The following is a 72,089-nucleotide window of genomic DNA, read 5'->3' on the forward strand; positions in this document are numbered from 1 at the left end:
ATATGCTTGTCTTGGAGCAAGCTGCGAAGGTGATTTGAACTCGACATTTGGTCATTCTTAATGCCGCTTTACTTTATGTGGAAAACCTTGGCATTACCCTACTCTAAATCTGAATGTCCGAAATTCGTATCTCATGCAAAGCAACATCTAGTTGGTTTTAATCTGATATCTGGTAAATATTGGCTTATTCATTTGGCAGCTCAAGTTTTTTGTTATTTGAAACCAGCTGACTTGGTCTCAAATGTGATATCTAAACACAGATTAAGGACAATGGAGCAGGAGGATTAGCATTTCACTTGATGGCTGAACCTAAAATGACAGGCATGTCGACCACGACTAGTGCACGCAAGAGAAGGACCCACAGACGAGCCAGTATGTTCCGCTACATGCTCGTTATCTGATCTCTACATTGCATAATACATGTTTGAATAGTTAATTGTTTTAACTATTTTTGCAATATTACCGTAATGCATTTTTAGTGAAGCGGTCATCATTAGAAGATAGTCGCCAAAGCGACTCTCGTGCAACATTATGATGTAAGTCCGCTTAGTACAAGTTTCATACATTGTCTTATTTATGCAACTTGTTATTATCTTATATCTACATTGCATAATAAATGTTTGAATAGTTCACCGTTGTAACTATGTTTGCAATATTACTAGAATGCAGCTTGTAATGAAGAAGTCCTTAGTAGAAGATAGAGCGCAAAAAAGGTTCCGGGGTGAGCCTATGCAACGATATAATGTAAGTCTGCGCTTAGTACTTGTGACTATCTCATATCGACAATGCTTAATACATGTTTGCATAGTTCATCGTTAACTCTTTTTGCATTATTATCGAATGCGGTTACGATGAAGCAATCTTCATCGAAGAGAGGCCCACAAAAAGTTCTGATCTTTCTTCGATGCATCCTCTCATAGCCAGTCAACCTAGACCATTCCTTTCATCAAACAGTAGAATATCTCAAGGTCGTACTTTATAAAAGACATGGTATTGCTGATTTAAGGTCTGTAGCTGATATGTTGACCAAGAGTACACAAGATTCAATCAAGGCGATTGCCAAATGTCAACGTGTTATTGATGATGCTAATAGAAGTCCTCAATGATTCTATGTATTTTTTTTATTTGGGCACATTAATTGCCTTGTAATTTTCCTAGTTATTTTATTTGTGTATGTAATTGTGTGTATCATTGATATCAGATTTTAGGCTCATGAAATTTAATGCAAGTTGACTAGTCAAACAACCAGGGCCCTACAACAGATTGGGCCGGCCCATTAACAGTAGTGTGGGACCCACTTTCATTTTGGGCCGGCCCGTTAACACGATAGTTGGCCCACCTGCTTATTGGGCCAGCCCACTATCTTGTTGGGCCAGCCCACTTGCTATATGGTGGACCCCACATACTAAGCGGGCCTGTCGTTTAACAGGCAAGTGGGACCCACCTGTGTTTTGGCCCGGCCCACTATCTTGTTGGGCCGGCCCACTTGCTATATGATGGACCCCACATACTAAATGGGCCGGCCCTTTAACAGGAAAGTGGGACCCACCTGCATTTTTGGCCCGGCCCACTTTCTTGTTGGGCCAGCCCACTTGCTATATGGTGGACCCCACATACTAAATGGGCTGGCCCTTTAACAGAAAGTGGGACCCACTGCGTTTTTGGCCCGACCACTATCTTGTTGGGCCGGCCCACTTGCTATATGGTGGACCCCACATACTAAATGGGCCGGCCCTTTAACAGGAATGTGGGACCCACCTGTGTTTTTGGCCCGGCCCACTGGGTTGTTGGGCCAGCCCATTTGATCTATTGTGGACCCCACGTACAAAATGGGCCGGCCCGATAGCAGGAAAGTGGGACCCACATGCTAATTGGCCGGCCCAATAAATTTTTGGGCCGGCCCACTGAAAGGATCGTATGCCGCACCTAGAGGGGGGGGGGTGAATAGGTGCTAACCAATTTTTAGTTCTTTTTCAGTTTAGGCTTGACACAAAGGTAGATTCTCTAGATATGCAACTAAGTGAATTTACCTATATGACAAGATAAGCAACTAAGCAAGATATAGCTACACAATATAAGAGATAGAATAGGATAGAGGTAACCGAGAGTGGAGCACGCGATGACACGGAGATGATTCCCGTAGTTCCCTTCCTTTGCAAGAAGGTACGTCTACGTTTGGAGGAGTGTGGTTGCTACGAAAGCCAAACCAATGCAGCCACGAAGGCTTCACTCGGATCGCCCGTGAGCAACGCCACAAAGGCCTAGCCCACTTCCACTAAGGGATTTCCTCAAGGCGGAAACCGGGCCTTTACAAGGTTCTTGGGGCACACATCCACAACTGAATTGGAGGCTCCCAAATCCGTAACAATACAACAATCAACAACAACACATCAACACAAATCAACTAGGGAACCAAATAGGAACACTAGCATGAGATCCCTCAAACAAATGAGGGGGAAATGAAAAACGCTTCGGTGAGGATGTAGATCGGTGGCTTCTCCTTCGAATCTCCAAAGATCAAGAGATTTGGTTGGGGGAGGAAGGAGATCTTGCAAATCTTGTGTTTCTTGAGGTGGCTCTAATGGAGGTGAAGCTTGCGTATTTCTTGTGCAATGATTGAGCAAAGGGGGAAGGAAGAAGAAGAGGGGTATAAATACCCTCCCCAAAATCCAGCCGTTGAGCCTTCCGGGGGCCGGATAATCCGGCCTAAGTTAGGGCCGGATAATCCGCCCCCCGGATAATCCGGCCTCCCGGTACAAAACCAGGACAATGTCCGGCAACTGTCCGGCCCCTATCCGGACACGCATTTCTTCGGGTCCTTAGCCGTTTTCGAGGGGGCGGATATTCCGAAATATCCGGCCCGGATAATCCGGCCCCGGGACAAAACCAGGACAATATCCGGCAATTGTCCGGCCCCTATACCGAGCCGCATTTCCTCAAGTCCTTAGCCGAAATTCAGGGGCCGGATATTTTGGAAATATCCGGCCCGGATTATCCGGCCTCGGTGAGCTTTTTGTCGATACTTTTTGACAAAGATCGACCACATCCAACACACATACAGATGTATCTATATAATCCTTGTACCACTTAAACAAACATTAGTGTATCACATACATTGACATCAAACACTCAAAACATAATATGAGAGATGTTCTTTCAATCTCCCCTTTTTGGTGTTTGATGACAATATACGGATTTGCAAGAGAATTACTATAGAGACAAGCATGATGGCAAAAACATAGAGGCACTCCCCCTACATGTGTGCATATAAGTAATTTGCATTTGAATACAAATACACAACACATAGGAGCGAGGTGCCTCAACACAAGAGGTATCCATCATGAGCTCTCACAAGAGACATAAACATATATGAAGTTGAGATAGGATGCTAGAAATCATACCCATGTGTAGATATATGATACGGAGATATAGCATCACACATAATATAATAGCCTTGATCTCAACATATAGAAATCCGAAAACCATAACAATGTCTCACACCACATAGCACATAGTTTTAAACGGAACACAACCAAAGCAAATAGTTCAAATAAGAGGGAACACAAGCAATAAAGGAATGATAAACGCATATGCTTGTGCCCAAACCATGCAAATCCCCGAGAGAGTTCCTAATAGAACGCTTCTCCCCCTTTGGCATCGAGACGCCAAAAAGGGGACAAGCGCGATGCTACACGCCCCATGGGGATCACTCGGAGGCATCTTCATCATCGGACTCGTGCGCCTCTTCTTCTTCTTCTTCATCCTCATCAGTGTCAGGGGCATCCGGAGATCGGCGAGTGAGGCTGGACCTTTGAATGCAATCATCAAGATCACTCCACGGAACCTGTGCAGAATGCCACCCACCGTAACCTCGGGTGAACTGGAGGCTGAGGAGGGGGTCCTTGCTCACCACTGAGCTTGTGCAGAATAACCGCCCGAGTATGCTTAATCTCAGAACGCTCTCGGCTGGCCGCATAGTTCTCCTTATGGATCTCAATGTTCATGCAAAGGACGTAACGCTGAAACCAACTGAGCCTGTTCACTTGTTTCTTCATAGCAGGGAGGTCAGGATGGCGAGCAGGAGCAAATCCACTAGAACGAGCATCACCCATGAAGGAGTCGGGTGGAGGTACAGTAGAGGAGACAGGCTTAAGCTTGTAGGCCTTCTTGACAGAGTGCTTCACCAAAAGATACCCACTCAAGTCTTCACCACTCACGCCCGCAGTGTTGTTGATGAGGAGCCGGATATATGGTGCGTAAGGTATAGTGGTCCGGAGACCATGGCATCACGAATCTCATGGAAGATGTAGTCCATGATATCAATAGTGTAGTTGCGTTCCTCATTCTCATCACGAGCGCATCGAAAGCCGAGGTACATGAGATCCACAAGAGTTCCCCGGATTGCATCATTGTTACCACCACTAGGAGCAATGGTGGACCGAAAGAACCCGAGTAATCGACCATAGATGGTAAGCGGCCCCTTGGACTCTCTTCCACAGATGTGTAGATCAAACAGGCATTCTTATCTCGCCCTCCGAGGTCCATGGAGACGATGACCTCCTTCCTGCAGGAACTCCAAGAATACCAGCAAAACGGCGCAAGGTGGCCGTACGATGGAGTGGAGCCGGATATCCATTCCATAGTGCGGTCCTCATCTTTCTTGATGGCCAAGGTAGCAAAGAACTGCTTCACCAACTCGGACTATAGTCACATTTAATCTTCATGAGATCCCGCAAGCCCATCTTACCAGCCACCCGGATGGCATCCTCAAAATGATTGTTGACCGCGGAAGATCCACATCGATAACTTGCATGGGGCGAACTTTCTTCATGGGCTCATAGATATCTTTATAGATGAACTCCTGCTCCATGCACCGCATTTTCCGCCTCTCGTCTCTTCATCCCTTGGGAGGTCTTCATACCAGTTCTTCATACGGATTGCTGCATAAGAGACAATGTCCATAGTCTTCTAGTTTTCCCTGGAAGCCTTGTTCTTGTGCCTAGATGAGGTTGACTTGCGAGGAGCATTGGATGCGAACTCATCGCTTGACCGGTCAGCCCTTGGGCGTCTCCGAGCACCCCGAGAAGTACGACCTGTGAATAGCAAAGATGGGTAGCAAAGAGAAGATAATGCTCATAAGTCATGAATGATACAGTAATGTACTCTAGAAGCATATTATAGGTTGATACGAGTCTAGACAAGATAGATTGAATCAAAACTGCAGCGGCGATGAAGCTCCAGGCCGGATAATCCGGTGTCCCTGGGGGGCGGATAATCCGGCTGACCGGATATTCCGGTCCTCGCGGGGGCCGGATAATCCGGCCCTGCGACTCTAGCAGATTTTGCAATCAAAAACTTGTCTATGACCAGATCGGCCTCATAGCATGCAAGAGGAGTATACTACAAATGATTTGGAACAACTAGACACCAAATCCACCAAGAAAATAGCACATACAAATCACAACACCTAGGGTTAGGGATTGTGAGTCATACCCGCATCCATTGCGAAAGCCGCTTGGAGGAGAAGGTAGCTAGGGAGGAGGAGCACCCGATCCACCCAAGAACTCCGGGAGGGAGCGGACGGGGCGGCTCCGGCGAGGAGGAGGAGTTCCGGCGACCTTGAGAGGAGAGAGAGAGAGAGGCGCGTGGGGGTGGTGTGAACCGTTGCCTCCCCGCGGCCTCGTCCTCAACCCTTTCAGGGTCTGCCCGGGCCGGATTTTACGGGGCGCCACAGGGCCGGATTATCCGGTTTTCTGGAAATTCCAGAACACCGGAAATCCTTCCCATCTTTAGTTGGTTATTTGCATTGACCCATATGTGATGCAATAATGTATCACGTCACATATAAGAAGCATATTTACCAATAAGATTGAGCGACCGAGATCATCCGACCGAAAATCCTCAAACTCCAAGTTTTTACCAAATCATGACAAATGAGCAAGATGGAAGTGGCTAATAGGAGAGTGTAGGCTTAGGTTTAGAGGGTTCAAACTGTAAATGGTACATGATCACTCAAGTTTGCAAGATATGAGCAAATAAGGCCAAACTAGAGTGATTTCCCATAAAAACATGGAGTTGTCAAATAAAAGGCGATAAGATCCAAATAACTCCGACTCTTCACAAAGAAGAGTGTGGTGGCCTAGGCCACCATATATGAGTGTTGTGGCATGGCACCGCGAAGATATATCTTGGGTCCAAGCTACTACTCATCATTGAAGCTCACATATCAACATATGATATAAAGAGAATGATTTCTTAATGTTGGCATTATGGGGGAGGGATAGCTCAATAATTTAAACCGCACTCCCCCTATTTCCATGCCCACATCTAAACCAAATAAAGTTTTGAGACAAAGGTGTGTTTGCAAGATGGTCAAGCTATACTCCTTGAATCAATGATATTTAGCTCATTCCTCAAATAAGTGAATCTTGCTTCATCAAGAGGCTTCGTGAATATATCGGCAAGTTGATCTTTGGTTGGAACATAGATAAGCTCAATATCACCACGGGCAACATGATCCCTAATGAAATGATTCCGGATCTCAATATGCTTCGTTCTTGAATGTTGCACCGGATTATAGGCAATCTTGATGGCACTTTCATTGTCACATAATAGAGGCACTTTGTCACAAATGACACCGTATTCCTTTAAAGTTTGCCTCATCCATAACAATTGAGTGCATCCACTTGCGGCGGCAACATATTCGGCTTCGGCAGTGGAGAGAGATATACAATTTTGCTTCTTAGAAGACCAACACACGAAGGACCTACCAAGGAATTGGCAAGCCCCGGAAGTTGATTTCCTATCATCCTTGTCACCCGCCCAATCCGCATCGGTATAACCATTGAGAATAAAACTTGAGCCTTTGGGGTACCAAATACCATATCTTGGGGTATCAACTAAATATCGAAAGATTCTTTTGAGAGCATGTTATCACCAGATTTTAACCAAGTCTGGAGACGGGCCATGATTCAATGGGCTTAGAGAATATGCACGGAAAATATTCCTGAACCGGCCTTGTATAAGAAGTTTGGGCTAGATTGCCCGTGTATCTGTAAATTATAGTAGGTTACGTGTCGGTTAGAATTAAGAGATAGAGTTTAGCTCGTACACAATTGGGTTTATTCCCAAGTAGAAAGTCTACGGACTATAAATATGTATCTAGGGTTATTGAGAAAGGAGGACGATCACGTTCACAACAAATCAATCTAGGCGCATCGCCACCCCTTGTTTCGAGGGTTTCTCTCGGGTAAGCAACATGCTGCCTAGATCGCATCTTGCGATCTAGGCGATATCGCTTATTCGTCGTTGGTGTTGCTCGTGCTGAAGCCTTTTTGATGGCGAGCAACACCCTTATCTTAGGTGTTTTGGGGCTAACGTCGATACTTTCACGATATACTTGCTTAGCTATGTTGCCCCTCGATATCTAGCTGTCCTTACACCTATCTTAGGTGTAAGGGCAGCATCTTGCTTGTTCTTTATTTAGTAGATCTGATCCGTTATAGTTGTTCCTTGTTCTTCAAGGATTGGTTTGATATCCGCATGGTTAGGCCTTATAAACGGGTTGAACGATCCGGTTAGTGCGTAAGGTATGGCTTATTAAGCCCTAGAGGGATTGTTCCGGGGATCAACTTCGTGTTGGTTTTTAGGCCTCTTTAGGGCTGGTTTTCCATCATCTTACGTATCTGCTAGGCTCAACTACGCGTAGGATGTTCCGGTTATGCGGTGAAAACCCTAGACTATCGTAGATTAGTTTAGCTTGATATCGATAAAGCAGGATCCCCATGTCATTGTAAATCTAAGGTGAACCATGGGGCAATCGGCTCTTTGAGCCGATCCACAGGGCAAACTAAGAGCCGATCGGGGCTCGTATTTAATGTTTACGTGTTTGCCATGCAGGAAGCTAGTAGAAGCAATCCATCACCTTCCTGACCAGGTATAGGTCAGGTGGCACGCCCTCGCATCAGCCGGGACGTGTGCCGGACCATTGCGGGCCGTTGCCCGAGGGACCAGGATCCACCAGCAGTCCTGGGAGCCTCCCGGCTCTCCGTGTTGCCCGTCGCTGCTCGCCGGTGGGTTTTGGTAGGAAACACATTCTGGCACGCCCGGTGGGACGCTCTACAACAACAACTACGTCGACATCTGCAGCAACCATGTCAAAAGCCGCCGATGAGGTGGTGGGCGAACCAGTCACGTACGCAGATCTGCCGGAGGAGCACAAGAAGAAGTACGATGAGATGAAAGCCATCTTGGAAGCCGATCTCATCGGCTCCTTCATGAGGACCCGTTCACATGGCATCAGGTGGAAAGGGTTCTCCCCCGAAGGCGCTCTTGATGAGGTAGACCTGTCTACCTCTTCAGAGGAACGCACCAGAGCTCTACGTCAGGAAATTAATTACATGGTGGCTCATTCTCTACACCGCCATTCTGAGAGCTTGGTGAACGCTTTCGAGCGCGTTGCGGTCCGAGTGGTGCAGGAAATCATGAAGCATCAGTATTCTCCGTCAGGACCTACCCTAGGGACTCACCAGGGAGAAATACCTCTCCAGATCAGACCGCCGCTGCCATTCGCGCTTGCAGCGCCAGAGCTACCGGGTTCGCCGGCGTACGTCGTCTACAAGGTTGGAGGCGATCCTAGCGATTGCCAATTCCTATATGAGCCACCTAAAGAGATCCCACATGAATACGTGTGCACATACATGCCGGACTGCAATGCCTTGGCGCGCACGAACCAGATTGCACCGGCAGGGGTTTCTGGAGCAGACGCTGATAAACAGGCATGGCTAGCTAAATATGCCACCGGAACGAGTCATGAGAGCTCGGTCCCTACGGCTAATACCATGGAACAAATCAGCACCATCTTGAGAGACCAATTCGGCATCCTGCCAAAGAGGAAAACAATCGGCTATTCCAAGCCGTACCCCGACGAGTATGACTTGATCCCGTTGCCACCCAAATATCGGCTCCCCGAATTCTCAAAATTCAATGGAGCAGAAGGGTCTACCTCAATAGAGCACGTGAGCCGATATTTGGCACAGCTGGGCATGATTTCAGCGTCAGACCCGTTACGTGTGAGGTTTTTCGCACAATCTCTCACGGGATCAGCCTTTGGATGGTACACCTCGTTGCCACCAAACTCAGTCCGGACGTGGAAGCAACTGGAGGAGCAATTTCATGTGCAATATCATTCAGAAGCCACCGAGGCCGGCATTGCCGATCTAACACAGGTGCGGCAGAAGCGGGGAGAAACAGTGTCTGAATACATTCAACGTTTCAGGACTGTCAGGAACCGATGTTATTCGGTTCGTTTATCTGAGAAAGAAGCAGTCGAACTGGCAGCATTGGGCCTCGCAACGCCGATCAAGGATCTGGCTTTCCAAGCAGAGTACAGTTCACTGTCGCACATGGTACAGAAACTCACATCGTATGAGCAGCGGCACCCTGAATTGTACCAGGACATGAAGTTCAAGCGTCCGGTAGGCCTGGTCGAGGCAGAAGAAGCTGAAGTTTCGCGAAGACTCGGAAGTGGCCGTGGCTGAATGGGCTCGGGGGCAAATCCCGTGTCCCGCAAATGGGTAAAACCACAAGGGCCTGCAAAAGGGTTTGACTTCGATTTGAGCAAAGCTGAGCAGATATTCGATCTATTGCTTAAGGAAAAACAGCTGAAGTTACCCGAAGGCCATAAAATCCCTACGGCACAAGAAATGAACGGGAGGCCGTACTGCAAATGGCATCACTCGTTCACCCATACCACCAATGACTGCAAGGGGTTTCGTCAGCAGATCCAAACGGCGATAGAAGAAGGCCGACTGCTCTTTGGGCAGTTTGATATGAAAGTGGACACACATCCGTTCCCTGGCGTCAACATGGTGGAACCCAATCACTCCGCGAGGCGTCGGCTAGATTTCTCGTTCGATGTTAACATGGCAGGGCCTGTACGCCCCCATGGCAAGGATAAAGAAGAAAGCAGTCACTCCCGCGGAAAGGAAAAGGAGGAGGCCGACCCACGCGACCGGTCCCGATATGATGACAGACGGTACCTCACCGAGGAACAAGTGAGAAGCGTGCGATATCAACAACCACTCTCCACGCATCTCCTTAACAAATATGAGTATCAGTATGACCGACGTCGGCAGGACGACAGAGATGACGAGAGACATCATCGGTCTGACGTAGACAATGGAAGACGTCGTCGGTATGACAGAGACGACGAAGGACATGAACACCGCGCTAAGGGGAGGTCAAGGGAGCAGGAAGACGTGGATAGACACTGGGACTGTCCCTTCTTTAAACACTGCTGGGATTCAGGAATGAGCCGATTGCCTACGATCGACAACCGCCGGAGTGTAGACGCCGGAAGAAGGATGCGGAGAAGTTTCAGTTTTCAAGCGTCTAGGGCCTCTCCCATCACGGAACAAACGAGCTGAGTCATCTCAAGATGAAGACTTTGAGGAGTCAGAAGATGAAGAAGAGGATAGGTACCACCGGCCAAGGTGGTGCCCTGATGGACTCAGCCACTCCCAAAAGCGTAGGGTTCAGCGGCTACGTAGCTTGAAGCAAGCCGAAGCGCAATACTTGCACACGTTGAGGAAAGCGCCATGAAAATTCAGCAGACTTTGGACGAGGAGAGTCGTCCACCAAAGAAAGTATGGCGTCCCAAGCAAGTAAAAGCCGATGCGAGTGCATCGGCTGGCACAAACATGGTGTTCATACTTCCGTCGGAGTTCCGTCCGCCAGGAACTGAGGAAGTGCCGATAGCACAGTTTGACTGCGGTCCACGGCCAGTCATCTTTGAAAAGCCATGAGAGAAGGGCTACAAACATATGAAGGCCCTGTACCTAAAGGGTTATATCAATGGGCAGCCTGTCGGCAGGATGTTGGTAGACACGGGAGCGGCAGTCAATATAATGCCATATTCCATGCTACGGCGTTTGGGACGCTCCAGTGCAGATCTGATCAAGACCAACGTCACGCTAAACGACTTCAACGGCCAAGCATCAGGGACACAAGGCGTCCTGAACGTGGATCTAACCGTAGGCCGAAAAACCATCCCAACAACGTTCTTCATCGTCGACAGCAAAAGCACCTACGCTATCCTGCTAGGGAGGGATTGGATTCACGCCAACTGCTGCATTCCATCTACAATGCACCAATGCCTGATACAATGGGATGGAGATGACGTGGAAGTCGTGCATGCAGACGACTCAATCGATGTCTCAATAGCCGGCATGAACATTTGGGACTCGGAAGACCAAGAGCCGCTCTCTGGAATCAGTTTGGACGACTGTGATCGCATCGAGGTCGCAGAATATCGAGGCGAACGATCTCGCACAGATGGCGTCAGGCTACAAGGACATAGTCGATGGAGCCGATGTCCAGGTACAGGTCATGGAACCGGATGATTGGAGAGCCGATATCTTCAATTACTTGAAAGATTCGGCTCGGGGGGCACCTAAACGGATAAGGTACAAGGCCATGAAGTATGTCCTTATCGGAGATGACATATTCTATAGAACTTTGGAAGGATTACTTCTCAGATGTTTGGGGCCAGCCGAGTCAAATCGGCTCTTACACGAGGTACACGAAGGCGCCTGTGGAACTCATCAGTCGGCTCATAAGATGAAATGGTTGATCAGGCGATCGGGGTTTTATTGGCCCACCATGTTGGAGGATTGTTTTAATTATTACAAAGGGTGTCAAGCATGTCGAAGTTTGGGAAAATTCAGATGGTACCCGCGTCAGCAATGAACCCCATCATCAAGCCTTGGCCATTTCGAGGTTGGGGCATGGATATGATCGGCAAACTCCATCCTGCATCGAGCAAAGGCCACGAGTGGATTTTGGCCATTATAGATTATTTCACTAAATGGGTGGAAGCCGTCCCTATGAAGTCAGTAAAATCAGAAGATGTTATCAATTTTGTGAAAGAACATGTCATTCATAGATTCGGGATTCCCCAGACTATCACGACCGATGGAGGTTCGGTCTTCATTTCTAAAGAATTCGAAAATTCTGCGACGACATGGGAATTAAGCTGATCCGATCGTCTCCATACTATGCTCAGGCAAATGGGCAAGCTGAAGCGTCCAACCAGAGCCTTATTAAGCTGATCAAGAGGAAAGTTGATGAGCACCCTAGACGTTGGCACGAGGTATTGTCAGAAGCTCTGTGGGCTTATCGCATGTCATGTCATGGAGCGATAAAAACCTCGCCATACCATCCGGTCTATGGACAAGAAGCCGTGTTACCCTGGGAGATCACGGCTGGGTCGAGACGTGTCACGTTTCAGAATGACTTAACAACGGAAGAATACGCGACTCTGATGAGTGATAGCGTCGAGGATCTGACGGAACTTAGGCTTTGATCGCTTGAGAAAATTAAAGAGAACAAAGCCAAGGTAGCTCGTGCATATAATAAGAAGGTGAAGCCGAAGGAGTTCCACGTTGGTGATCTGGTATGGGAAGTTGTATTGCCGTTGGGGACTAAGGACAAGGCGTATGGAAAATGGTCTCCAAATTGGCACGGGCCGTACAGGGTCGACCAAGTCCTAGAGGGCAATGCATACATGCTCGAGGAGCTGAGTGGTGCGAAGTTCCCAGTTGCTGTCAATGGTCAGCATCTCAAGAAATATTTCCCGAGTATGTGGGATGATGGACAGTGAAATACGGGGGCCGATTTTAAATCGGCCAGTAAATTTTTTTTTATATGTAAAGCACAGCCGATGCACTGACATCGACTTTAGAACTAAAAGCCGATGCATAGCCATCGACTAAAGAGGAACAACTGTCACAAGAAAGTATCAGGTCACCGTTCGGGTTTTAGAACTGGTCTTGCTGGCATTTTTGGTACAGACCGATGCGTTGCCATCGGCTTTTTGAGCATGGATTTCTTTGATAATCGGAAGAATTAAGCATGGAATCCTTCTTAATTGATTAAAAGGGGATTTCTTACAAAGAGCAGCCGATTGCTCAGGAAAGGAAGAACAAAAGGAGAGCAGATTGCTACTACTAGTCCTATGCTAGTAGCCCCCAATCTAACGGCTGTCGCTGCTCTCGTCGTCGCCATCGTAGCCGCCGTCGGTGCTGCTGCTGACGAACTCCTCGTCACTGCTGCCGTAGCCCTCGGCGGGGGCTTCTTCTTCCTCGTCGTCGTCGTCTCCATCGTCATCCGACCAGGCGCAGAAGCGCTTCACCGGCGGCTCGTCGGAGGAGGTGTCTTCCTCCTCTTCGGAGGAGGTGTTGTCCTCCTCGTCTTCCTCTTCTTCCTCCTCCTCGGAAGAAGTGAAGTCACCCCAGGAGAAGAGGTCATCCTCACTCTCCGCCTCCAGTTCCCCGTCGACGAGGAACCAGATGTCGTCCTCCCCATCGGTCAGGGGTAAATCACCATCTGACCCGATGAGGGCCTGGGGTGGGCCATCTGGCACGAAGTCGAAGTCCCACTCCCGCTCATCCCACTGCTCGGGAGCGCGCCTATTGTACGCCTCCATCTGGTTGTACTCTGGCATCGGCTCACTCGAGGAAGAGGATTGGAAGGAGAGAGCCGATGAAGCAGAGGAGGAGGATGAGTCCATGGTAGAGGAGGGCTTTTCGATGGCTAGTACCGAGCAGGGGGGATGAAGAAGCGAGTTGCTCGACGCGGTTAAATAAAAGGGGATATAGTGGAGATTTAATGCCGTGGCGGTTTCCGAGGACATGCCGCCAAAGCTGTCAAATGATGCGAGAGAAGTTGAGAAGGCAAGGCATCATGATGAAAGGATACTCGCGACGGTTCTGCTCTGCCACGACGTGACCCTACGAAGCAAAAAACGGAGTGGTTTTGAAATTATCATTGCCAAAACCAGGGGGGCATGTGTTATCACCAGATTTTAACCAAGTCTGGAGACGGGCCGTGATTCAATGGGCTTAGAGAATATGCACGGAAAATATTCCTGAACCGGCCTTGTATAAGAAGTTTGGGCTAGATTGCCCGTGTATCTGTAAATTATAGTAGGTTACGTGTCGGTTAGAATTAAGAGATAGAGTTTAGCTCGTACACAAATGGGTTTATTCCCAAGTTAGAAAGTCTACGGACTATAAATATGTATCTAGGGTTATTGAGAAAGGAGGACGATCACGTTCACAACAAATCAATCTAGGCGCATCGCCACCCCTTGTTTCGAGGGTTTCTCCCGGGTAAGCAACATGCTGCCTAGATCGCATCTTGCGATCTAGGCAGTATCAGTTTATTCGTCATTGGTGTTGCTCGTGCTGAAGCCTTTTTGATGGCGAGCAACACCCTTATCTTAGGTGTTTTGGGGCTAACGTCGATACTTTCACGATATATTTGCTTAGCTATGTTGCCCCTCGATATCTAGCTGTCCTTACACCTATCTTAGGTGTAAGGGCAACATCTTGCTTGTTCTTTATTTAGTAGATCTGATCCGTTATAGTTGTTCCTTGTTCTTCAAGGATTGGTTTGATATCCGCATGGTTAGGCCTTATAAACGGGTTGAACGATCCGGTTAGTGCGTATGGTATGGCTTATTAAGCCCTAGAGGGATTGTTCCGGGGATCAACTTCGTGTTGGTTTTTAGGCCTCTTTAGGGCTGGTTTTCCATCATCTTACGTATCTCGCTAGGCTCAACTACGCGTAGGATGTCCGGTTATGCGGTGAAAACCCTAGACTATCGTAGATTAGTTTAGCTTGATATCGATAAAGCAGGATCCCCGTGTCTTTGTAAATCTAACGTGAACCATGGGGCAATCGGCTCTTTGAGCCGATCCACAGGGCAAACTAAGAGCCGATCGGGGCTCGTATTTAATGTTTACGTGTTTGCCATGCAGGAAGCTAGTAGAAGCAATCCATCACCTTCCCGACCGGGTATAGGTCGTGTGGCACGCCCTCGCATCAGCCGGGACGTGTGCCGGAGCATTGCGGGCCGTTGCCCGAGGGACCAGGATCCACCGAGCAGTCCCGGGAGCCTCCCGGCTCTCCGTGTTGCCCGTCGCCGCTCGCCGGTGGGTTTTGGTAGGCAACGTAGCCATCATGTGGCTCTCCTTAGGAGAAGCTTGATACCTTGCACACACACCAACACTCAACACTATGTCCGGTCTAGATGCACAAAGGTAAAGCAAGGATCCAATCATGGAGCGATATACCTTTTGATCCACCTCTTTACCATTGGGATCAAGTGCAAGATGACATTTGGTGACCATAGGAGTGGCCACACCCTTCATCTCGGTCATCTTGAACCTCTTGAGCATGTCTTGGAGATATTTTGCTTGATTGATGAAGGTTCCTTCCCTCAATTGCTTGATCTCAAAACCAAGGAAGAACTTCATCTCTCCCATCATAGACATCTCAAACCTATCGGTCATAAGCTTTGAGAATTCATCATTGAAAGCTTTGTTAGTCGAGCCAAATATAATATCATCAACATATAATTGGCAAACTAAAAGCTCCCCATTGACCCTCTTAGTAAAAAGAGTGGGGTCGATTAGCCCAACATCAAACCCACGGTCTACCAACAATTCCTTAAGGTGCTCGTACCAAGCTCTAGGAGCTTGTTTGAGACCATAAAGTGCTTTATCAAGCTTGTAGACATGGTTAGGAAAGTTGAGATCCTCGAACCCCGGGGTTGCTTAACATAAACCTCTTCATGCAAAGGACCATTAAGAAATGCACTTTTCACATCCATTTGTTGTAACTTAAAGTTATGATGCGAAGCATAAGCAAGAAGGATACGGATGGACTCAAGGCGAGCCACGGGAGCATAGGTTTCTCCAAAGTCAATTCCCTCAACTTGAGAGAACCCTTGAGCCACCAATGTTACCTTGTTCCTCACAACATTTCCAAACTCATCTTGCTTGTTCTTGAAAATCCATTTAGTGCCTATAACATTGCGGCACTCCTTTGGCTTCTTTACTAAGGTCCACACTTTGTTGCGCTTGAAGTTGTTGATTTCTTCATGCATAGCTTCCAACCAATCCGAATCTTCAAGGGCTTCAAATACTTTCTTGGGTTCCACTAAGGAGATATAAGCATGATGATGGCTAAAGTTAGCCAATTGCCTTCTTGTAGATACCTTTGCCCTTACATCACCAAGAACCTTGTCATGAGTGTGTCCACGAAGTTCGAGGTTCCTATCTCTTCTTGCTAGACGACGGGCCTCGATCTCCTCCTTGGTCTTTCTTGGCCTTGGAGGTGTCACTTGATCAACTTGATCATTTGGGTCCCCGTCTTGACCTTGAGCTTGAGCTTCCTCAATTGCTTGGGGTTGCTCATTCTCGTGTGCTTGATCTTGAACAATATTCGGAGAAGGGCAAGAGTTGATTGGATCCTCATTGGAGCCATCATGAATGCTTGGTTGATCTTGACCTTGATCTTGTCCTTGATCTTGCACACAAGAGGGAGGGTCTTGTTCTTGTTCTTGGGTTGGTGCATCATTTGCTTCACTAGGTAGGGTTTGTTGATGTTGAGAAGATGAGGGCTCCACCGTGGTAGAGCATAGTTCTTCCCGAGACGCCACACCGTGTCCCTCAATGGGGCGGAAAAATCCCACACCCATTCTTACTATGGCATCTTGAGGTATTTCATCACTTGCACAAACATCAACTTGCCCCACTTGGGAGCCATCATTTTCTTCGAACTTCACACTACAAGATTCAATGATAATCCCGGAGGATACATCAAAGATTCTATAAGTGTGAGATTCGGCACCGTAACCAGCAAATATACCCTCCAAAGCTTTAGGAGCAAATTTAGACAAACGAACTCCTTTGATTTTGTAGAAACACTTACACCCGAACACCTTGAAGTATGAGATATTAGGCTTGTTCCCGGTGAGTATTTCATATGGAGTCTTGTTCAAGCCCTTGCGGAGATAGAGCCGGTTAGAGGAGTGGCAAGCGGTAGAGATGGCTTCCGCCCAAAAGTTATAGCGGGATTTATACTCCGCCATCATAGATCTTGCCATATCCATAAGAGTCCGGTTCTTCCTCTCCGCAACACCATTTTGTTGAGGGGTGTAAGCAGCGGAATATTGATGTCGAATCCCCTCATCACTAAGAAAATCATTGAGTGTATAGTTCTTGAACTCGGAGCCGTTGTCACTTCTTATTGCCATAATGAGGAGGTTGTGTTGGCGTTGCACCTCGGTAGCAAAGTCAATGAATATTTGTTGAGTCTCATCCTTCGTCTTGAGAAAGTAGACCCAAGTATATCTTGAGTAGTCATCAACAATCACCAAGCAATGTTTCTTCGCACCAAGACTTGCATGAGTAACGGGACCAAAGAGACCCACATGAAGAAGCTCCAAGATCCTCTTGGAAGAGATGATAGTCTTGCTTGGATGCGGAGAGTCATGCATCTTGCCTTCAACACAAGCCCTACAAACACGATCTTTGGCAAAAGACACATTTTCCATTAGTCCCACAATATGGTTCCCCTTGTGAAGACTTTGCAAAGTTCTCATGTTGACATGGGCTAGGCGGCGATGCCACAACCAACCCACGTCCGCCTTTCCGAATAGGCACATCGCACTTGTCGTGGTGGTCCCCGAAAAGTCCACCACATACAAGTTGTGTTCGCGATACCCAACGAAAGCGACTTTTAGAGTCTTGCTCCACAAGAGGACCACAATATCATTATCAATAAAGACGGCAAAACCCATCTTGCCAAGGGCGGAAACGGAAAGCAAATTGTAACCAAGGGTTTTGACAAGCATGACATCCACAAGAGTAATGTTGTGTGCAACCACAACCTTGCCAAAACCCAATACCTCGGATGTAGAATTATCGCCAAAGGAGATGGTGATATCATTAATGTTGGTGATATCATTAATGTTAGGCCTCAACTCCTTGACGAGGTTCTTGCCGCCGGTCATATGACTTGTACATCCACTATCAAGTACCCATTTTGAACCTCCGGCGGCATAGTCCTACATGAGATCAATTCTTGGATTTAGGTACCCATTTCTCAATGGGTCCTCTTTTGTTAGCAACAAGGGTCTTTGGGACCCAAATAGACCAAGCAACATAACCACCATATGGGCCAACATATTTAGCATAAACATCACCATAATAATTTTTAAATAAAACATAGTGAGGGTTAGCAATTCCCGCATCATCATCATTGATGGTTTTGCCCTTGGAGGCTTCACCATTAGTGACGGCTTTCTTCTTCTCTTGTGCGGGCTTGGCCTTTTGCTTGTTTGCCTTCTTTGCCTTGGCATTATAACCAAGGCCCTCCTTCCCATTGTTTGATCTTTTCTTACTCAAAAGATCATCCAAAGAAAGTTTACTTTGGGGAGAGGAGGCCTTAGCAAGTTCATCCTTCAACCTAGCATTTTCCTCAACAATATTTGCATGATCACATAGAGGAGTAGAGGTGCTAGGTATGTCATATGAAGCGAGCCTAATTTGAAGTTGCTCATAAGACTTGGAGAGGAGAGAGTATTCACTCTTCAAGGCTTTGTGTGCCTTGTCTAGATCATCTAGATCTCTCACAAGTTTCTCATGATCAACACCAAATTTGGCCTTTTCCTTTGTAAGCACTTTAGTCTTAGCTCTTGCAAGATCTCTAGCTTTAGTGAGCTTGTTAATTTTATCTTGAGGATCTCCAAGATTTTCTAACCTCTCTTCAAGAGAGGCTATGGTTTCTTGGCTTTCCTCAAGGGCATTTCTAAGAGCATGCAGTTCAAGAGCATCTTCTCTCTCTATTTGGCATTTTTTCTCAAGAGTACCATTTAGTTGAGCCATATGAACCATGAGGTTTGAAACATGCTTTTTAGTATTACCTTGTAGGTTAAGAATGAAATCATCAAACTCTAGCATTTCTTGTTTCACTTTTAGACTAGCAAGATCAACCCCTAGATCACTTGAAATGATAGGCATAGAGGGGTTAGGGATGATACCTCGGAGGATTTAGCCATGAGGCAACTTTCTTCCTCCACATGAATGACCTCATTGGGGGATTCACTTGGTGATGAAGAGTTAGTGGAGAGGGAGGCAAGAGCGACCAATCCATTAGAGGTTGCATCTTCTTCATCATCAACATCATCATCTCCGGAGGTATACTCTTCTTGAGTGGATAGCACAATAGATGTGTCCAAGGAGGACCTTGCCATGAAGCAATGTGCATTCTTGATATGAGGATTCTCATTGGGAGATTCAAAGAGAGATGAAGAGGGAATGTTGGTGGTGATGATGTCGGCCACTTCCTTTGAGCTTTCTTCATCTTCATCACCACTAGAGCTTCCAACTTCATCAGAAGAATATTCTTCCCTAGTCACTAGCACAATTTTTGAGGGCCTCTTGCCCTTCTTGGTCTTGTTGTTGTAGAATTTCTTCTTGGGGGCTTTTGAATATTTGTCCTTTGAATCTTTGCTCTTGTCCTTGGGAATGAGCCTTCCACCATGAGTTTCCCTATTCTCATAGGGGCACTCGGCAATGAAATGGCGCTTGTCATTACAATTATAGCAAGATCTTGTCCTTGGGCCCGAATTTGTGGACCCCCTTGAGTTGTTTCTCTTGATGTTGTCTTCCTTGGCCTTGGATGGGTCAACCCAAAAGAGTTGGCATGGAATGCCATGTGGTCATGGTAGTGGTGTTCCAAGTCTTCCGGATAGGACATACTCCAAGATGCCCTATATGATTCTTGAGGGAACACTTCTTCAACGGAGTTGACATCCAAGGCAAGGTTGGACCCTTTTGTCATCCCAAGAGCTCGATTGCGAGAATCATGAGAATTTTCTTCAAGCACCTTGAGAGCTTGCATCTCATGCACGACTTGTTGAGAGGTGAGAGAGGAATAGCATTCCCTCCCGACAAGAGTCTTGACATCAATGGGTACAAACGGCATCATGCATTAAATGTACTTCTCCTTGATCCAAGAGTCATTGATGTGGGTGGCACCAATAAGCCGAAGGCATCGGCAACGGTGAGAAGTCTTCCATACATGTCTTCATGATCTTCATCCAGGTAGCCTCATGAAACCTTCGGCTTTATTCTTAAGAGCATTATACTTGTTCCTCCTCGTGCTCTCACTTCCAATGCAACTAGCGGACAAACCGTCCCAAGCTTCCTTGGCGGTGGTGTAGTTCCGAACACGATGCAATTCCTTTGTCCCCACACTAATTTGAATCATGTGCAAGGCGGTGTTGTTGAGTTGACTATCAACCGCTTCTCTTCTAGTCAACTTGTCGGGGTTGTATGGCTTGAAGCCTTCCAAGATGATTCTCCAAAGTTCATTGGAGGCACTGCAAACATGAGAGCGAAACTCAAATTGCCAAGTATCGAAATTCTGAATGGAAAACTTAGGTGGGTCGCCCCGAATGTTCATATGGGATGGGGAACCGATATATCGGGAGATAGAAAAGGTGGAGCTACTCGATTGTAGCTCTCACCTCCACTAGTTGTCCTAGGAGATTTAATAGTGTTTAAGTTATCACCTTCCACGGGTTTGGTAGAGGAGGGTAATTCGAAGCATCTCCCTCTTCTAACGCACCCTTGTCCTTTACCTCTACAAAGGGGGCCTTGGGAGGGACCGGAGCCAAAAGCTCGGCAATCATCTTTTTCATGCTTTCCATTTGGGCTTCCATGGAGGACTTCAACAAATTGAAGTCTTCCATGGAGACCGTCTTGGCGGCCCTTCCGAGGACTCCTCGTTCGGCATACTCTTAGGCGGTTAAGCTCGAAATAAGAGCCGAGGCTCTGATACCAATTGAAAGGATCGTATGCCGCACCTAGAGGGGGGGGGGTGAATAGGTGCTAACCAATTTTTAGTTCTTTTTCAATTTAGGCTTGACACAAAGGTAGATTCTCTAGATATGCAACTAAGTGAATTTACCTATATGACAAGATAAGCAACTAAGCAAGATATAGCTACACAATATAAGAGATAGAATAGGATAGAGGTAACTGAGAGTGGAGCACGCGATGACACGGAGATGATTCCCGTAGTTCCCTTCCTTTGCAAGAAGGTACGTCTACGTTTGGAGGAGTGTGGTTGCTATGAAAGCCAAACCAACAGCCACGAAGGCTTCACTCAGATCTCCTGTGAGCAACGCCACAAAGGCCTAGCCCACTTCCACTAAGGGATTTCCTCGAGGCGGAAACCGGGCCTTTACAAGGTTCTTGGGGCACACATCCACAACTGAATTGGAGGCTCCCAAATCTGTAACAATACAACAATCAACAACAACACATCAACACAAATCAACTAGGGAACCAAATAGGAACACTAGCATGAGATCCCTCAAACAAATGAGGGGGAAATGAAAAACGCTTCGGTGAGGATGTAGATCGGTGGCTTCTCCTTCGAATCTCCAAAGATCAAGAGATTTGGTTGGGGGAGGAAGGAAATCTTGCAAATATTGTGTTTCTTGAGGTGGCTCTAATGGAGGTGAAGCTTGGCAGATTTCTTGTGCAATGATTGAGCAAAGGGGGAAGGAAGAAGAAGAGGGGTATAAATACCCCTCCCCAAAATCCAGCCGTTGAGCCTTCCGGGGGGCCGGATAATCCGGCCTAAGTTAGGGCCGGATAATCCGCCCCCCCCCCGGATAATCCGGCCTCTCGGTACAAAACCGAGGACAATGTCCGGACAGCCGTCCGGCCCCTATCCGGACACGCTTTTCTTCGGGTCCTTAGCCGTTTTCGAGGGGGCCGGATATTCCGAAATATCCGGCCCGGATAATCCGGCCTCGGGACAAAACCAGGACAATATCCGGGCAATTGTCCGGCCCCTATCTCGAGCTGCATTTCCTCAAGTCCTTAGCCGAAATTCGGGGGCCGGATATTTCCAAATATCCGGCCCGGATTATCCGACCTGGTGAGCTTTTCTTGATACTTTTTGACAGCACTGACCACATCCAACACACATACAAATGTATCTATATAATCCCTGTACCACTTAAACAAACATTAGTGTATCACATACATTGACATCAAACACTCAAAACATAATATGAGAGATGTTCTTTCACCCACTTGCTTTAAGGTGGACCCCACTTGTTAAATGGAAAGTGGGTCCCACATGTCTTGTGGGCCGGCCCTTTTGCCTGCTGACCCGTCAAACGTGTGCATTCGGCCCGGCCCACATGCGTAGTGGGCCGACCCATTAAAATTTTGACCAGTCAACCTTAGAGGTTAGGCCCGGCCCACGTAACTAATGGACCAGCCCAGCTATATAGTTGACCGGTCAAACTAAGTCAGCTGGCCCGGCCCGCAAACTTAATGGGCCGGCCCGCTTAAGACGTGGCAGGCCTCGTGTGGGCCTTCCATCTACCACGGGGTTTCAGCTCGGTTAACGCCGGTACTCGCCGATTAACGGCGTACGCCACGTGGCGGCTTGCATGACGTCGTAGTCAACGGGCTCCCGGAAACACTTCGCAACGGTCCGATTTTCCGTGGCGGAAGGGCGCCCAAGCGCGACGGACCGAAAAAATCGTCGTAGGACTTTGCCTGACGCAGTTTCGACAACAGAACCCATATCGTCGGGTTAGGCCCATAGGAGACGAAAAATGGCCCTTAGTGGACGATTTTGGGACGTTGTCTATCAGAACTTTTCTTGTAGTGGCAGGGGATCGAAAGAAAAAGGTAAGTGACCAAATATGAGGTGCTAAAAAAATCCAAGAAAATAAAGTTTTATAGTACATAGAGGATGACATGCGGGTCCCATTTAGCAGCAGCGGTATCACCGTTTGAGGCGGCGGGGGATCGAAAGAAAAAGGCAAGTGACCAAATTTGAGGTGCCAAAAAAAACTCCAAGAAAAGAAAGTTGATTGCTCATAAAGGATGACATGCGGGTCCCAATTAGCGGCAGCGGTCTCAACGTTTCCAAGGCGGCAAGGGATCAAAAGAAAAAGGAAGTAGCCAGAAATCAGGGGTCAAAAAATCCAAGAATAGAAAGAATTTTGGTTCATAGAGGATGACATGCGGGACCCATGATCCTGCATCGTAAACGGCTCGATCGGAGAGCGTTGAACGAGATGGCGCGATCGAGAAAAAAACAATGCCAGAGAGGCTGCCATCTGGGCCCTACATCCCTCGGCGGTGCGGATTTGCGTTGACTCGGCCGGCGAACCCGAGAATTCGAGATGCACCACGTCCCGGGACACCATACGCGACGTTTTGGCCGTTTTCGTCGGGCTAGGTGGCCTCAAAAACGAGAAAAAAAAACGTTTTGACATGCACAACGGAGAGACCAAAAATCGTCGGCCATGGTGCACCAGCAACCACGGCGCGACTTCAACTTCGTCGGCCATGGCAACTTTTCTTGTAGTGAGAATCACTGGACGACATTTCTTGTTTAATCCTAGATGGATATAAACCCTTGCAATGGAACCTCCACCATATCAACACAATCCATGGTTCCATTGCCCACCACTTAGTCATATTCATAGTTATGAAAATAGTGGTTTTGCTTTTTATGCAATAGTGATAAATATAGTACTTTGCAAGTAATTTGGTAAAAATACTCAAATGACATGAGCAAGCGATGAACTTGCCTTTCTTGACTGCAAGATTATGCGAGGCAAGATCTTCGATACGCAATAACTCCAAATTCTGAAATAGCATCATCGTCCGGTAAGGACGATGTTTAAAAGATTGGCAAGGATGCAATAATGCATAAGTATGAGATCCAATCGCTCTAAGCGTGACCTAACCCCGATGATTTAGGATTAGTGAGTGTTAATGATTAGTTTCGGGTGTGTTGCACTTTTAGACTGATTCACAAACAATGTTCTTATTAAGGTTGATTACTTGGTATCTTAAAAAAGTAGTAGAATGGATAATAACAATCATACACACCAAGGGATAGTAGTTGTATAATAAGTAAAAGACAGTTGTCAATATTAATTCCTATAGTGTATGGTTGATGATTACTTGTTATATACTTCAAAAGAATAACTTTTGGAGAACATGTTCTTTAATAAAGAACAAGTATGATAATATGGTTGTGGAGTTCTATGGTTTACTATGGTTTCCAAATTAGCTTCTTGAGTATGTATTAGATGGATTCTAACCAGGTTGGAAACACATCTTAGGCAATTCATTAGACATGGGTGCTATCAAGGTTGTATACCTTGCTGGTGATAGTTGGCTGGGGTTTATAGGTCCTATTAAGTAGGTTTTGGCTATTCTTTATTTACTTCAAAAGAATAACTTTTGAAGAACATACTCCTTAAGTAATAAGAAGTGTTTAAATTAGGGTTGAGGTTGTCTAGGTTTTATTATTGGTTTCACTAAGTGAAGAATGGTTGGTTTCTAAATAAGATGGTTCATAAGTATCCATATCTAATAGGGTTTAGTGGAACATGGTTATGTAATGCAAAATAGTAGGTATGGTTGCTATTAGGGTTCATCACAATAGTGTGATGCTTAGTATGGATAACTAATGTTTATTTCTTGGAGGATAGTAACTAGGGTTTACACTTGGTTGACCCTATTTGATCACCTAGGTCTGATGGGGTGGATACATGGAATGCTAGATTAGTAGTGGTAGGGTTTCTACATTTTATGTGGACATGACAAACATTTAATTGTTACTATGGATCTATGAGTCAAAAGAAAGTAATATGATCACATGTTCTAACCTAGGGTTTAGGTTTAGAAACAATTTAGGGTTCATATTGATTAATGAGGCTAGGTTCCTAATTGAATTAGGGTTTTAGGTTTCACATGAAATGATAATGTTGTATATCATTCAATAAGGAATTAGGGTTTCCTAATTATCATATAGTTCTATGATTAATAACTTAATTATAAAGTTGAAGTTATTAATAACTTTGAATTAAAAATAATATTGGATTGGGACTTTTTATTATTTTTAATGAATTAATAATTAAGATGATTATTAATTAGGGTTTAAATCTCTCTAATAAGGATTTAACAAGATAACAAATAAAGAAAATTAGTTTGATGTTTTCTTTATTTGCTTTGCTGGTCTTTATTTATTTTAGAAATTTTTCTTAATTATTGAATTTTTGATTTGAATTATAAGAAAGGCTTAATTAAATAGGGTTAAACAATTAATTTTTTTATTTAAAATAAAAAATTTCATTTTATATTTTTCTTGGATAGAGTTTATTGTTATGAGCATTTTAATATTTCATTTGTATTTTCTGAGCTAAATTGAATTTTCTATATTCTTTCTAAGTTATAGCAATTTTCTGGTTTTAAATTTATAAAGTAAATACTAGAGTTACCCGGTTAAGTCTACCCAGCAGTCAATGACTGGTGGGGCACGGCCGCGTCAGCTGCCACGGTGGCGATGACGTGGCAACCATGGCCACCACCGGCGGCCAGTGGTGGGCGACGCCGGTGATTCCTGGTTCCCGCGGGGGCGTGTGCGTGTGCGTTGAAACGAGCGTGCCGAGGCGAACCTCTTGGTGGTGGCGCCGCTCCGGTTTGGTCACCGGAGCGTGCTCGCCGGCGAGGATCTGCGGCGGTTGCAAACGAACAGCGATGACAACGAGCGACGGCGCGAGCTAGGATGCAATAGGAGGTTCTCAAGAAGCGCATGCTCACCCTGATGGCGATGGGCTTGAAGGAGAGGTCGATGGAGCTCAGTCGGCGACGAAATCATCCATGGACATGGCGGCGGTGGTCGGAGAAAATGGCCGAATTCGCCAGACCAGGGGCTTCCCAGCTTGCACGCTTTGATGAGAAGAACGAGAAGAGGACGGTGGTGCTGGGAGTATCCTCGGCGAGGCTCGGGGATGCCTTAATCGCCGGCGGTGAACGGAGGCCGGCGAGCTAGGGTTTCGTCGTTGGAAGAGAATGGAGCAGAGAGAGGGGAATGGAGGACTCCAGCGCGTTTTATACGGTCTCCGGCGTGCGCTGGAGGTCAACAACATCGGCGGCGAACGCGGGACGTGGCTCACCTCGTCGCGGTGGCGAGCTCCTGCGCGTCGAGTAGAGGAGACGAAGACGACGACGTTCTCTTCGTATTTATCCCCACGAAAAGGTACTGGGCTGGGGTTTGGAGCTGGTCTTTGGGCTGCTGCTGGGCTGCCACGGCCAGGTGAGTCCAGGTAATGTTTCCCTCTTTTTCTTTTCAGTTTTTATTTTCTGTTTTCAATTCTGTTTTATAATTCTGTTTTAATTCAAATTTTAAATCATATGATACCCTGCAGGTATTTATAATTTGAATTTTATTAGGAATAAGGAAAGGATACATGCATTGCTGCATTGTTTTTGAATCACATTCCATATATGTGAGCCTTATGACAATGTTTAAATTAGGCAATAATTTAGGTATTTATTTTAATTTCCCTTTTTTTTATTTAGAACACAACTCCCTTTTGAATGATTGGAGTTGATATTTTGTACACCAAGTGTTTTAGAGGTTATTAATATGTCTTGGTTCTTATTTGAGAATTTAGTCATGTACATATGATTTCATGTGCTAAAATATCACTAAGGACTTTATCTATTATTTGAGAATGCTATCACTTGTCTATTATTTTATGTGCATAAGTAGGTTTTAGTGAATTGGAAATTCTACTTGAACTACTTCCAAGTTTAGTATTTATATTGTAGTTTAGTAACACCTTAAAATACCTAGAGTAGGTACTACTCTCATCATGGTTTGGTTTTGGTTTATGAGGATAAGTGGTTGATCACCACACATGGTTATAATTACAGAATTTAGCAATAGTTGCTGTTCTTCTTTAGATACTAAGGATTTGAGAATTGGTTTTATCTTCTACCAATAGACTTCTAGTATTATCTTTAATTTATCACTGAAGTAACTAAAGTGGTTATGGTTCTTTTTATAGTTAACTTTGGTTATAAGAATGAATGGTTTCTCACCATATAAAGTATAGAGTTTGACTCTAAGGTTTTCTTAAGTTCTTTAAGTAAGGATTAAGTGTAATGTAGATGTGGTAGGATTCTACTTATGATCACCAAGTGATTCACAAGTTAAAGTTGGAATATAAGCCTAGGGTTGCTTACTACTGATCTCCCTATAACTTCATGTGGTGAAGGATATCTACTTATAGGATTGAGCTTATGGCTTATTCTTCTATTTCTCCCAAGCACAATCATGGCATTATAATTAGCATCTTATTCTTAATAGCTCCTTACTTAATGTTCTTAGGGTTTATGATCATTACTCAATTTATAATGGTCAAAGGTTTAGCTTCCTATGGTATTACTACAAATATTCAGATATGGTTGTACCAATTACCTCTCTCACTCTACAAGGACTTGGATTATAATCTAGGGTTCTACTCTAGGAATGATGATGTGATTATCTAAATATGTGGTCTTCCTAAGAATTCTACCTTGTTATCTTCTGTAGCTTGTTCTTCAGGAATTCTGATAAACCTGCATCTTGTGGCATGCCTCCACCTCCTAGCTGCTTCATCTTGATCCTAACTATTTTATGGAGTGGCTCTATGTGTTGGTTTTCTTGCATCATGGTGCAAGATGATGGAATGGATGAAGTAGAGGGTTCCTTTTATAAGCTTGAGTATGCTCTAATATCATGACACATAGGTGTCTTAATTTGATGAGTAAGGTGCTTGGTTGTCATGCTCTCATCCATATCAATCCTTTAAGTATGAGGTGGCATTGCTTAGGATGCAAGCTATGTAGATATTTTTATCCTATGTGGCATTGGTATTATCCTATCATGTGATTCATTTTTGGATAGACAAGTGGCTTTTGTTACTAAATATCTTGTGAATGATTTTATGCTTGTGGGTGAGTTACTATATCATATGTGATTGTATTTATATTGTAATTGAGATCAAAATGTCAAAGACAAGGATTATACCCCAATTTTGAATGGTGAATGTTGATTTCACCAAGGCATGATCATATGAGTTTCAAAATACTCATAGTTTATTTTATTCATATAGTTTGAATTATAATTCGTAATGTAAAAGAATTTAGTTTTGTGATATTCCACATATTTAATAAGTTATGGTTGGAGTAAGAATGTGTGGCTTTTATGCACTTAGATCCTTGTATTTTACCATATTTAGTAATTAATTTTAAAGTGAATTTAATTGTACCTCAAGGTAGTTGCTCAATTTTTTAAGTGTTAATAATTTAGAGTTTGTTTCTTATCTCTTTGATGGTATAGACCTCTCCCATCTCTAGGGTTTAATAATAAGCTTGTGTTGGTGTTAGTTCCATTTGATCTAACCCCTTAGATCAAATCAATTCTACCCAAGACATGGTTTTAGCAAAGGTCACTTTGAGGTTTATAGCACTTGACTTGATGAGCTACTTCAGTTCCACCAAGGTCAAGTGAAACTTCAGTTACTGTGACTGTTTTACTTTAAAGCGCGCAAATTCTCCAGATTTTTTATGCATGAATGCAATGCACACATCTATTTCCTCTATTTTTGTAACCCCAAATCCTGGGATATTACAAACTATATGAGGAAGCAAATGAAGAACCAATGAAGAGGAAAAAGGAAGAGTAGGAACGCCCACTTCACCATTTAAACATGAAATTCATATTTAGATAATAAGAATCTTTACATGAATATTTTTTATTTCAATATTTCCCGTATATGAATAGGATGATTTACATTAAACCATGTTTATTTTTTACCATTGTCTTTAGATCCACACCGTGTCTATTTCGATTTCTCAATTTAAGAACCACATGATTTACATGAAAACATGCGTTTACACGCCGTTAGAGCATCTCTAGCAGAGCCCGTAAACCACGCCGGAACCGTATTTTCCCGGCCGATTTACGGGTTCGGTTCGAAAGTGGCGCAGAACAGAGACTGAACTCGCCGTCCGGCCCGAAATTTTTTTTCAGGGGCCCGAAAATTTTTAAACTCGACCCCTACTAATACAGTCCAAAGATGGTTTACAGGTCCAAAACTGAACGGAGTTCTCCAGCACCGCCGTCCGTACAACCACCTCCATCCGGCGATTTCTGGCTGCTTTATTAAAATTATGCACCGCTGACCAAGCTCGTAGCTGCAGGCGGCGAGCGCGGCGGACGAACACAGCAGACGGCGCGACATCAGCTAGCAGCGCGGCCAAGCAGCAATGGCGCGGGCGGAGCAGGCAACATCAGTCAGCAGCACGACCAAGCAGCTAGCAGCGCGGCCAAGGAGCTCATTGATTAGTATTGACATCTAATTCGACAAGAGCTGGCCTGGTTGCTCTGTGCGTACTCTGCAGCTCCGTCCGCGCGCGGAGTTAAACAATCATGGTAATCATGGTAAACAATCATGCGCTGTGCGTAGTCTGCCCAGCTCCGTCCGCACGGGCGTGTGCGTGGCCGTCCCCAAGCTCACGGCTGCAGCTAGGGGCACAGGTGGCGGTCCGCGCGGGGAGATCTAGGCAGCATCGGGGATAGTTCTTGTGAAGAAGACGATGATTTTGGAATATTCCGTTTTTCAGTTTCAGTTTACAGGGTGTGTTCTGCGCCAGCTGTTTTGCGACCCGTAAACATGTTTTCGGAAGACTGAACTCGAGTTTTTCAGTTTGGATTTTTACGGACTCTGTTAGAGATGCTCTTAGCTTAGATCCGCACTGTGTCTATAACTCTTGCTCCGCGAGAAAAATTCTGAAAGAGCCCATGGACGTAGTCCTTCACTTTCACTCTCTTGTACCACGCCGGCCGCCTATTGTCAATTAGCTGATCTGCCGGCCCTATCTCCTTGTCAAGATCTGGCCCATAAAACATCACCGCCGACATCCTCCCTTTACTTGCATTTGTCACGACCCGGTGCACCGGGCTCTTAAAGATCCCGTTGCTCATTATCTTGTCAGGCACAAATTGAAAAATGATATATTACAAGTCAAATTCCTCGCCAAATAGAAATTAAATACATACTATACTCTACTTCCTCCGTTAGAGATTTTAAGGCCATCATATATCTTTAGATCGTCAATTTAACTAACATAATACAAATTTTACGACATAAATTATATCTTGAAAAGTAGAATCTAAACATTTTAATGATATATTAGTATAGATGCCCGTGCGTTGCTACGGGTCCTCAAATTTAATTTCTCAATGCACATATATATTTCATAACTCACTATGAAAATTCAAAACAAATCAAGTACATCATAATAGTAATATACTGAATGCAATAACAACATTGTTGTGCATTTGCGTAGTTCCAAGCATGATAATACCGAATGCAATCAAGGATATCATAATGCTCTCATTTATGTGAAGTTCACTCATACTGTCATACAGACCAGAATAACTCATCACAGATGGGCATGCCCATCTGGCATGTACATATGCCATTACATGGACGTAATAAACTCTTATCTCTGATGATATTTAATTCAGAATTACTAAATGGACATGGAGTAACTAATTGATATCAGAAGACTTCACTTATGAGACAAAGTAACCGTATTGAATTAGTAATTTCCGAAAACCAAATTAACATACGCTAGTAAGAAAATAACAGGCACGTGCCAAGCATCCAGTGCGTCCTCTCATGAAGTAGCCAGAAATATTAGTTGTTGGTTCCTTCTCTTCCCATTGGACAAATAGCTCCGCACTTTCCCTAGTGGTGGTGAATCCACCAGAGTGCGGTGGAGGGAACAAAGCGAGGCACCATCATCGTTGAAGGTGGTAAAGAGGAGTGACCGCACTACATGGTCGTGCATCACGACATTGGTTGCGATGTCACATTTGCCGTGTTGCATCTCATAGTGTGAAGTATTAAACACTCTTTAACCATAGCTGCATAATGCTTACATACAAGGAAAAACAACTGATTCTGAAAGAAGTGCCAATAGGAATAGGTTCTGACATATGCAATTAACAGAAGTAGACCTTACTTTTGGAAAATCTCATGCTATGTTGTTGCAATGAACTAAATAAAGAGATCAAATTTCTACCAGTAAATCTTTCAAGAAACATGCCACGCATAACATGGAAGATAATCCTCACCAGATTTGATGAAGTGATCGCTCAAAGCCTCTGAATCAGCCAGTCAGGCACACCACAAACCCGCACAAATCAGCATGCACTTCATAAACAAAATGGTGGATTTTGTCAGACCAACTATCGGAGTGTTGTGAGTGCTGGTGGGGGTGATGAAGACAGATTTGTTCCATGAGATCTGGGCCCTCATGAATGGAACAAGTGATGGAAGAGAGAGGGGTGCAGAAGTGGAATTCAAGCTGGAAGCGATGCCGGGAGAGAGAGTTTTTGAGTGCATCTAGGCGCCCGTGGTCCGCAGAGAGATTCTGCATCAGTTTGATACATTATCAATCAAAATTTAATAACATGATAAACGTCTGAAATATAATTATTAAAAAAACTGAGAATCACCAAACTACAAATTGCAGCCACATACTCACACACGAGGCTCGACTTATTAGAATCTAATGAACTGGAGCAGTCACTAAATTGAGCAATAAGCACCACATTCTTTTCCCTTCATATATAACGAAATAGCACAGATCTAAATGGCGTAAATCTCATACAACCAAAAGCAGAATCAGATCCAAAAATCTCATGTAAAATAAAATATGGCTTCTCTAAAACAAGCTACACAAAAATATGACAACGAATTAACACTTAATAAAGATAAGGGAAAGAGTCCATCAAATAAGGAATAGTCTATCGTATGCCAAAAAAATATGTACACAAAAAAGTACAACATATGATCTGTTTACTGACCTATTTATATCACCCAGGAAAAAAATCAACACCAGATGGAATAAGAAAGTAGTAACAATGGAAATTGTGTGATCTCATTGTTATTCATTGAACATCCCAAGACCTGAAAAAACAAATTGCAGCTAGAGAAGTTCATAGCACATGATTAAAAACTCGTCTTGATGTTATTGTTTCATCTCAAGCCTGAAGCATAATGGTAAGGCGAAACAAATATAATTCTTTCTAAATTATATTAAAACCCTTTTCTGTAAGCTTCAGATTTTCAGGTGCAGTTAGAACAAATATAAGTTATGGCACATCAAGTAAATGATTGCTAATTCTGTAGGAAGTATTGCACATAAATCAGAATATTTAAGGACCTCATGTGCTTTCCTCATAATAAATTTTGCCATGCTCTATGTATCAGTGAAATATATATGACAAAATTATCTTCCAAACTGATTATTTCGTGCTGATAGTAAACAAAAACACAAAATGGATATGCACTTAAGAGGAAACAAGATACAAAGATGAATTTGGTGAATAGCTCTCCTTCTAGTAAGACATGATCGTACTGCTACTAATTCTAAGAATAGCTCCCTCATGTTTACCATCTCTCGGATGAGGTGCATATGTCTTTGCCCAAATTTAGAACCTTGGACAAAATATGAAAGATATGGAGGAGCCGTCTAATGATTACCTCATCCTCGGGGCATTTTCTGGCGCTGCGGATCCGATAGAAGAGCTCTTGATCTGAGCCCCATCGGTCGGATCCGTCATTCGTTGGTGGTGAAGCGACATGGTGGAGGATGGAGACAGTGCGGTAGCCCTTCTCTTGTTTTTTTGTTCTCCAGGGAGATAGTGCTCACGATGCCCATTCCCAGACGTTGTTCTATCTAGCATGACCACCCAAACTGAAGTAGAAATAGGAAATAGTATGCAATTGTCATGGATCTAGAAACAACTAAACCTGGACGGATCACCAGAATGAAGCAATGGGCAAGCACGGAAAAACACCATAGTTTTCAGTTGTTGTGTCTATAGCATAATTTTCAGCTACCCAATTCTTGCTTCGGTTGCAATTCCATTAAATAAAATTCACCAAATGCATCTCACACTTAACTCAGATTAGAATCAAAGAGGGAGACAATAGTCACATCAAATAAACAATCCAATATCAAAACTTAAATCTCTGTACATCTCATCTATATAAGTTATGGTAATATTTCAGACAGATTGATCTAGCTAAATTTTACAGCATTCCAATTTACTAATACAACAGCTCGAAGCTTCACCTAGTAAACCCCTTAGAAGATCAATTTGCAAGAACCATATCAATTAATATGTTGAGAAAGATAATTGGGACTTGAAGGCCTCACCTAAGAGCAGCCAACAGAAGAACCGCAACGGCAACCTGGAGCAAAACCAGAAAACAAAGGATGAGGTACTATAGTGATCTGAACAATTAGTATACTTCGTAGTTTACTTACTCATAACTTGCAATCTCAGCTAGCTCTATCGCTGGACTAAAATAGAGCATCCCAAACAAATTGTCCAGGTAGACATTCCAACTGAATTATATGTCCAGGTAAACGTGGGCTCAACTAACTGTCCAGGTAGGCTAGGATAATCAAGGTGAACCTGAATATACATGGTAGAAACAATATAAAAAAGAAAGTGTTTCTCTTAAAAAGTTTAGGAGGAATAACATTATTAAGCAAATCCTTAAACTGAAATGAAATTCTGGGCTACCAATCCTGGTTTACCAAAATATGCAAGGGAAAATCACAAATACATGTATTTCTGAATCTAAGGCTACCGATTCACCAAGATATAGATGTTACATGTGATATTTGCAAGAGAGAGTACTTTCGAAGAGTTTTACCATTTCCATTCCACTGCATACACTCCCAAAATATTGCCTTCTTTCCTGGAATTTATAATGCCCAGTTCAGCAATAAGCCAATACGCATATTTCTAAATTCTGAGGTCTCTTGACTCTTGATATCACACTATCATATTTGCATATTATTATATTTACTCACACATGTCTATTTATATATATATCCTCACAACTAATCTGCCACAATCATGCAGAGCTATTCTTAATAGTAAGCTAAAAACATCAAGGAGAGAAAAAAATAAACAAATATATGTCACAACTAGCCAATTTTCACATTCTACCTGTCATTTGCTTTTGTATCATCCACACAACAATATAAAAAGGTAAGAAGCACATTGCGCATGAGCATAAAACAAAGAGGTAGCCCTGAAAAATCAAAGAGACGTGAAGGAGCTCATATACCTGCAGAGGTGCCGAAGATGGCGAGATCATGAACAAGGACATCAGCTCTGGCCGCCCAGGACATCAATCCTCACGCGTTTTTGCGATCTGGGCACCCATGGCGAGCACGCTGGTCAGGGCGGTGCCCTCTTCACTAATGTCTGCATCCCTGCAACCAGCAAATATTGATTTAAGAAGATTCTAACCCACTTTCACTTTAGAACTACAAAGTGTTGAACTCAGAATACTCAATAAAACTCACTTCATGTTTCTTTTGTTTCTTCAGTGATGCACTCTCTAATTCAGAACCGAAGGGAATGGCTTCAGCGCACTATAGTGTATGCTTTCATCGTAATATTCCACTCCCAACAATACTTGTTCCTTATCAAAACACCCACGAATACAACCTATTCAGACGGGTACTTCAATTAAAAAAACCATTTTGTTCTTCACTGTCGCACTCTCTGGTTCAATATTTTTGCCTCCCAACAACAATTTTCTCATATTTTTCTTCAACCTGCATCATCAGGTCATGATTTGTTAAGAGTTGCAGCGTCAAGGGGAATAAAATACCAAAAAATAAGATGAAAAGGGAACAAAACACTACATACACATGGGAAGTTGCTGATGATTGAAGCTGGTTGTGAATCACATGGCTTGCGCAGATCAATTGAGCCCCATAGTCTTCTTGGATTTTAATCAAACACCTTGTAGGCGTTGAGAAGCTTTGGGAGCAGGGCAGTTGAAGAACGAAGCAAAATTCAGCAAGAGGAGAATAGTGTGTGCACCTTCTTGAGAAAGAAAAATATGGAGAGATTATGTGGACATTCTGCATTGAGTGTTTGTGCTGGAGATGATTCCCAGGAATTAATTCCATGACATTCCACACACCTTGGCCAATACCTGAAAAAGGACAAACATGTCACAAGATCGAATCTCATAAACAAAGCTACAGGCACAGGCTCCATTTCGTAAGATGTGAAAAGGAAGGCAGAGAAACGAATCAACAAAACTAAGCAAGAGAGTGGAGGGAGTCGATGTACAGATGCCCTCCGGCCAGGGTTGGCGACGAGTTCATCTTGGCAGCCACAATCTCCGCACACAGATGATGACGAGTGGAGGAGAGACGTGATGTGGAGGAAGAGCCTAGCCAATACCCTGGAGAGGGATCTAGCGGAGCATGCCCAGCTCAGAGCGATGAGGTAGGAAGAGGAGGAGATACGACGAGGAAGGGGCGGGAGGACAGTGACGACAATCGTCCAGCCGCCACTGGATCCCGCGTCCAGCCGCCTCCACCGGATCCGCGACGGCAGTGGCCGCAGTCTTCTCTTGCAGGATCGATCCAGTGTGGCGGCGGTAGTAGGCGATGGCGGTGAGAGGATCTGGTCAAGGGCAGGTCGAGGACGGTGCAGCAGGTCCCGAACTCGGTGTTTAGTTGGGCTTGGGCGCTTGGCCCAGTTTGCTGCACGTGCGGGGCGAGCGACCATGTACGACGAACGGACGAAGGTGGGGAGAATAGGGAATACCTTCGTGTAGATATTTTGTAATACTAGCAAAAGTGCCCGTGCGTTGCACCGGGAGAGAAAAACTGAAATACTTAAACGAATCATCTCGATGAAACTTTTCCTCTATGCCATCTTCTACCAAGGTGGTCATTTTTTTTAAATTCTGAAGTGGTCAATCCGAGGTGAACCGACGCTGAAGGATTATAACTAATTGAGATTTTTTTTAGAATCTAAGTTCTTGTAATGCCAACTCACAGCCGGATAGACTTCCCTTTGTCCCGATCATCCTAATTAATCGGTTCCTTGCCGTCTCGCGGTACTCCTCAAGAGTGATTCATGTAAGTACAATCTAGAAAACCCAATAGCAACAAGGTTAATTTGATGGCGAAGACTTCGCTCCATCGTTGTGATCCCAACAGCACCCTGTTGTTTGCTGCGGCGGCTCTCTGGCCATCGTGACCAGCACGGAGGCACCGCTCAAACTCCTCCCGCCTTTGCTTGAAGGTGCTCACAGGCAGACATGTATCAATAAAGCTAGACTTACGGGATAACTCTTACGGAAAACTTCTATGGAGGGACGTGCAAGTAACCGGTTGGTTCTGTTGATTTTTCCATCCGTGATTCTCGGGCTGTGAACAAATTGTGTGGTTCCACGTCTGTCCGTAAGAGGCATTCCGTAGGAATTTGCCCGTAGATGTAGTGTTACTCGACAGGTATGCCTTGGCGAGAATTCGAGAACCACAATGTTTTCATGGACGCCAGAGTTGACTGTTTTTTTTCCTTTGCTTGAGGCGTCCGCGGATGCTACCTTTTAGTTGTCGGGCATGGAAGCCCGATGCGATGTGATGTTGCCGCCCGGCTCTGCCCGAAGATCCCCGGATCCCCTGCTTCAAAGTCACCCGCCACTATAGCTCCATGGCTCGAAAAGCATCGAATCTGGGATGACTGCAGCCTCGCAATACTTCTACAGCGAGCGAACTGGCAGTCGGACGCGGCGGCAAGATCTTCTCGAGCACCGCGTTCGTGGTCACAAGCCTGCGTCGGCAAAGGCAACATCCGGGCCTACTGGAACTCTGCGGGTATATCTCCGCTGCGCAGCGCCGCCCCCTCTCACCATGCCCGAGCTCGGCAGTGGTAACAGACACGGGAAGGGCAGGGACGCCGTGGCCTTTGGCCGCTGGTCCTGCGCGCGCTGTCGCCTGCCGTGAACCTCGAGTAGGAGCCGCACAAAACTACTCCTTTCTTCCCTGCCCTGCCTTGCCCTGAAGCTCCTTCGTCCTTCTTTGCCCATTGAGCTCAGGAATAACCTAGAAAACATAGCCACCCGTCGAGCTCCAAACGAATCTGATGCCGGGGTAAACGCCGAAAATATTTGTTGCACGATCTGCCACCTCCTACAAATCAGCGGACAGGGAACCTCCTTTTTATAGGCAAGGAAGGAAGAGGCACGAGCGAGGCTATCGTATCGTTTGCGGGCTCAAGTGCAAACTCGGCACGATAGCTGGGACGTGCCCCAAAACTTCTATCTCAAGTCACGCCTTCTATCTCAAGTCACGATGGTTACCGGATTAATTACCAGATTGATTGCTTGGCGGATGAAATCAGGAGTCGTAGGAAAATAAAGGACGCACGACGCGCGCAACGGACAAAACAACGATGGGCGACGAAAACAGGAAAGAAGAACAAAACAAACCGGTACATGGCATTATGCTGTATTATGCGATTTGGTGGGAGGGCAAAACCGTCCAAAAAAAGCGTTGACGAAACTTTTTGGCAGAAACCTTAGCTCCTTTATTATTAGGTATAGATATACATAATACGACCTAATAATATGTGCTGGTCTTATCTATACCTAATAATAAAGGAGCTAAGGTTTCTGCCAAAAAATTTCGTCAACGCTTTTTTTGGACGGTTTTGGCCTCCCACCGCGGTACATAATACGCACCATGCCATTCCATACCGTTTCGTTTTGTTTTTTTCTCACATCTCGATCAATCCGTCCGCAGGGGCAAGCAACCGACTGCAGGGCGACGGGCCATGTATACCGGCATCAAGCAATGGGCCACGAGCCAATTCCGCGCTTGGAGGGGTCGAGCCAATTCCATTGTTAATAGAAATTACGAAAGTATTTGCAGTCAATTGATTGATGAATCGGGTTGAATAGTCCCATACCGCTCCCTTATTATGAATACTACCGGTTTATATACATCTAATTTTGCTGGAATGTCAGCGAGGTAAATCAACAATAAGGAGCACCATTGATTGGTCCCTGGTCGAAATATAAATCGACCTTCAGAGAAAGTACCGGATGAAAGAGGGGGGAGCTTGGCCACGAGCCGGCGGCGGTCGATGATGGCGCCTGGGTTGCCGAAAAATAGCGGGCGAGAGCAGTACTAAAAGGAAACAAAGAGAGGGAGGAAGCAGATGCGGCGGCACATCAGCCGGAGAGGGGCCGGAGAGGGGCAAAGGAAGGGTGGTTGGTCCCTCGATTGAAGGGAGGCGGCTACAGCGGAGCCGCGGCGGATTCCAGCCGGCTTCGGACGGAAGAGGTTCGATTTGGGAAATTTCTTTCCCCTGCTGCATGTTCGATGCGGTGCTCCACGAGGCAGAGGACGACGGCGGCGCGTAGGTAGGGCTTGGCGGTCGAGGACGTTCTTCTGCTCGGAGACGCGGTCGCGGACGCAGAGAGCTCGTAGAGGCGGCTGCCGGAGCTAGAGCGGAGGAGGCCGACGACGGCGGCTCGCAGACGCTGGAGCCCGCACCCGCGGCGGCGAGCACCGTAAAAAGCCAGAGGTCACCCCGCCCAGGCCAGCGCCGGTGGTGCTTTCGTGCGGGGAGAGGATGGTGGCGTGGATGCGTGGCCGTGGCCGGGGCCGGAGCATGCGTCAGGCGGCGCCATCGCGCGATGCAGAAGGAGGACGGTCGAGCACGGGCGCCATCGCCAAGAAAAAGGGGAATTGGGGCTTGAATTTGATCGCTTAGAGCATCTCCAACAGGCGCGCTATATCGCGGCGCGCCAGAAGCAAAAATCTGCGCGCGCTAAACCGTTGCGCTCGCATGATCGATTTCTCCTCCGCCGGGTGCGCCATTTTGCAGCGCGCGTTGGCGCGGTAAAATAGCACCTCCGCCGGACGCGCCATTTTGCAGCGCGCGGACGCGGCGCAAACAACAAACACACACAAGTATGCATCCAAGAAGATCAAACAATATATAAAAATTCACAAATATATTGTACCATCCAAATACATTACATTGTTCACAACAATACTTCACACCAAATACAACACGTCCAACATACAACAATACAACATGGTTTTGAGACAATACAACACATAGTTTTCAAACAAATACAACAAATATGCAACTATTGTTGTCCATTCCAATTCCACCATTCTTCCATGAGATCTTTTTGAAGCTCATCATGTGTGTCGTTGCACCGAATGGCATGGTATGAGGCAATGAATCGGGCAATCCTATGTGCGGACCTCGTCACTTGCACGGGAACCCCCATCAAGTCGTAGTGGGTATGATCCACATCTTTTCCGCGATCATCCTCTATAATCATGTTGTGCATGATTACACATGCGGTCATGATATACCAAAGGCATTCTTGATCCCAAAATCTAGCCGGTCCTCTAACAATGGCAAATTGGGCTTGCAAAATCCCAAATGCTCTCTCTACATCTTTCCTAGCCGCCGCTTGTGCATTGTGGAATTGAGTTTGCTTTTTACCTTTTGGTTGAATAATTGGCTTCACAAATGTTTGCCACCTTGGATATATGCCGTCGGCGAGGAAGTAGCCATAGTTGTACTTGTGGCCATTTGCTTCAAACTCCACCAATGGACCTTCCCGCATTGCAAGTCTTGTCATCAGTGGTGACCGTTGAAGAACATTGATGCCATTGCAAGATCCGGGCATTCCAAAGAAAGCATGCCATATCCAAGTCTCTTGGTCGGCCACCGCTTCAAGTCCTATGGTGGCATCCTTCTTGTAGCCTTTGAATTGTCCATGCCATGCCACTGGAGAATTCTTCCAACTCCAATGCATACAATCAATGGAACCAAGCATACTGGGAAACCCCCGGTTGGCGTTGATCTCCAAAAGCCTTGCCGTGTCTTGAGCATTGGGGGCTCTCAAGTATGTGGAGCCAAAGACATTGACAATTGCAACGACAAAGCGCTTCACACACAAGATAGAAGTGCTCCCTCCCATGGCCAAATGATCATCAACAAGATCCGCCGGTATACCATATGCCAACATACGCAAGGCGGCGGTCACCTTTTGATATGTGCTATGGCCAAGTTCTCCGGCGGCATTCCTCCTTTGCTCAAAGAAGCGATCATATTTGGTGACCTCCGTTGCAATGTGCTTGAACAAGTTGAGACTCATCCGGAAACGCCGCCGAAAATAGCTTTCGTGGAAAATCGGATACTCATTGAAATACGACCGCATCAATTTCTCATGCCCTTCAATCCTTTCTCTCCACAACTTCTGTCTACCGAACACCGATCCACCAAATTTTGGCCTCTTAACGGCGCGGTATGCTAATAGTATCGATATGTTCTCCTCTTCTTCTTGGTCGAACTCGTCATCAGATGAATCATATGAGGAACTCTACAAACATATGTATGAAATTACTTCACTATGAACTTTTGTAGCTACTTGGCGAGTATAATAGAGGCCGGCCGGCGGAGGTTCATACCTTGCGAGCAAATGGGCGAGCACCATGGGCGCGCCATGTTGCAAGCAAGCTCGAGGACGACGAGGACGACATGTCGACGCCTGCGCGGAGGAGAACGCGACGGCGGCGCGAAGGGGGCCGCGGAGAAGGACCGCCGACTACAACTCGTCGGCTGGCGGCCGCGCGAGCGACACGAGCGCGGTGGAGCGTCCGCCGCTGCCGGAGGAGGTGCGGGCGACGCGGATCTACGACGCGGCGGCGCGCGAGCGGGGGCGGCGGCGGAGTCGACCGGCGGCGGCTGGATTTCGCGCCGGCGGTAGGTGGGGAAATGAAGGCGCGGGCGCGGGGGAGGAATTTTCCAGCCGTTGGCTATTTCGCGCTTGGACGAGCGATGCCGCGCGCTATAGCCGACGCGCCAGATATGCCGCTCCGGATTGTGCAAAAAGCCGCGCGCCCTAAAATTTTTACAGCGCCGCGCCGTTTACCGCGTCTGCTGGAGCGCCACATTCTATCCCGCGCGCGCTATATCGGACGTTTTTATGCCGCGCGGCCTATATAGCGCGTCTGTTGGAGATGCTCTTAGCATGGAGCGCAGCGCTGAGGTCCGAGATCTGGCCGTGAGGGCGATAGGATGGAGCGCATGGCCAGGAGGTAATTATCGCTGTGTCTAGGATTGAGAATTGATACATGTCGGCCCGTCGTCGGCGACGCCTGCATATGCCGTACTAGGCTACTACTTAGCAGTGTAGCACGACAAAGAAAAGCACATTAGCCCTTTCGGTTCTTCATTGCTGAAGCAGATCATGAGTTGAAGCGAAGAAATTAAAAAAATGGTGATTTAATAATTTTCCATATATGTAAGGTTGTAACCCGAATAGACCTAACTACTATTCTACTCGCTATAAAATTACAAATGTACACAAACTGAGTATCCGTAATTCATTTTATTTATTGTTGATTTTTTAAACATATTATTATATTATTTTCAGTGTATAATTTCCGATCAAAGTAGTGCATATGTTAAAAATAGATATTACGTAAAGATATGGTTTAATTCCGCGGATCACAAGTTGACAAAAGTTATGTCGGGACTTTCAGCATAGGTATTGTCGGGGCTTAAATTATAAGATCTAAAAAATCTACGGCAGCACACCGGAATTCAGTTAGGCGGGTCAATCAATTTTAAGCTAATATTTGTGTAGTGACAAGGTAATTCTAAAAGCTAATTTTTAAGCTCATGATTCATTGTTTTTTTAATCATGTTTGTCACGAATAGGAGAAAATTTGACCAATTTCGTTGATGATGGCACAAGGTATATGAGAATTGTCATCATAGATTTTTTGACCATGCAGTGGTTGAGGTTTTTTTTATCACCCGATGCAACGCACGGGCACTTTTGCTAGTAATCTCTAACGGAGGTAGTACATTGCTACTACTACCACCAATGCAATGTATCGTACCTCCATCATGTCTCCTACGCTGATCAGCAAGGCGTGAGGGGCCAGGGTTGCCAGGACGTTATACCAGTCGTCGTCTCTGAGAACTTGCAGTCCACCAACATCGTGGTCGTTGGCCATGAGAATCGTGATAAGTGTTGCGTCAGAGTGAGGCTTGACGCCAAGGACAAGGTCGGGTCTCGGGCACGGAGGGTAGTAGATGATTCTAGCATAGGTGGTAGCCCGATCGTCAGGTTCTTCGGCGAGAAAGTGATCCTCGTCGAGCCCCAGGAGCCTCGCCATTGCCGAGACCAGTCTTTCCTTCACCAGGCTGCATTGAACGGAGTATTCATGCAGGACATCCCTGCATATAAATGCATGCTATGAACGTTAATACAGATTCAGGCTGTACGTTTTGAAAATTAATGGTCGTAGGATTGATACGATTGGTTATTTGACCTGAAAGATTCAGGCCAGAGGCGGAGGCTTCGCTCGCCTTGCGGTTCCACTTTGAGGTACAAACGGTCGGACCAGTCGAGTGAGGTTTGGTCCTTGGACGTGAGCTGCTCGCTTCCGTACCCTTCCAGGTGATCCTCAAAACGCTCGCCGTCGACGAGATCAGTATATCTCCGCTTCTCATCGATCGGTTGCCGGAAGAATTCTCTCGACGCGCTCATCATGGCGTCCATCAGAGAGGGCTCCACACCATGGTTGGTTACCTGCATGGAATTGGCCGAATACACAGGTAGCACGTTCATGTGAGGAAGGAGCAAGTGGCCGAGATTGTTGGGACAGACTCGTTAACGTTTACCAAGAAAAGGCCCCAAGACTCCAGCGCCGACCGCAGTTTGGCCGCCTCTTCGACGCCGGCGCCAGTGTTTTGCTGGCATAGGTGGCAGTTCTGCATGAGACGGTACATGAGATGCATTCCAAGAAACTTAGTGGGGTCATTTTAAAATTAGATTTCGAAAAGGCATATGATAAGGTCAAATGGTCTTTCCTACAACATGTACACTCAGGATGAAAGGTTTTTCTCCTGAGTGGCGTGCTCTAATTTACGATTTTGTGTATGGAGGTAGGGTGGCAATTAGGGTCAATGACGACACCGGCCACTATTTTCAGACACGAAAGGGGTTACGCCAAGGCGATCCGCTATCACCAATGTTATTCAACATTGTAGCAGATATGCTGGCAATACTCATAGAGCGTGCCAAGTCTGATGGTCAAATTGAAGGTGTGATCCCACATTTGGTTGATGGGGTTTATCTATCCTTCAATATGCCGATGACACAATTCTTTTTATGGATCATAATCTCGAAAAAGCTCGTAATCTCAAATTAATTTTAGCAGCCTTCGAGCAATTGTCGGGATTGAAAATTAATTTCCATAAGAGTGAATTGTTCTGTTTCGGTGAAGCCCAAAACGATATGACTCAGTACACCGAGTTGTTTGGTTGTGGGCAGGGCCATTTCCCTATTCGGTATTTGGGTATCCCGATTCACTATCGGAGACTTACCCTTGCTGAATGGAAGATTGTGGAAGAAAGATTACGTAAACGCCTTAGTAGTTGGAAAGGCAAATTGCTGTCCATAGGAGGAAGATTGGTACTCATTAACTCGGTACTAACAAATATGGTACCGTATATGTTATCATTCTTCCTCCTGCCGAAAGGAATTCCGCATAAACTCGATTATTATCGATCCAGATTCTTTGGCAAGGGGACAGCGAGAAAAAAAAATATCGATTGGTTAAATGGAGTATAGTGTGTAGTCCCAAAGATCGGGCGGACTTGGAATTCATGACCCGGAGGTTAAGAATTCTGCTCCGCTAGGTAAATGGCTTTTTAAGCTTCTTACCGAGAACGGGACTTGGCAAACTATTCTCCGGAGAAAGTATATTGGCTCGAAGACGCTCTCCCAAGTGGTTTGGAAACCCGGGGACTCTCACTTCTGGGCTGGTCTCATGGCAACGAAAAATATTTTCTTTCGTCATGGTACTTTTTCTATTAAGAATGGAGCACAGATACGTTTCTGGGAAGATGTTTGGTTGGACAATGCTTCCCTGAGTGAACAATATCCTGCTTTGTATAGTATTGTTCGTCGCAAAGGTGATACCATTGCTACCGTCATGGCTACCTCACCTCCGAATGTGACGTTCGGACGGGTTTTACTTGGACAAAGGCTAACGAGCATGGAATGCTCTAGTTCAGCGGTTGGGTGATATTCAATTATCACCCGAACCGGATGAATTTAGATGGAATCTCCATGTAGATGGCTCTTTTTCAGTTAAATCTTTATACAATGCAATCCTCCATTCTGATTTACCAGCTTGATAACAATAAGAAAATTTGGAAGATGAAGATACCATTAAAAATCAAGATTTTTGGATGGTACCTTCGTCGAGGAGTTATTCTTACTAAAGATAATCTTGTTAAGCGGAATTGGCACGGAAATTCACGGTGTGTTTTCTGTCATCATGACGAAACCATCAAACACCTTTTCTTCCAAAGTGCGGCTTTGCGAAATCTATATGGTCAGTCATCCAAGTAGCGTCTACCCCGTATCCCCCGACTAGTGTGGCAAATGTCTTTGGCAATTGGCTTCATGGTGTTGATTCAAGGTTTAAGTTGCTTCTTAGGGTGGGGGCGCTTGCAGTTATCCGGGCGCTATGGCTATGTAGAAATGACAAGATTTTTAACGATAAAAACTGTTCTTTGTTGCAGGTCATCTACGGATGTACGGGTATTCTCCGTTCATGGTTACCTCTTCAGCGGGCGGAGAACCGAGACCTATTTACGGAGGTCTGTACACGGTTGGAGGCTACGGCGAGGGATACTTTTTCCCGACATGGGTGGCAGCATAGTCTACGGATTGAAGCTCCACACTCGGCTTAGGCGTTATATAGTTTATCGTCTCGATATGTATTTCGCCTTTTTCCTTTTATTACTCGTTCTGGACTATTGAAACAGTTGTGTGCATCCTGGTTATGCAGAGGCTGGATGTAATTGCTTATCTAAGTAATAAAACATCCTTTATCGAAAAAAAAGGAGGCCGACATCGATGACGGGGATGGGCGCGGTGGCTGCGCCGATGGAAGGGCGGTCCTGCAGCTGCCGCACGACATATCGGCCTGGCACGTCGCCGGTGAGTTCCTGCACGAGTAGCGGCGTTGGCCTCGCTGCTTCTTCTGTTGTTACTTCCATGTTGCTTGGTGCAGGCGGTGATCTGTTTGTATGGTCAGTTATTGTTTGAGTGCCATTTTATCACCACACACTGCATATTTTAAACATGAAACATGCGAGCTTGCCTTATATTCTTATTCACAGACGGATTAGAAACAAAATACGAGAAGATGATAATTCCAGCTTGATTATTTGACTTGATTATCTAAACATAATAATATTAGTTGATTATGCCTTAATCTGCACACTGCGGTACCAAAAGCGCAACTATTGTAATAGTCTTGCATCAACGGTAAAAAAAATATGCGGCATTAGTAATGAAAGTACTTTTGATTCATCCCAACCACTGTAACACAGCTCCTATATAAACTCGAATTCTCCCCAGAGAAACTGAAAAATCTAACAAATTTAACTCTCGACTATTTACACAACATTAAAAAACATCTTTGGGCTGTCGTGCCAAGATATCATCAACAAAGCCAAAAACATAATACATGATATGGTTTCAAAAATCAAATTCCAAAGAAATAAAACAGTTGATCTTAAAAATATTCAGAACTTCAAATTCTTGAAACTCTGATAAATAATTTTCTTGTATCTTTATAAATTAAAAAATGAAGTGGTGCTAGCCACGCTGGCACATAGGCGCGCAACAATGAAGTAGCTTAACGTACTTGTGTTAAAATGGTTAGGTTTTTACGAGTTTAAAGCTTAAACCTGAAGTGCACTCAAGTATGGTGAGGTGTAAATATAGTTTATTTTCATTGGATCAACGGTTGATAAATGCATGATCTGGAGTGCTGGAAGTGTGACTTATAATTTTGTACTATGTGCTACAGACTGAGCATCTTTGCAGAGTTTATAGGTAGGCGCTAATACGCTTGAAAAGTTTTCAATAGGCAGGACCAAATATACAAGGACGCAATGTTTTTTATTGTTCAATTACATTTCAAAATGTACAAAAATAATTATTTTTTCCTCAAGGATAAGGCAAGAGCTTGGAGTTTAGCCGGTGCGTCTTTTTCGGGAAATTTAAGTCCAGGAGAGTAGGCCCTGTACCAAAGTCCTAAAAATTATCCTACGCAGTGGGTCATAGCTTTCTCGCATTGGGTTTGCGCATTTTGTTCCGTAGCATGCAATTTTTTTTTTTTGCGGGTACCGTAGCATGCAATTTGGCCCACTAGCTACCGTTTGAGTGGAAATTTGACTTGAACCAACTCTGGTACTACGTTTGGAAGTTAACAGTTTTATTTGGGTTCGGTTAGAGAAACGAGATACAGTATGATTGGTAGGCTCCACGTTGAGGAAAATTGTGATTAACTAAACTAATATAATCATAATCACCTCTAATTCTAATTATCGTAACCATTAATCGAAGATAAGGTCTACAGGAAAAAGATACGGCTCGATGTTATGATTTCATTCCCGTCATCGGTTTGTTTTTTCGTCGAGTGTTTCAAACTCGGTTTTATGTTCCTTTTTAAGTCTTTTGTGGATGAGTTTTGTCAAATTCTCACACACGGTCAACCATTTCAAAATTCTTTCGGGAAGTAGCTTCACCTCACCATCTCATACTATTTTCGTGTTCAAAGTTTTCGGTTTTAACATTTGTAAACGAGTAGATATACAACTACATACAGTATACTAGGAAGATATAGATGTACTCGTATGTGAATGTCAAAATGGAAAACTATGAACACAAAAGTCATGCGCAACAGTGAGATGAAGCTACTCCTTGAAGGAATTTGGAATCGCACGAACGGTTGCAATTTTTTTGACTAAATTGGCCAAAAAAAAGCTTCAAAAGGAATACGAACTTGCCATTCAAATACTCCACGAAACCAGGAATCGTTCAATGAAATTGATTCATCACATCAATACCCATTTTTTTCGTATTCAACATATTTCAAACCGACCAACTGTTTTATAAATTGAAAAGGATTAAAATGATGCAGATTAATGGTAAGGCTACGTCATATGGTCTATAACTTTAGTCACGGAGGTCCACTTTTCTGCTCGCCATAGCCTGGTCATCGAAAAACGGCTGAATCCAGCGTTCTTCTTCGGCCAACTTTTCTAGGGCTTTAAAACTGTGACACGTGGACAAATTTTTTGTTGTGTGCTGTTAAACGCTCGGTTTTTGGTCTGGAAGCAAGAAAACGGACTGTGAGCAACCAATCAGGCCCATTATATTTATATAACTTCTTAACTATCAAAGACTAGTTAAATGCCCGTGCGTTGCTACGGTCTTTCGAGTACCTTTTCTATAATTTAAACGTAAAGCATGTGAACATTTGTGCTTTCTAACGCCAGTACCATCTATCCGAGAGAGCATGCAGTTTAGGTTCCTAAAATTACAATACATTGCCATTGAACAATGAGCATTAGCTATTGTATCTTGTCAAATAAATCGAGCACAATATATACTTAGTTTTCCTGCAAAGCTATGGTCGTGAATCTATTTCTTATTTCCTTCTCTCCCTCCTCTACGCCTCCAAGTACACGATTCCTCCTTGCCCCAGAATTGATGTATCAATATACTTAGTTTTCCTGCAAAGAATCAAGTGTGCTCGTTGAGTATTCCAAAATTGATGTATCAATATAGCTGGTGTACCATGTCTAATAAAGGAGATCTAAGTTCTATCTTAACTAAATGTTCATATACTCATAGGAAACACATTTTCCCGGTTCTGTTCATAAAGCCTTGATATGCTCTCTACCATACTGACATTGCTAAACCACACCAAGGACAATTTTTCAAGAAAGTGAAATAAACAAAGTTGCATAATTGTGCCCAGCGGAAACAAAACAAAAAACCCAAGAGTGCATATCTTCGGTAATTAGGTAAAAACGATAGACCAGCTTAATGGTGCCATTTTTAAAATTTTAAGATAAAATTACTAATTGACGGATCTAGAGCTTGACCAGCATAAGTGCTATAAAGATAAACCACGAAATGAGATGTCTACAAATTTATGCAAGACAAGTAATAGCACCATATTCTTTACATAAAGGTTATTTTAAGCTGAGACTTGTTGATTTCTCCAATGATATTTTCTTTTGCACCAAAGGGGAGAAGATTGATTTCAGTTTGGTTTAGTCAACCTTCACCGAGAAAGAACAACATTTCATTTTTATCTTTGAAAATAACATGTTTTAGTTGAATGACTTCAAAGATAATTCAGATGTCATGCATGATGGAATCTATAACTACCCGTAGCCTAAAAAATAATGACATGTTGATAATAAGAACATGGTGAATTTCTGACTTAATATATATTATAAACATGCAGATAATATTGTGTAAAGTCAAGAAAAACAAAAGGTTAAATTTTATTTTCAAAGGTTGTAAAATAATAGCACACAAGTGTCAAAAGATATTCACTTAAATTTGCATGTATCGAGCATAGTAAAAAAACCCTTGTGTGTCTAGTTAGAAAATATTAAATTGTATCAAACAAATATATCGAATTATCGATTGGTTGAAGCTCCACTTACCCCTTCCAGAGTGAAATCTGATATCATAGCAACGAGGAAAGCCAGACCATCATCAAGATTATTTGCCCTCATGCAAGTGATCTCTGAAGTAAACCCAACATAAAAGGACAGGTCCTAGTGAGGGAAGTTAACCAAATGATATACCTTAAGGTAGAGAAATGTGTACCTCCTTAGCAAAGAAAGGTGCTCAACAAATTGATAAACATTTTCTTTAGCCCCTCTCATGTGGCTGGGCCTGTATTAAGCCCCTCAGTTTCTCAATTTAAACTTGGTTGATTGTTTCGTAGTGAGGATATAGAATGCATTAAGACTAAATGAGAAACAGTAGTAGATGTACTGGATCTCTACATTTTAGAAATATAGATCTCAGTTGCTGATAAATGTGTACATAAGAAACAATGAAGAACATATTGAAATTGAATATAACTACATCAATACAATAGCCAAGATTATCAGTACAACTTGGTTTTCTTAATATTATTACTATTAGGACCCTAGGTGGGAACATCAGCATCACTGACTCAAGTGCCCAGCAACCAATATATATACATTTTCTCGATAGGATCCATAGTGATTGATGAGGCTAATTCCTTGCCTCATTATTGTTATCGAAACCGTGATGTCCTCTCTTTAGTGACTTTTCTCTCTTAGTTCCAACTGCAAGAAAACTCGGGCAACCAAAGAAATATAAATTCATTTTTTCTTACCACTCGGTCGAGTTTCAGGAAATAAACTTTTTTGAAGACAATGTACACGGATATTGGTTGAGAGTTGTTCTAAATATGATCTACAAAAAAGGTACACAAAAAATTGAGACAATTTCTAACCCGGAGTTTCATCTGGGACCAATCAACGACCACTGCTCCTTACTTTGAACCATTTCCATGAAGAAATCAGGAATACAGAGTGTAGAAAAGATTCCTGGCACGATTATCCTCCTGTAAATTGCACATAATGAGACCAAGATGGGATGATAAAATATAATAGCACGACTATGGACGGAGGTGCGACTCGTTTTTTGGGAGTTAAAATCGTTTGGATGCCAGGATTTTGGAAACTCACGGAGCAGCATAGCGTGCATGGTGAGGCTCCGGTGGGCGGCAGCGTGGTCCTCCTCGGCGAGGCGCGTTTACAAGTGCTTGAGGTCAACATAGGCATGTCCCCTTGTTCTCCCCGCACCAGGGCTTGATGTCGGCCTTTTGCTTGATGACCAAAAGCTCTGCCACGAGCAGAGCAGAGATAGTGAACCTCCATAGTGTGGGGGGTTGAGGCACCGACATATATAGCTTCCATTCGCGAGTATGGGAGTACCGAAGATGTTAAACTTTATTGTTCCAATAATAAATTGGAGCAATAGAAATAGTTAGGAGTTTTTTTTCTATGCGAGAGAAGTACATACCACACAATCGTGCCACATCTCCCACTCTTGATGAGCACTTCATGTTACCTCTGATTGAACACCATTATCTCTCTCAACACAAGTCATCACAGAGATTGATTAATTGACAACCCATGCAGTATAAACAAATACATAATCAATAAGACATCATGATGTTCTCTATGCACAAATTCTCGATCATCTCCTCGTTTGATGTGCTGAACTGCATGCCATTTGATATTGAAACTGAACTGAAACATTGATCACACGCTGGAACCATTAAGAGTATCTAAAAACTTCAGTACAGTTTGCAGTTGATTATAAATGGCTATCTGATAGATCTGGGATTTAGCGTGCAAACATGTGATCTTAAAAAGAGATACGCCCATGTATATATCCAATATGTAGGCAATATAAGCTTGATCGATATGCAGATAAATGGTTTAGTTCTTCCTCCACATATCTAAACATGCAGATAATCCCAGATAATCCAAATAAAATTCTTTTGCATTTAACACTGAACCATATAGAAATCATTGATGGCATACCATACAACACCGAACGATTCTGTTCCTCGATGACGCGATTACTACGCCGTGGCGATCTCCTTCCGTCTGCGCCCCTCTGGCCAGCCGCAGCCATCGCGCCACCTTGGTCGTCCCCGTTGGCCACCAGGGCCAAGCCTGGAGCTCCGCTGCCTGCCCTGATCTCTCTCCTCTGCCCTCGGCTCGCTCTTCCTCTACCTCAGCTACTTTCCGTAGTGCGGCTGACCACCGGAGCGAGCGCGGCCATCGCGGTCGGTCGGCGTTCGCGTATGCTCCGGCAGTCCCGCGCGCGTCCCTCATCTGTGTGGTGCTCTAAGGCCACCAGGACGGGAGGCACCTGAGTGTCGAAGTACCAGCTGGATATGACCCGAGGGAACTCGAACTGCCGTCCGGCTATGGCCGCCGTCGAGGGAGCTCTGACTTCCGTCCCGCTATGGACGCTGCCCAGCGAGCACGGGCCAGATGGGTGCCGGAAATCGCCGCTATTGCCTCCCTTGGTGCGCTCCAGCTGCGGCCGGGGAAGCTCCGACCTCCATCCCACCATATATAGCCGCCGCCGAGGGAGCTCCGACCTCCATCCCGCCATGAACGCTGCCCAATGAGCTGCAGCATCCCTCCCACTCTGGGATGCCTCCTAGCGAGCTCCGGTACCCGCCAGCTACGCGGATAGCTTTGACGCCGGCCTACTTCTTGCACGATTTGACGGCCAGCACCCGATTTGACAGCCAGCGGCCGATTTGTGGCTTCGTCGATCAGGGGGAGGTGAGGAAGTCCACCCATGATACAGCGATTCAATCTCCGCTTTGTCTCTTCTCCGAGCCAGTAAATTGTTGAAGGAAGATATGGGGAATTGGAACGCTGGGGAGATGCGTCAGGAAGGAAGTGGAGCGATTGATCTAGATTTCCTTATTTACTCACAGAGGGAGAGAGTTGTTAGGGGGCTAATTTGGAAAAAATACCCACGCGCGATTATCCTTAATTCCTGCGCTGGAAAATTTACGGCTTATGCTGTGTGAGATAGGGAGCATTGATTACCAATTGATGTCGTGATATGATTAGCGCTAAAGAGGGCGACCTACCTTAAATGTAGATCGGACGATTGGAAAGGAAGATTGGACGGATAGATTTTAAGCGGATGTTTTGAGATTTAACTGAACGGTCAGGATGTTCCCAATCTCCTCACCAAACGCTGTTGTATTTACATGTACGACTCAACTCGAAATATAATAAGAAAGAAAATTGCAAGTTCTTTTGTCTTCTTTTCAAAAATAAATTTTCCTTGACAAACACTAGCAACCTGTAGATACGTGCACAGATTGTCAACAAACATTGCACTTACTGGCGACATCTTTTTTCCTTTTGATTTGTCATTGTGTTTGGAGAGGTTGCGGGTCCCTTAACAACGACAGATCAACTGGTTAACTTGTGACACTTTGGACTCTGGCAAAAAAAAAAAAATATGCGACGCTTTGAGGCATATATGCAAGGAAAACATGGCCACCATCCTCGTGCATATCGGACGTTTTCATTCATTGTTTAAAAAGAAGATAGCATAAGAAGAACCGGAAATGCAAATCTGATCTCAGGTGCCTCCCTTTATCCAAAATAAATTTTGAATTGTTAAAAAGTTCAGAGAAAAATTGGTATGTCTATGTACACATTCTATGTGCGCATGCAAAGTTTAACTGAAAATCATCATTTTTTGTAGCGTGTGTAAAATGGACAAAAAATGTCACCAGAAATGCCTTATTTAGCACCGAAGTTTTTTTTTTTCCCATACTGCATAAAAGGTCGAATTTTGGTGAAACAACTTCGTTGTCACTTAGGATGTGGAGATATACATGCGACCTTTTTTTTATTTTTTGATATGTTTAAGTATGTTCAAAATGCATTTCAAGAAAGAGAGCATATGCACATCAGAGCAAAAATGCCATGTCCGAACCGGAAATGCAAACAAGCGGGGTCGCTAAAATAACTGCTATTTTCGTGCGTGGAAGCCCGCGCGTTGCTAAAGCATGCGCGCGCGGGAAAAGTGGCGACATGGGCGCTTTCTTTCATGTGCCGCTGAGCGCGCCCTATAATGTGCCCTTCCAACCGCGTGAACATTCAGCGCTTTCGCTCCCGCGCCAACGCTTCCGCTCCCGCGCTGCCGTTTCCGTTCCCACTCCCGCGCCCGCTTCCATTTCCGCGCCACTGCCATGCCATTGTGTCGCCGTTCGAGCTCGGGGTACCGCGCCATCTAGGCGCGGCCCAACTGAGTGTTCTACACGGAGATCCGAACCATTAGGTGAATGATATGATGAACATACCCATGTATTTTGTACCGAGGACCCCTTCCTCCCGTGGCGCTCCCCGGGCGCCGCCGGAGGCCAAGACCCGTCCACCACCGGCCGCCTCCCTCCGCGTCTTCTCTCCCTCCGCCGTCGCCTTCGGCGCCGGCCACGGTGGCGGCAGGCCCCGCCGCCAAAGTGCTCGGGGATGATGGAGGCGGCAACCGGCGGTGGCGGCCGAGGTGGTGGCCACCGGTTTCGACGTGCTCCACTTCTAGGGCGGCGACCCCGGAGCGCGCGGCGGCTCCTCCTCCACGGCCCCGGTGATGGATGGTGGTGGCGGCGGTCGTTGGATCTTGTGCCCGCCGAGATCCATCGTCGGCTCTCGCCGGTGGCGCAAGGAAGGGGGTGGCGATTTGCGTGGGCAAAGATGGTGTGTTTGCGGCTGCCGTCGTCCACCGAATCCTCCTTTGTCGTCGTTGGTCGGCCGGATGGCGGCGTGGGGGCCTGTTCGTCCGCTTCGGGTTTGAAGGTGGTGGTCCTAGGGTTCTTCTTCCGTGAAGATGAAGACCTACCGGATGTTGATCCTTTTCATCTAGCCGGAGTGCTCGAGTTCGGAAGACTTCGCCGACGAATGGAACAACGCATCTTTTGCCTGGAGTTTGCTGGATCGGGTGGTATTCGGTCACGCGCACCCATGATTTTATTCCCACCGTTTGGTTCTGGAGGAAGCGACACGAAGCTCTTTTTCTGTGTTGACATCAAGTGACTATGGATCCAAAATGAAAGTCAGAATAGGAGAATATCATGAAGGCCAGATGAGAGGACTAGCTAAGGGAGGTTCAAGTCTCCGCGCTGTTGAGGGACTTGCTTGGTGTTCCGGGCTTCACACCAGCGGTATGAAAGTAGGGGCAACAACACATGTGAAGTTCAGAGTCCTATTTCAGGGTGAAAGCCCAAGGTCTGACCTTAACTCGGTTGTGCTCTGGCAATGACCTTGTTGGAGGCATTGTTTTGAGAGCGGGGACTATCTTCAGCATGAAAACCTAAAATCTTTGGTCGAGCGACGACGCTGTTGGAACATTGTTCCCTTCTGGGAGCCGTCGCTTTTAGAGAGTTTGTATTTCAGGTGTTGTCCTAGTGGTGGATGTATTGTTGTTGTTAGGACTGAGATACTGTAGCGGAACTTTTGTTTTCTTAGTTTTATTTTCTATTTTTTTGGTTGTGTGCATCCATACCGCCATTAGGGTGTTGCGTTGTTGCGTAGGCTGGATGTAATTGGTATCTTTTGATATTAATATATTCCTTTTATTTGAGATCGTGAAATCGTGTCTATGGCACATGAGGCTGCTTTGATTGCATCAACTATCACACCGTAACAAGGTGATCATATAGGTGTCTCTTAGGTATTCCGAAGAGGGGTAAGATGCGACATATGTATCAAAACCGGGATTTGGTTTGTCTGCGTGAGGGAAAGATCCATAGGCCTCAGTCGGTGAGATTACATCCATGAAGCTGGGCAACGTATGACTAGATCATGAGGATGGAATATCACGAACGAGTTGAATAACATTTTACGGTAACAAGATTGATCTAAGTATGATGATACACTAGGAGGGAAAACGCTATAAGGGAACGTTCATTGGCGGCGCACCCGTCTAAACGCACGCGCCGGTATTAGTATGTAGTCGCGTGCAAAAAATACGCACGCGACCGGCAACGCATAATGGCAGCGTAGCAGAGGGTAGCGCGCGCGACTAGTATGTGGAACCCGACCGTACTTGGGTCTATAAATTACCCGCAGCGCGCCCCCATGGGGGCACGCGATTGCTACCTTCATACCGACCGCGTGTGCCTTTGTCCACCCGTTGTCAATATATTAGGCTGACAAGCGCGAATGAGGCAAAATACAGACCGCTTTGGGCACGATACTACTACCAAGTTAGTGGTAGTGTGCCCTATTGTGGGCACCCTTCTAGTACTCTCAGGATTTGCACACACACATCCCCCCTTCGTGGATCGATATCGCCTTTTTAGTTTTCAAAAAAACATAGAAAATTCAAAAAATAAAATCCTTTGATATGGCCATGTGTCATGTCATCTAGTTTTAAGGAAATTAACAAACATGAATTTTGATATAGTATGCAAAATGATGTCATGTTTTGGTAAAACGGATTTTCTGGTTACATACGACCTCTGATGACAATCATTTTTATTTTCATATGAAAATGTATCTACGCAAAATTTTACATCCGATTTCAACCCCCTCCGGGAGCTTATCGATTTTATAGATTCTCAAAATCTAAAAAGAAACTAGAGTTTTTTCAAGTTTTAGATTCCATGAAAAATTTCAAAAAAAGTTCCCTCTTTCCACCTTCTCCACTTAATCCCTCATCTTCTTCCCATTCTTTCCCTCCTCCTCTCCCCTTTCTCTCCTCCACCTTCTCCTCTCCTCCTTTTTCACTTATTTCCCTCCCCTCTTCCCATTATTTCTCTCCTCCTCTATCCAAGGATGACCACCACCTCTGGCGACCACCTCCTCTCCGGCAACGAACGGGACAACCTCCTCTCGACAACTGAACCACCTCCTCACCGATGACCACCTCCTCCTCGACGACCACCTTCGACGCCCGCTTCGCCAACTGCTCCGTCACCGTCGGCGACTCGCTCCTCTCAGACGACGCCGACCACCTCCGACCGACACCTCCAACGCCCTACTCCGCCACCGCCGATGCCCTACGCCGGCGACCCGATGCTCTCCAAGATCTCGTCAATGCCACAAAGAGGTGACATGGACTCGATTGCTTTGTTTTCGTTTTTAGGATGTTTTGTGAAAAAATCACGTGGACAGCTGTGGTTCCAGCTTTTCAAAAAAATAGCCAAAAAAATACTGGTAGATGACCGGACGAGAGCACGTGACTAGTAACTTATTGGCAGTGTGCCGGGTGTGCACGCGACTAGTACCTGACATACTAGTCATGTGTCGGATACACACGTAACTAGTAGGACCTTACCACTTGAGAGGTACCAGTGGCGGGCTAGGGTCCTCGGCTGGTACCCAAAAATGGCACGCAACTAGTAGGATTTTCCCTACTAGTGATACAAACGATCATATCTCGGACATGTCTACTATCGAAGCAACAAAGGGAATATGACTCGATGTTTATGGTTCAACGACATATACTCGTGGATTGCGCAGGGTTCATTATGGGCAATACAGGTCCCGCTAATGATCATTGGTCGGAGAGGTGTTTCAACATGTCTGAAGTATTCCCGAACGATAGGGTAACACACTTGAGTATTCTGTGACGCTTAGAGATGGGTATCAGTGGAAATACCGGCGACTAGAGTAGAGATAACCGAAAAAGTTTCATGTGGATTCGAAAGATGTTTGAAGTGATTCAGAAGGTTTTCGAATCAAAGGGAAGTAAATAATATGTTGTTATATATTAATTCAAATAATTAATATTATATATATTATTTAATTAAATTAGGAACAGACTACCTTAATGGAGGGGGTACATGGGGAGGAGGATGCACAACATGAGGTAAGTTCCTCCCTCGCCATGCGCCTTCCCTCTCTCCATCTAGTTTTCTCTCACGCACGCAACTCCTCGAAGAACTGCGCACGTGGGAGATAACTCCACCCGATCGAGCACGCTATCATCCTGCTTGTGTTCCGATCCAAAAGATGTACTTGCGCACTCTGTGATGGATCAGATGTGCGAGTTCACGAAGGTGCTGCCATTTGTGGCGTTTGTCGTCATGCGAGGATCAACACGACACTGAGGTCGGCTATAACATACGACTACACCATCTCTGTATCTCGGTCTACGAGGGTACGTCACCGAACTCTTCCATTACACCATTATTTCTAGATAGATCTTGGCAATCGGGGTATGCTAGTTAGAATTTTTTTGTTATTAGCTGTGAACCCACTCTATTTTTCGTTTATGTTTTCGTTTTTGGCAGTTTAAATTTAAATTTAAACCACGACATTTATCATGGATTGTGGAAGAAGAACGGGGCTGACTAATTCAGCGTAATCCCTTTATTGTTTGAACATCTCTTTTTTCCCGCTTAAAACACAAAAACAGTTGCGGGAATGGCAATACATGTTCATATTGGTTAAAAAAATTCGGTGAACAGAGAAATAGAGAGGCCCATGTTAAAAAGATTGTCCCTCTTCTTATGGCGTCGACTCGGAGGCAGCATTTTCACGTGGAATTGCATGTTTCTCGTGAAGGGGTTATGTTTTTGTCTCTATCGGTCCTTGGTTACACTTCTTTTTCACGCGGATGGATTGGATTTATTTTGACAAGCTTAATTTTCATGTTGGTTACACTTCTTGTTCTCGTGATTCATGTTGACAAGCTTAATTTTCACATGAAGCAGCTCACCAGTCACCATGGACATGGATGCTTAGCTTAGTCGTCCAACTACTTAAGCCATTCGGGGAGGAACCAAGGCGAAGTATATAATACTAATGCTTATATACTCACAGGCGCAGCACATATATAGCAGCAAGAGCTTAATGCCGACGCATGGGCGAGTGGCGAGCAGGCGCCTGGTGAAGGCCTCCGATGCCTCCATTGAGCCGCATGTCGTCGCCTTCTCCAACCTCGACCTTCTCAATGACGTTCAAATGTCAATGACATGCGTCTATCCCAGACCTTTGTTGGGCGACTTCAACGGCGTTGTTGCGGCTTTCGAGGCTCAGTTGCCATCATTCCTCAACTACTTCTTCCACTTGTCCGGCCGAATCATGCGCAATCCAAGCTCTGGCCTTCCCGAGCTCCGCTGCCACAACCAAGGCGCGGAGCTTGTGGTAGCACATGCCGACGTGGAGCTGGGAACCCTGAACTGGGCCTTGACCGAGGAGTCCTTGAAGAAGATACAGCTGCCGTACGCCGAGGAAGTCCCGCTGTCGGTACAGCTCGTGTCCTTCACGTGCGGCGGCTTCGCCGTTGTTTGGGGGACACACCACCTGATCGGCGATGGGCACTTTGGGGCGATGCTCGTAAAGATGGGGTCCGAGGTTGTGCGGTCGGGTACCATCACCAGAGACGCCCCGACGCACGATCGCTCGGTGCTCTTTCGCCCACGGAACCCGCTGTCGTACAGCGCCTCGGTCGCCGGGATGTTCACGCCGTGGGACCACGAGCACCAGGTGAACGCCCTGACCGCCGAGGAGAGCTTCATCTGCCGCCTCTACCGCGTCGACGGGCACGACATCGCAAGACTTCGTGAGGCCGCGAGCACCGAGGGCCGGCGCGCCACGCGCGTCCAGGCGGTGTCGGCGTACCTGTGGAATGTATTCGCGGGCGTGGTGGCAGCGTCGACGCGGCCGACAGAGACTGATCCACGCTGCCGCATGCTATGGTGGGTGGACGGGAGGCGGCGGCTCTCCCGCCGCCGGAGCTCCGTTCACGGCTGCGCAGCTACACGGGCAACGTGATGTCCTACGCTCAGGTGGACGCATCCGCTCACACGGTCCTGGCCGAGTCGCTGCCTAACGTGGCGACAATGGTGCGTGAGGCCATCGCGGCGAGGAACTACGATGAGATGTACCAGGATCTCGTGGACTGGGTGGAGGAGCAGAAGCCAGCGAGGCTGATCGAGACACCAACCGTGGGCCTCGGCAGCCCCACTGTTGCCCAGACGATGGTGTCCAGCTCGTTCCCGATCGACGCCGACTTCGGCTTCGGCCAGGCCGCGCTGGTCATGCCGGTGGAGTCGAGCTTCGGGAGGCTTTGCGCGTCCCTGCTATCCATATGCGCACGGCCAGGAGACACCGAGTCGTGGATCGTCAGCGCGTACATATGGCCCTGCCTCGCCGCGGCGCTCGAGTCTGAGGAGCAGCGCGTGTTCAAGCCCCTCACGGCGGAGTACCTTGGTCTCACCCGTGGTAACCATGAGCCTGCTGATGAAGCCAGACCTCGTCTCTGAGGACAGCGCGTCTATCACGGAGCAGTACCTAGCTAGGGTCATCACGCTCGCTCGGAAAGAATTAAGACCATGTTCAGATTTCAAATTATACCATTGGGAAAAATAATGTTTAAAATACAGATTAAATCCGAAAAATAGCTCATTCATAAAGTAGATATTCTTGTAAGTTTGTAACTATCTTTTATCTGGTACTGGATCTATGTTTGTTTAGCATCGAGCTGATTGAGAGGGAGATTGTTGGATTCGTGGGAACATACGACAGTGCTCAAGTTTTCACCTCCCAGAGGCCAGAGCTAAGTGCAGTTTTCCCCTACATAAACACCCAATGAGATGACGGTCCGTTCACCGAACCCGCTCCCGTCGCCTCCCCGTGGGCGACCGGGGCGCCCCGTTCTCCCCACCCTCTACGCCCCTCCTCCCTCCTTCCCCGTCGCCGCTGCCGGCGGGAGCCGCCGGGCAAAGCCTGGGCGGTGCTGGCGGCGGCGGTTTCCTTCTCTCCCGTGCGCTTGGGAGGCCAGACGGGGCGGGCTCGACCAGGCGGCGTTGGAGGGCGCCGGCTACGGCCCAGGCTGAATCCAGCGTTCTTCTTCGGCCAACTTTTCTAGGGCTTTAAAACTGTGACACGTGGACAAACTTTTTGTTGTGTGCTGTTAAACGCTCGGTTTTTGGTCTGGAAGCAAGAAAACGGACTGTGAGCAACCAATCAGGTCCATTATATTTATATAACTTCTTAACTATCAAAGAAAATGGTAAGCCTTTTGTCTTCTTTTCAAAAAATAAATTTTCCCTTGACAAACACTAGCAACCTGTAGATACGTGCAGATTGTCAACAAACATTGCACTTACTGGCGACATCTTTTTTCCTTTTGATTTGTCATTGTGTTTGGAGAGGTTGCGGGTCCCTTAACAACGACAGATCAACTGGTTAACTTGTGACACTTTGGACTCTGGCAAAAAAAAAAAAAACATGCGACGCTTTGAGGCATATATGCACACTTTTCCTAATTTTCAGCTAGATGAAAACGCAATTCGCTTTAAGTCAGATCGGTTGCCGTTCATTCTTAAGTCTGTTGCGAATCTTGAAGTCAGCTCGGTCAAGCCGCACGCGTCTTTTGTTCCTTCCGGTTTTTAGGCTGGTTTATTTATAATTTTTCTCGGCTTAAATTTTAGGGTCAGTGTCCCCTTGAGTCTTGTCTGTAGCTAGTTCACTTTCCCCTTTCTCTGTCAGGGGAGAGAGGGTTAGAGACGAGGGCAGAGTCGTGGTGCCGTGGTGGTGGCCTCTCAGCCCGGCGGAGGGGCTGGTCCTTCCGCGGCAGTTGAATCGGGAATGCTACCAGAGCGAGGTGCTGGGAGTAGTCTGCTGGGTTCTCCTTCCCGCTTTGTTGTGAGAAGCATGGGGCTGCGTAGAGGCAGAGAATTTGGTGCTCCATAGCGAAGGTTCCAGCGAGCTGCCATCGTTTCGAGGAGGTGGTCGGAGCTTGCGTCGACGGCGGCGTGGGTACGTTTCTTAGTCTTTTAACCTCTCTCTGTTTCCCGCTTGCAGACATGTAGGATTTTGTGCGCCGATCTGGTGTATTGTTGTTCTTAGTTGTAGATGGGAACGCAAATACATGGATTTGTTCGTAGTTGATGTGAGGCCCCCATGATTTTGCTTGTTTGGCTGTTCATATGATTCTACCTAGTTCATTTGATTAAGTTGTCGTCTGTCGGGAACCTCCGTTCAGTTGTTCGACCTCTCATGGTGGAGTAGTATCAAGATATAAGCATACACACAGAGCACCTCTGCAAATCATCTCGTAGCTGTTTTTAGGTAGCCCATTATTTGCATATTTTTAACTGAATTTCACGTAGGTTTTGTATTGTCTGAATCGATTCAGTTTTCCTTCTTGTTACTCCCGTTAGTGATAGACTGATAGGGATGTCAGTGTGTCAGGTGGATGTAATAGATAGAAGGAGAGCAGATGATTTGGGAAACGAGATGGATTAGTTCCCATTGGTTTTGCCATCTCAGCTTAATTGGCTGTGGTTTTCCTCGTATACGTGAGCGAGCATGTGCATGTGCGGGTCAATTGAGTGAAGTATCAATTTGCTCATCTCACGTACCAACACATAATTCCCCCTCACTTTGTTTCTTCATGCCTCTTCTTGTTTCTGCACACCTAGATGCGTACTGAACACTTGTCCAAAAAATGGAGTGCTCTTTGAACACTCCAAAGACAACAAACCTCCAAAGAGAGTTTTCTCTGTTTGTCAATGTCAGTCTTTTATTAGCTCAGCTTATTTTCTTAGTCTTCCTTTTTAGCTCAGTCTTTTCTTCAGAGTTTAGTTGGCTGACATCACTCACGGCAATTAATCCACAAAAGTTGAGTTTACTTGGCTGAGTCTTTCATTCATTCATTTTGTTATTTAGTCTCTCGGTAATTTCATTACATCATTTTCAGATATTGTGATTCTCTCAGTCTTCATTTTTTTCTTCATTCTTGTCTTTTGTCTTCATTCTTTACTCATTCTCTTATTTTATTCAGCCCTATATACTTTACTTTTTATTCAGTTCTCAGTTATTCTTTCTTCATTTGTTCATTTTTATTCTTTAATATCTTAATCACTTTTTCTTCATCATTACCTTTTCTTCATCATTCCTTTTTGATCGGTCTTTCTCAGTATCTTTCTTCTAAATGGTCGTAATCACTCTCTCAGTCCCCACTCTCTTTTTTCTTCAGTCTTCACTCTCTTTCATCAGTCCTCACTCCTCACTCTTCATTCTACATTCTTTAGTCTTCGGCATATCAGCTTATCAGCTTTCACTTCATTTTCTCTCAGTTTTTACTTGTAATATGTCTTCCATTTCATTGTTGATCTTTCCATATCATCTTCAAGCTTATGTCTTGTAGCCGGAATTTATAGTTTCTTTTGCACTGCATTTTCTTGGTGCAAGGGGAGATTTATGCATTTTCTTATTTTTCTCGCACCGCCCCTATTATTTTCGAACTTGCAAAATATAAGAGTGCTAACCATGCCCCTTGTCCATTTGCAGAAAATAAGTTCTAGCTACCCGGTGGGTATGAAGGGGTGGGGTCGGACCCCTTGGTAAACTATTATCCTATGTTTTGTGGGCACCTAGTGTAGTGTTTTTCTAGCCACTACTGTGACCACTTTCTTGACGATGACAAGGGCGTCGGGCCACTGTTTTTTGTATCGATTCACTCATAGCAACGTAGAATCTGTGATAAGCAACATTTTATTTTACCTTTCAATTTTATTTTAGTGTATTTTTCTGTTTTTATACTGATTTTGCTTCACCTCACAACATATTTTCTCCTTTGGGTGCAGAAAATTCCCAAGAAAGTCGTTTCACAGATCAACATTCATCCCCATGTGTGGAACAGTTGGCTGTAACATTGGTGGGTTATTGTCATTTAATAATTCTTTTCTTGTACGGCTAGTTGGCTATAACAATGGTGTGCGCTGTCATCTTGAATTTTAATTTGCCTTTGTCAATTGTCATTAATTTTTATGCATTCAGACTTTTTTTGTTTTAGCACTAGCTTAACTGAAGAAAGTGTTGCTTGGAATTCACATATCATTGTTTTATACTATATTGAAGTGTGGTAATGAGTTCAGTATTGCTATTTGTCTCATTTTCACTGTCACCTACACCCAAGGTCGAATTCCATGTCATGAACACTAAAATCTCCATGAAACATTGTGCTCTCAGACCCAGCAGCCTTTTTTTGCCATGTATTGTTCTAATTAAGAACACCCGCCTGCAGTGGGCAGGAAAATATAAATAATGTATCTACCAACTTGCTCATCTTTGTCTCTTCCTGGTCTATGTATATATTTAATGCTAATCCTAGTTTCATAACCAATACTAAGCTGCCAAGCTGTAATTGTGTATTTGTCCTTTTCCATTTATTCGTTTTATTAGTATCTCTCTGTCTCTGTCTTGAGTTTAATCTCAGTTATTCTTTCTTCATTTTCCAAGCTGTCTCTTTCTTCATTTCTATGGACTTCTTTCTGCTGTTTCATATCTGCTGCTTGGAATTTGTAGTAAGAATGGACAAGTTTGCATTTTTTTACTGAAGTTCTAGTGGATAGATATGGCACATGGCTGGATGTAGTGTGGTCTATTATATTGGTGTCCTGTCTTCAATCCCATCGTGCAAGTATAGAGGATAGTTAACTACATTGATTATCTTTCGTTTGAAAAGTGCAAATCATTTCTTCTCCTTACTCAAAACTGCGAACTTCTATGCGCGAACAAAGATTGGTAAGAGCCTATTTTTTAGAACTCAGACATGGAGTCTTTGAAGTTTGAATATGATTTTACCGTGAACCCTTATTGCATGTCCATTCGTGTCTGCAGCTTATCTTTTAGCATGCTGATTGTTCATTTTCTGTAGGTTTACATCGTCGAGAGCTGTAGTCACGCCGCCCTGCTCGTCTCCCCCCCCCCCCACCCCCCACCACCAAGTCCACATAGCTGTTCTTATTGACAGGATGATTTCTTGCCTCTGATTTGTACTCAGTTTCTTCTCAATACATGCCTACCTGCATTTTGCTAATTACCCAGGCCAATTTTCGGAAATGACTGCATCCTTTTATGTTTGTACTCATCAGTGCTAAGATGCCTGGCTATGGGTTTTTCCTTCTCTTAAGCATGGTTTTTTTTTGTATTGTTTCATAGTACCATCGACTATTTCTATGGAGATAAAGACAATTAACAGAGGGCTACATTTCTAGATCAGGAAATGATGCAGATAGAGGTACTCGAAAGGAAAAGGCGTGTGGGGTGAAGAACATGTCTAGAGAGTGGACGAGATCCAGAAGTTTGCCGGGGCCTTGAATTCCTGATCTACCTTCTTCAGTTTGCTGCAGGTTCTTTCATTCCTCACCATTGTGCATCACTTGTTTTTCTGTGGATCTTTCTCTCCTTTTCTCTTCTGATTCATCCTCGTCTTGTTTTCTGTTTTGGTGGCAGTCGGCGGTGGATGCAGTGTGTGTTTGGGTGTGGAGGAAGAAGAGTGCTGACGTGGTAGTAGTTGGTAGAACAAGCCGATAAATATGATACCTTTTGCTGTTGGTGTGTAAGGCCCAAAATAGCAATAACAAGCTTTCCCTTTTTTTAGTCCATGTGTTTCATTACCGGGGACAAATATGATTGACTGTGAAATTTTGCGTTTGAAAAAACCGGGTAGAAAACTGACTCAAGTGTAATGAGCGGATTGGTTTTATTTTACCTCACAGACCGATCATAATGAGGATGGACGTGGGGGTGAATGAGCAAATGGAGTACTGTAGTTAAAATCTGACTTAAGCCGAATTGCATTTTCATCTAGATGATGCTTAGACACTCCCATATGCAAGGAAAACATGGCCACCATCCTCGTGCATATCGGACGTTTTCATTCATTGTTTAAAAAGAAGATAGCATAAGAAGAACCGGAAATGCAAATCTGATCTCAGGTGCCTCCCTTTATCCAAAATAAATTTTGAATTGTTAAAAAGTTCAGAGAAAAAATTGGTATGTCTATGTACACATTCTATGTGCGCATGCAAAGTTTAACTGAAAATCATCATTTTTTGTAGCGTGTGTAAAATGGACAAAAAATGTCACCAGAAATGCCTTATTTAGCACCGAAGTTTTTTTTTCCCGTACTGCATAAAAGGTCGAATTTTGGTGAAACAACTTCGTTGTCACTTAGGATGTGGAGATATACATGCGACCTTTTTTTTATTTTTTGATATGTTTAAGTATGTTCAAAATGCATTTCAAGAAAGAGAGCATATGCACATCAGAGCAAAAATGCCATGTCCGAACCGGAAATGCAAACAAGCGGGGTCGCTAAAATAACTGCTATTTTCGTGCGTGGAAGCCCGCGCGTTGCTAAAGCATGCGCGCGGGAAAAGTGGCGACATGGGCGCTTTCTTTCATGTGCCGCTGAGCGCGCCCTATAATGTGCCCTTCCAACCGCATGAACATTCAGCGCTTTCGCTCCCGCGCCAACGCTTCCGCTCCCGCGCCCGCTTCCATTTCCGCGCCACTGCCATGCCATTGTGTCGCCGTTCGAGCTCGGGGTACCGCGCCATCTAGGCGCGGCCCAACGGAGTGTTCTACACGGAGATCTGAACCATTAGGTGAATGATATGATGAACATACCCATGTATTTTGTACCGAGGACCCCTTCCTCCCGTGGCGCTCCCCAGGGCGCCGCCGGGGGGCCAAGACCCGTCCACCACCGCTGCCTCCCTCCGCGTCTTCTCTCCCTCCGCTGCTGCCTTCGGCGCTGGCCACGGTGGCGGCAGGCCCCGGCGCCAAAGTGCCTGGGGGATGATGGAGGCGGCAACCGGCGGTGGCGGCTGAGGTGGTGGCCACCGGTTTCGACGTGCTCCACTTCTAGGGCGGCGACCCTGGACGCGCGGCGGCTCCTCCTCCACGGCCCCCGGTGATGGATGGTGGTGGCGGCGGCTGTTGGATCTTGTGCCCGCCGAGATCCATCGTCGGCTTCTGCTGGTGGCACAAGGAAGGGGGTGGCGATTTGCAGGGCAAAGATGGTGTGTTTGCGGCTGCCGTCGTCCACCGAATCCTCCTTTGTCGTCGTTGGTCAGCGGATGGCGGCGTGGGGGCCTGTTCGTCTGCTTCGGGTTTGAAGGTGGTGGTCCTAGGGTTCTTCTTCTGTGAAGATGAAGACCTACCGGATGTTGATCCTTTTCATCTAGCCGGAGTGCTGAGTTCCGGAAGACTTCGCCGACGAATGGAACAACGCATCTTTTGCCTGGAGTTTGCTGGATCGGGTGGTATTCGGTCGCGCGCACCCATGATTTTATTCCCACCGTTTGGTTCTGGAGGAAGCGACACGAAGCTCTTTTTCTGTGTGACATCAAGTGACTATGGATCCAAAATGAAAGTCAGAATAGGAGAATATCATGAAGGCCAGATGAGAGGACTAGCTAAGGGAGGTTCAAGTCTCCGCGCTGTTGAGGGACTTGCTTGGTGTTCCGGGCTTCACACCAGCGGTATGAAAGTAGGGGCAACAACACATGTGAAGTTCAGAGTCCTATTTCAGGGTGAAAGCCCAAGGTCTGACCTTAACTGGTTGTGCCTGGCAATGACCTTGTTGGAGGTATTGTTTTGAGAGCGGGGACTATCTTCAGCATGAAAACCTAAAATCTTTGGTCGAGCGACGACGCTGTTGGAACATTGTTCCCTTCTGGGAGCCGTCGCTTTTAGAGAGTTTGTATTTCAGGTGTTGTCCTAGTGGTGGATGTATTGTTGTTGTTAGGACTGAGATACTGTAGCGGGACTTTTGTTTTCTTAGTTTTATTTTCTATTTTTTTGGTTGTGTGCATCCATACTGCCATTAGGGTGTTGCGTTGTTGCAGAGGCTGGATGTAATTGGTATCTTTTGATATTAATATATTCCTTTTATTTGAGATCGTGAAATCGTGTCTATGGCACATGAGGCTGCTTTGATTGCATCAACTATCACACCGTAACAAGGTGATCATATAGGTGTCTCTTAGGTATTCCGAAGAGGGGTAAGATGCAGCATATGTATCAAAACCGGGATTTGGTTTGTCTGCGTGAGGGAAAGATCCATAGGCCTCAGTCGGTGAGATTACATCCATGAAGCTGGGCAACGTATGCCTAGATCATGAGGATGGAATATCACGAACGAGTTGAATAACATTTTACGGTAACAAAATTGATCTAAGTATGATGATACACTAGGAGGGAAAACGCTATAAGGGAACGTTCATTGGCGGCGCACCCGTCTAAACGCACGCGCCGGTATTAGTATGTAGTCGCGTGCAAAAAATACGCACGCGACTGGCAACGCATAATGGCAGCGTAGCAGAGGGTAGCGCGCGCGACTAGTATGTGGAACCCGACTGTACTTGGGTCTATAAATTACCCGCAGCGCGCCCCCATGGGGGCACGCGATTGCTACCTTCATACCGACCGCGTGTGCCTTTGTCCACCCGTTGTCAATATATTAGGCTGACAAGCGCGAATGAGGCAAAATACAGACCGCTTTGGGCACGATACTACTACCAAGTTAGTGGTAGTGTGCCCTATTGTGGGCACCCTTCTAGTACTCTCAGGATTTGCACACACACATCCCCCCTCCGTGGATCGATATCGCCTTTTTAGTTTTCAAAAAAACAAAGAAAATTCAAAAAATAAAATCCTTTGATATGGCCATGTGTCATGTCATCTAGTTTTAAGGAAATTAACAAACATGAATTTTGATATAGTATGCAAAATGATGTCATGTTTTGGTAAAACGGCTTTTCTGGTTGCATACGACCTCCGATGACAATCATTTTTATTTTCATATGAAAATGTATCTACGCAAAATTTTACATCCGATTTCAACCCTCTCCGGGAGCTTATCGATTTTATAGATTCTCAAAATCTAAAAAGAAACTAGAGTTTTTTCAAGTTTTAGATTCCATGAAAAATTTCAAAAAAAGTTCCCTCTTTCCACCTTCTCCACTTAATCCCTCATCTTCTTCCCATTCTTTCCCTCCTCCTCTCCCCTTTCTCTCCTCCACCTTCTCCTCTCCTCCTTTTTCACTTATTTCCCTCCCCTCTTCCCATTATTTCTCTCCTCCTCTACCCAAGGATGACCACCACCTCTGGCGACCACCTCCTCTCCGGCAACGAACGGGGACAACCTCCTCTCTGACAACTGAACCACCTCCTCACTGATGACCACCTCCTCCTCGACGACCACCTTCGACGCCCTGCTTCGCCACTGCTCCGTCACCGTCGGCGACCTGCTCCTCTCAGACGACGCCGACCACCTCCGACCGACACCTCCAACGCCCTACTCCGCCACCGCCGATGCCCTACGCCGGCGACCCGATGCTCTCCAAGATCTCGTCAATGCCACAAAGAGGTGACATGGACTCGATTGCTTTGTTTTCGTTTTTAGGATGTTTTGTGAAAAATCACGTGGACAGCTGTGGTTCCAGCTTTTCAAAAAAATAGCCAAAAAAATACTGGTAGATGACCGGACGAGAGCACGTGACTAGTAACTTATTGGCAGTGTGCCGGGTGTGCACGCGACTAGTATCTGACATACTAGTCATGTGTCGGATACACACGTAACTAGTAGGACCTTACCACTTGAGAGGTACCAGTGGCGGGCTAGGGTCCTCGGCTGGTACCCAAAAATAGCACGCGACTAGTAGGATTTTCCCTACTAGTGATACAAACGATCATATCTCGGACATGTCTACTATCGAAGCAACAAAGGGAATATGACTCGATGTTTATGGTTCAACGACATATACTCGTGGATTGCGCAGGGTTCATTATGGGCAATACAGGTCCCGCTAATGATCATTGGTCGGAGAGGTGTTTCAACATGTCTGAAGTATTCCCGAACGATAGGGTAACACACTTGAGTATTCTGTGACGCTTAGAGATGGGTATCATTGGAAATACCCCTCGCCATGCGCCTTCCCTCTCTCCATCTAGTTTTCTCTCACGCACGCAACTCCTCGAAGAACTGCGCACGTGGGAGATAACTCCACCCGATCGAGCACGCTATCATCCTGCTTGTGTTCCGATCCAAAAGATGTACTTGCGCACTCTGTGATGGATCAGATGTGCGAGTTCACGAAGGTGATGCCATTTGTGGCGTTTGTCGTCATGCGAGGATCAACACGACACTGAGGTCGGCTATAACATACGACTACACCATCTCTGTATTTCGGTCTACGAGGGTACGTCACCGAACTCTTCCATTACACCATTATTTCTAGATAAATCTTGACAATCCGGGTATGCTAGTTAGAATTTTTTTTTGTTATTAGCTGTGAACCCACTCTATTTTTCGTTTATGTTTTCATTTTTGGCAGTTTAAATTTAAATTTAAACCACGACATTTATCATGGATTGTGGAAGAAGAACGGGGCTGACTAATTCAGCGTAATCCCTTTATTGTTTGAACATCTCTTTTTTCCTGCTTAAAACACAAAAACAGTTGCGGGAATGGCAATACATGTTCATATTGGTTAAAAAAATATTGTGGATGAATAATAAAACAACCGAAAATTAAATTAGATTTGGTATGTCTCAGGGCGACCCGAGATTTTGTCAAGAATATTAAGAAAGACTGTGGACAAATAATACACTTCTTTTGACCTGCAGTTGCTCTTTTTTCATTTAATTGAGACTTAAGAAAAATTCGGTGAACAGAGAAATAGAGAGGCCCATGTTAAAAAGATTGTCCCTCTTCTTATGGCGTCGACTCGGAGGCAGCATTTTCACGTGGAATTGCATGTTTCTCGTGAAGGGGTTATGTTTTTGTCTCTATCGGTCCTTGGTTACACTTCTTTTTCACGCGGATGGATTGGATTTATTTTGACAAGCTTAATTTTCATGTTGGTTACACTTCTTGTTCTCGTGATTCATGTTGACAAGCTTAATTTTCACATGAAGCAGCTCACCAGTCACCATGGACATGGATGCTTAGCTTAGTCGTCCAACTACTTAAGCCATTCGGGGAGGAACCAAGGCGAAGTATATAATACTAATGCTTATATACTCACAGGCGCAGCACATATATAGCAGCAAGAGCTTAATGCCGACGCATGGGCGAGTGGCGAGCAGGCGCCTGGTGAAGGCCTCCGATGCCTCCATTGAGCCGCATGTCGTCGCCTTCTCCAACCTCGACCTTCTCAATGACGTTCAAATGTCAATGACATGCGTCTATCCCAGACCTTTGTTGGGCGACTTCAACGGCGTTGTTGCGGCTTTCGAGGCTCAGTTGCCATCATTCCTCAACTACTTCTTCCACTTGTCCGGCCGAATCATGCGCAATCCAAGCTCTGGCCTTCCCGAGCTCCGCTGCCACAACCAAGGCGCGGAGCTTGTGGTAGCACATGCCGACGTGGAGCTGGGAACCCTGAACTGGGCCTTGACCGAGGAGTCCTTGAAGAAGATACAGCTGCCGTACGCCGAGGAAGTCCCGCTGTCGGTACAGCTCGTGTCCTTCACGTGCGGCGGCTTCGCCGTTGTTTGGGGGACACACCACCTGATCGGCGATGGGCACTTTGGGGCGATGCTCGTAAAGATGGGGTCCGAGGTTGTGCGGTCGGGTACCATCACCAGAGACGCCCCGACGCACGATCGCTCGGTGCTCTTTCGCCCACGGAACCCGCTGTCGTACAGCGCCTCGGTCGCCGGGATGTTCACGCCGTGGGACCACGAGCACCAGGTGAACGCCCTGACCGCCGAGGAGAGCTTCATCTGCCGCCTCTACCGCGTCGACGGGCACGACATCGCAAGACTTCGTGAGGCCGCGAGCACCGAGGGCCGGCGCGCCACGCGCGTCCAGGCGGTGTCGGCGTACCTGTGGAATGTATTCGCGGGCGTGGTGGCAGCGTCGACGCGGCCGACAGAGACTGATCCACGCTGCCGCATGCTATGGTGGGTGGACGGGAGGCGGCGGCTCTCCCGCCGCCGGAGCTCCGTTCACGGCTGCGCAGCTACACGGGCAACGTGATGTCCTACGCTCAGGTGGACGCATCCGCTCACACGGTCCTGGCCGAGTCGCTGCCTAACGTGGCGACAATGGTGCGTGAGGCCATCGCGGCGAGGAACTACGATGAGATGTACCAGGATCTCGTGGACTGGGTGGAGGAGCAGAAGCCAGCGAGGCTGATCGAGACACCAACCGTGGGCCTCGGCAGCCCCACTGTTGCCCAGACGATGGTGTCCAGCTCGTTCCCGATCGACGCCGACTTCGGCTTCGGCCAGGCCGCGCTGGTCATGCCGGTGGAGTCGAGCTTCGGGAGGCTTTGCGCGTCCCTGCTATCCATATGCGCACGGCCAGGAGACACCGAGTCGTGGATCGTCAGCGCGTACATATGGCCCTGCCTCGCCGCGGCGCTCGAGTCTGAGGAGCAGCGCGTGTTCAAGCCCCTCACGGCGGAGTACCTTGGTCTCACCCGTGGTAACCATGAGCCTGCTGATGAAGCCAGACCTCGTCTCTGAGGACAGCGCGTCTATCACGGAGCAGTACCTAGCTAGGGTCATCACGCTCGCTCGGAAAGAATTAAGACCATGTTCAGATTTCAAATTATACCATTGGGAAAAATAATGTTTAAAATACAGATTAAATCCGAAAAATAGCTCATTCATAAAGTAGATATTCTTGTAAGTTTGTAACTATCTTTTATCTGGTACTGGATCTATGTTTGTTTAGCATCGAGCTGATTGAGAGGGAGATTGTTGGATTCGTGGGAACATACGACAGTGCTCAAGTTTTCACCTCCCAGAGGCCAGAGCTAAGTGCAGTTTTCCCCTACATAAACACCCAATGAGACGACGGTCCGTTCACCGAACCCGCTCCCGTCGCCTCCCCGTGGGCGACCGGGGCGCCCCGTTCTCCCCACCCTCTACGCCCCCTCCTCCCTCCTTCCCCTGTCGCCGCTGCCGGCGGGAGCCGCCGGGCAAAGCCTCGGGCGGTGCCGGCGGCGGCGGTTTCCTTCTCTCCCGTGCGCTTGGGAGGCCAGGACGGGCGGGCTCGACCAGGCGGCGTTGGAGGCGCCGGCTACGGCCCAGGCTGGCGCGGATCCCGCCGTGGCTGGCGGTCGCGGCGGTGGTGCGTAGCGCCTCGTCAGCCGACGCTCCTGCGTCCCCGGTGGTGGCAGCCGATCTGGGCCTGGCGGGCCTGGCCGTTTGGGTTGTTCTCTGTTGGCGTGCTGCACGCAGAGACCTCCTCGGCCACCATCCGTCGCGGCTGGTGTCGTGCTCGGACAGGACCGACGGCGCTGGTTTTTGGCGATTTGCCCGCTCGGGCTTGTCGGAGCTCGGTTGAGCTTCCGGTGGTGGGGCGTCGTTGGGGTGACGTCTCGCCGTTCTAGAGTCGCTGGGGTGACGTCCTTGCTAGCTATCTGGGATGAGGTCCCTGGGCCGGCTCAGTACTGCAGCTACTACAGCGGCTGCGGTCTGTTCTCCCTCCAACCAATTTGCTCGTGCTCGTGCAGGTGTGCTCGCGCGCTGGGGATGGTGGACATCGTGGTGCCGCCAATCTAGGGTCTTGGACGTCTAGATCTGGGTCTAGCCGAAACTTCTGCTAGCCAGCACGTGTTTCCTGCGGATGAGTTGAGTTGGGGCTAGCTCATAGTGCGACTTAGGTTGGAGGCGCGGCAGTGATCTCCGCCTTGTTCGCTCTACGTCCTCGTGACGGTGTCCAGATTTTCTATCTAGGTTTGGACCTCGGCGAAACCTGCGGGTGTCGTTCCCTTGTTGAAGGCGTCCCGATGATGGCCCTCCTGTCTGAAATGATGGACTTTATCCCTCCGCCTCAATCTACTCCTCTTGGAGGCCTCGCTTCGTGTAAGCTTCTCTGGTAGTGTCTTGTGGAGCACCGTGTGACCTCTCGCTGGTATCATAGCCCTCCCGCAACGTCGGCCTGGCTGCTTTTACACGGTTTGCTACGGTAGCTGATCTCCTCCCTAGCGCCTTGGGTGCTTTGCTAGGTCGGCGTCTGGTCGTAGCTCTTGCCGGTGTGCCTATCCCAATGCCAGGGGATGATATTGTGTGTTTGGTCTGGACCTAGCCCGAGCTCCATGGGTGGTGGTTCTCGGGTCTGGATGAAAACTTTGCAGGTCCTTCTCTGCCGATGACGATGACGCATTCTTGCGCCATTCACCTTCTTGGAGGCGTCGCTGCAAGACCCTCCCTCCTTTGGTTCCTCAAGCTCTGCTAGGTGGCCGGCCCGTCGTTGAGTTCCCCCTTGA

At 46.1% G+C, this 72,089-nt stretch overlaps 1 protein-coding gene, 2 long non-coding RNA genes and 2 pseudogenes across 3 annotated transcripts; 2 read left to right on the top strand and 3 right to left on the bottom strand.

Moving 5' to 3' along the window:
* Positions 1-29,484: 29,484 nt before the first annotated feature.
* LOC124702055 (protein SRG1-like) lies at positions 29,485-42,360 on the bottom strand. The gene is made up of 4 exons (XM_047234153.1): positions 42,316-42,360; positions 41,964-42,223; positions 41,529-41,868; positions 29,485-29,727 (listed from the first exon to the last, which is right to left on the bottom strand). The coding sequence occupies exons 2-4, from the start codon at positions 42,191-42,193 to the stop codon at positions 29,485-29,487; spliced, it is 813 nt and encodes a 270-aa protein (XP_047090109.1). The 5' UTR covers positions 42,194-42,223; positions 42,316-42,360.
* On the bottom strand, positions 33,439-35,223 carry LOC124702056. The gene is made up of 3 exons (XR_007002316.1): positions 34,492-35,223; positions 33,902-34,397; positions 33,439-33,526 (listed from the first exon to the last, which is right to left on the bottom strand). It is a non-coding gene; the product is annotated as an uncharacterized LOC124702056 (long non-coding RNA).
* Positions 42,361-46,978: 4,618 nt separating the features above from the next.
* LOC124702057 lies at positions 46,979-48,258 on the bottom strand. Its single transcript, XR_007002317.1, has 2 exons — positions 48,184-48,258; positions 46,979-47,235 (listed from the first exon to the last, which is right to left on the bottom strand). It is a non-coding gene; the product is annotated as an uncharacterized LOC124702057 (long non-coding RNA).
* An 8,652-nt stretch (positions 48,259-56,910) lies between these two features.
* On the top strand, positions 56,911-58,325 carry LOC124695266 (annotated as a pseudogene).
* A 10,598-nt stretch (positions 58,326-68,923) lies between these two features.
* LOC124695268 lies at positions 68,924-70,338 on the top strand (annotated as a pseudogene).
* Positions 70,339-72,089: the final 1,751 nt, after the last annotated feature.

Source organism: Lolium rigidum, chromosome 3 (assembly GCF_022539505.1).
Source record: "Lolium rigidum isolate FL_2022 chromosome 3, APGP_CSIRO_Lrig_0.1, whole genome shotgun sequence".
In the NCBI taxonomy this organism is placed as follows: Eukaryota; Viridiplantae; Streptophyta; class Magnoliopsida; order Poales; family Poaceae; genus Lolium; species Lolium rigidum.

What these genes read in the sequence shown, in the direction of transcription:
- LOC124702055 (XM_047234153.1), bottom strand. Translation starts at nt 42,193, where the DNA reads ATGGACGCCATGATGAGCGCGTCGAGAGAATTCTTCCGGCAACCGATC. An exon ending in CTCTGGCCTGAATCTTTCAG is followed by an intron (nt 41,869 to 41,963) that starts GTCAAATAACCA and finishes ATTTATATGCAG; the next exon opens with GGATGTCCTGCATGAATACT. An exon ending in GCGTAGGAGACATGATGGAG is followed by an intron (nt 29,728 to 41,528) that starts GTACGATACATT and finishes GTGCCTGACAAG; the next exon opens with ATAATGAGCAACGGGATCTT.